At 35.2% G+C, this 72,089-nt stretch overlaps 1 long non-coding RNA gene across 1 annotated transcript; it reads left to right on the top strand.

The window, feature by feature from the left end:
* Positions 1-26,218: 26,218 nt before the first annotated feature.
* Positions 26,219-40,881, top strand: LOC147653018 (uncharacterized). Its single transcript, XR_015287427.1, has 3 exons — positions 26,219-26,383; positions 31,911-31,961; positions 40,768-40,881. It is a non-coding gene; the product is annotated as an uncharacterized LOC147653018 (long non-coding RNA).
* The last annotated feature ends 31,208 nt before the right edge of the window (positions 40,882-72,089 follow it).

Below are 72,089 nucleotides of genomic sequence, written 5' to 3' on the forward strand. Positions count from 1 at the left end.
AAAAGGTTTATTTATAATGTAATTAGAAACTATGGATAACCACATCTTTTAAATCAAATGCCAAGTACACATATTATGATTACCACATGGTCTATACCATAATCCAAATATTTCTTTCCCCGCTTTTTATTCTTCTATTTCTTATGCTCTTTCCCGCTGGCTGGTGCTCAGTGGACCTTCTTGTTACCTGGTTTCAACAGGTTCCTCTGTCATGAAGTCCCTGTACTTCAACTTTCATCCATAATCTTATGCCTGTCATTCTTTATTTAGTAATAAACCAAATACGTCCCGATCAGACAAGTGCTCTCAGAGTGGCTGTCCAGTCTCTGACCTGTGTTAAGGGTGCAGCAAGTCCAGTGGGTCATCAAATCTACAGTCTTCATGGTAGCCTTCAGCCTGGGAGGGAGGGCAGGCTCTGAAGAGCTCTTCTCCCACTCTTTCAAATGCTCCTCTCATGTGTCTGCGCACACATGTGTGCAAGCACACACACGAAGAAACAGAAGTTCTGTGTTAGGAGTGTATTACAATAAACAATACTCTCAAACAACAAATACTGACTTCTTTCCGCCCCCTCAAGCTTCCACTATTGGTAAGAGTAGCATTAAACAAACAAGTGAGGGGTGTGCACATGGTTTCCTGTCATTGATGGCAGACTTTCAGTGTGGCATAAGCTGACAGAAACGTGCACAGAACAAAACAAGATGTGCCACATAGTTTTGGTTCACCAAAGTTCAGTGTGATTTTTTTTTTCCTCTGTTGCTGAGAGAAGCTATTTTGAGATGCAAAAGAGAAGGCATATGTTTATGGGTGTTTTGTTTAGAAAATGTGACAGGCCCTAAGAGTGTTTGTCAATTCTGTCATGGTTTTCTCCCACATGCTGGGGATTGGTGATTGGCAAATTTCCACTCATGGTTGCTCAAATTGATACTCTGAGGACATAGAGAGACTGGAAAAGTCAATGTGTACATTTTGGTGAGAATTTCTCCAGAAGTAGACTTACCAACATTTTCTTCAGTTTATTTAAAGTCTGGGTTTGTTGTCTTTGTGTCATTCCCCCCTACTCCCTCCCACCTCCCTCTCCCCACCACCCCCTCCACCACCACTAAAGGTTGCTGCTCCTAAATGTGTGTGCATAGCCATCTTTTGAAAGAAATATATCTGCAAGCACATAGCCTGCAGCACAAGAAGAAAAGTAGTCTCAGATATTTTCACCATTTCACTGAGCATAGAATATCTTAGAGAAAATTGTTTAGGTGAGGTCAGAGTCATTCCACATTTACAAAAATTTGAAATTATTTTGTAGGCCAGCCCTGCATGGTGGGCCTCTGATAAGCCCAGTTAGAACTAGGCAGCAAACTGATAGGTCAATAGATGGATTATGAAACTCTTTTACTGTTATATGGAAGCTTCTTAGCTTCTCCAGAAGGCAGAGCTTTCAGACATGACATAACAGTACTGACTAATCAGTGTATCCATATGGTGCAGAAATTTAATAGAAAAAATAATGCTGATAGGAAAAGTAATTTGAAATGTGTATATATATATGTATAAATGAGTATATGTAAGTACATATGCAATGGAAAAAAGAGGTGTCTGGAAATTCTGGCAAAGATCTACATGCAGCATCTCATCAGATAGAGTTTTTCACTTGAATTGGCAGCAAAATGAATGTCATCATGATATAGAATAAAGATGCAATATTTTCTCAAAGTTTCTTTTTCAGCTGCATCTGGAACATCTTATCAGGTTAGGATATATGGGCAAAAAGAATAGTCAAGTTCCTTGGAATTCAAAAATAGTAAGAATCAAAAAAAGCAGATAAATAAATTTAAAAATAGCTAACCTTCTATATGACAACCCCAGAGTCATGTGCTGTGCTTGTAACCCCTTGAGTGAAGATGAATCCCCCTCCAAAAATGCTCAATTTTACACCCCAATAATAATCTTTAGAAAAACAATTTACTTGTGGATTACTGCATACATTAAAATCACATATGGTTTAGGCCATGTCTCGGGTGACAGCTCTGGGGGCTGTGAAGCAGGTAATGTGAGGAGAAGAGTGTGGAGTAAGATGTGTGTTTTTCCATTTTTTTAACTTCTATCTGACTGATTCTTTGGGAGATGTGAGAGGGTGACGCAAATTAAAAAAAAAAAATATTCCTAAATAAAAATTTTTAAATGCTTCCAGATTCATAGCACATCAAAAATAATACCATTATTTCAGTTTTCTTTATTTTGACAGTTTCAGGAAGGATTATGGTCAAATAAACCCAAGAATACATCACTTTATGTTTAATGCTAACACTAAAGAGATATAAAGACATACAACAAGAAAAATCTGTTCAGAAGACCTGTCTTCTGTTCATATTCAAATTGATCTAAAATAAAACTTTCAATCTACTTCAATATATACTTCTGCTTAATGTTTTATCAGTACAAAAAACATAGTAGAAAATTATTAGGTATTCATCCAAGCTTTTTTTTTCCAAATTAAGAGCCTGAACACTAGACAATATATAGGTAAAAAAAATTGCTGATAAATAAAAATTCTAAATAGCTGTTATCTTTGGGCATCAATCCAATTCAAATTAAGCTATCAGCTAACTTTCCAGAAATTAAAATATTCTCACGTTGTTGCCACTGATTAAAAGTTGACAAGATAAAATGACATGAAGATATAGTAGGGACTCTAGGCATAATGAGCTGGGATTGTTGCCTTACATAAATAGCTTTTAAAATAGGTTGGTGTTTTGACTGCTCATCATTTTAATTAATTCATGTGATATTTTGAAGGAACTGGAGAGCATTTAATTTATTATAAGATGGACAGCCCAGACTGAGAGGTAATTCCTGTTAAAAACCACAGCATATGTCAGTCACCATATTATGGGACACTGGACCAAAGTTGGAAGAGCATTTTGCTGAATGGGGAATTTCAGAGTATCTATAAATTTAATACAGATGAAAACAGCATTCAAACAGACTATTGTCTCAAGCCTTTCTTACCCAAAGCAACACCAAAAGCAAATTTTCCTTGTCCTGTATCACAGGTGAGGTATTCAGACACAGTTATAAGTGGCATGGTGGCCACAGGCTACTAAGAGCTGTATATCTAACATCATTACAGACTCCTGGCCAGAAATAAAAAATAATTCTGCACTAGGCTATAGGGTTAAAATATGCTAGGGCAATCCTTTATAACTCTGCTATCTATGTGCATTTGTGTACAATCATGTATTCGTATTTATGTTCAATACTTAGGTTCACCTCTGCTTACAGTGATACTCTTTTTCTCAAATATTGAAGTCTCAAAACAACCTGTATATTAAAACAAAAAAGAAAGGGATCAAATGTAACTTGTTTTTTTTGCACACAGTGAAATAGAATGGATACTAATCAGTATTTATTTTCCCTGATATTGCACCAAAGAAACCAAAATAAAAGACAATAGAAGGGATTTTGCTTGCAAGTGAGAAGCATTGTACACCTGATGACCACATGAGTAAAATTGAGCAGTGGTAAGTAAAACAGAGAATTTGACCTTCACCTTCCACACTTCACTGTGATCCACGTTAAATTTTTATTAGGAGGCAAGTTTAGCTTTGTGGGGAAAATAATTCTTTGTATCTTACAGATAAAAAAATTGAAAAATTTTATTGGCAATGCATAAATTTAGAGAAAAGTGAAATCTCCAACTTTTGTTTCGTATTAAGAGCTCTGTCTAAGCTGTAGCTGAAGTCAGATTGCCTATTATCTTGCCACATTAAAAAGCTAAGTAATTATATGTTCTTTTGTGTAACCATCTTATGAGCTTACTTTCATGACTTTTTCCAAAAAACTAGAATAAACTCCCAGAAGAAAGAGAAAGTCACATGTACATCTCATTGTACTATTGCAAAAGGCACACACATCCCTACCTCCACCCACTGTTTGTTTGGGATTCAGCCTTCATTCAAGTGTGGGATTATCTTTCTGTTGACTTCTGTTGACTTCCTGTGTGTATGAAGCTCATAAAACCTCTGGCCTGGATTATAATTGCATTTCAACTCTCATTCTGATTTTCAATCTTGCTTTGAAATACTTTCATCTTGGCAGAGATTTGTCTAACTTCCTGTCTGCTACTTGAGCTTGGTTTGGGAATTATATTAAAAGTATAACCTTTGAAAAATGGATTGAGATTAACAAGTGCTGCAAGTATTTAATAAATGTTCTCTTAGTGCCATAAAGCACTGCGTTTTTTTCAAGCTGTCAACCAGAGAGACAGTTATTACTATGAATAATAGATTAAATTTTGAGATAATTTATATTAAATAATAAATCCTGTATCTGTAAGACTTGTTCTTGCAGAGAATGACAAAACCAAATTAACTTGGTAGCACTTTGTACCTGAAAATAACAGCTGTTCAAAAAATATTTGTTAAATTATTTACTTGGCATATTCTGTATTTTTTTCACTTCAAAAAAACCCAGGATTTTTATCTCTGTCTACATCCTCAAAAAATTAAAGTTTCTGTCCCAGTTCTGGACAGGACAGGTTTATTTTTAGTCAGGAGAGGACATGACCAGGGACCTGAGGTTATTGTATAACACTGCATGTCATTGCCAGGGATGGATGCAGGATAAAGGGCTCTCTTCTGGAGGAAAGGGATTCCTTCCAGTCAAGAAAACATGGCAGAGGGAGCAGCCTGATATTGTTCATTGCTGGGGGCTTTTCATATAAATAGTTTCTTTTTTTATACCTTTTATTATTCACATTGTTTCTGTTATAGTTCTTTTTCTTATCTCGTTGTTTCAAGTAAATTGTTCTCATTTCAACCCACGATCTTTGCCTTTTGTGCCTCCATTTGGAGAGGGGAGGAGAAGCAGCACCTGATTTTAGCAAGAATACTAAAACTGGAGAATACCACTCCTAGACCATGACAGTTTCCTTGGTATTAGGGACCATTATGTCTATTTAAATGTCTGGAACAGTGGAATAAATATGTTATTTGTGCTACAGAGCGAGATTAAAGCTGATTACAGATACTCAGACAGCTAAATAAAGCCTAAATGTTTAGTTAAAGAACATTTTATTTGACACAAAGAGAGACAATAGGTAATGGGCTGAAGACAGCAGTTTATGTTCACACTGCATGCATTAGCTCCCTGCGTAAAAAGAAATGACCACAAACTCAGCATCTTTTGCCTTCATTACCATATATCTCATCTGAGGTCTTTTGCCCTTCAAATTTCATTGGTTATATGATTCTTTTGGACACGGAAGTCAGTGTTAATCCCTTTTGACATGAAAGTAGATTATGGAGAATCTTAAGAAACTTCCCTTAAGGAAAGGCTTTTCGTTAAGAAACCTGCTTCTTAAAATAATCTTCCCAGACAAAGGGAATAATGACAGATAGCTGATGAGCCTTTTGTAGACAGTGGATGCAAAACCTTCATATGCAATCTATATGAGTATTATAAAATCACATGAACATGTTTTATGACTTATGACAAGCTACAATTTGTTACACATGCATTTCATGACTGAAGAGATATGGTGGGAAATAAGAGAAGACATCAAAAATATAAAGGAAAGAAAAAAAAAATAATCTCCTTTGTAGTTTTAAGTAACCAGACACAGCAAATAAAGGTAGTTGTTGAAGAGGTGGAAACTAATTTTGAAAGAAACAGAGGGTAACATTGAGAAGACAGGAAAACCAGAAAATAGTACAGGAAACCAAAGGCTGAGGACAACAGAATACTTCACAGGAGAGATTCTGTGTAATGTACTCCAAATGGAGTGTATCCTTGCAATCATTTTTCAGTATTTCAGTATGGGAAGTTTTAAAATATGGCAATTGTTCATAAGGATGACCAAATAAGACTCTTTCTTAATGCACATTTTGACATATTCTTAATTCAAAACCAATTTATCTGACTTCAGACATTTTCTAGTGATTGGAAGCAAGCTAGACATTTCATAAAGTCAAAGAACTGCAGAAGTTTTATGGAACAGAGTTCTATATGAGTATATGAAAATAAGTTCCAAAGACTGTATAACAACCTCTAGAAGACTGTGTTAGGGACCTCATCAACTAACTTCTTGACACAGTGCTAAGAAGTAAGGAACAAAATTTTACCACAAGTAAAAAAAAAAAAATATAGTAATAACTTTTATAACTATTTTTGCACTATAATTTTTGAGATTAGCAGCATTATAGAATAAGTAGAATAAAATTTGTGATCTTAAAGGTCTTTTCCAACCCAAACAATTTAATGATTTATATATAAATATTTGTAACTATATATAGATGACCCTATAAGTAAGTATATATAGATAACCCTAATCATACTCCTAAGTTTTATTTTTTTAGGTTCTACCTAAGGATTCTAAATATACAGTATAACCTGAATAATTTTTTTTCCCCTTTAGGTAATGTTAACAAAACTGTTTCAATATAGTTATATGTATGGCTAGTTTATACTTCTAAATGATAGCATGATAAAAAAAATATTATTCTAAAAAAGTAAATCTGTTGAGATTGTTCTTTTAGTGTCTCACAAAAGGTGAAAAATTGATTATATTTTAACTCCATGATCTTTAGGGCAACATTATGTTTCTTGCAACATTTTTCAAAAAGGATGCCCTCCAGAACTCAAGGATTAGCAAACAGTAGAAGACATTTGAATGCTAAGATTCCATTTTTGACATACAGAAGGAAATACTAAAAGCATTGCATAACACACTCTTATATTCTGGGATTTCATATAGGTCAAAGCAGCAAGATAAATGGAGGAATTTTTTTCAGTGCAAAGGGTAGGTTACACTCAAAGGAGCAAGAAATGTTTTTTACAGTCTACAGCTTCCTCATGAGGGGAAGCAGAGGAGAAGGCACTGATCTCTTTTCTCTGTTGACTAATGATAGGACCTGAGGGAACAGCATTAATCTGTGTCAAGGGAGGTTTAGATTAAATTTAGGAGAAGGTTCTTCACCCAGAGGGTGGTTGGGCACTGGAACAGGCTCCCAGGGAAGTGGTCACAGCAGCAGCCTGACAGAGCTCCAAAAGTGCCCAGACAATATTCTCAGGCACAGGGAACTCTTGGGAATGGTCTTCTGCAGGACCAGGAGTTGGACTTGATGATCCTTGTGGGTCCCTTCCAACTCAAGATATTCTGTGATTCTATGACTCTCAATAAATGAAAGTGAGATTTCAAAAGAAAATTATTTACATTAATTTTTTTTCTATTTAGTTTTGTTTTGTGGGGTTTTTTTCACTTAGCAGTGTTAATTCTAGCATTTTTTGCAGCCAGGACTTTGGTTTTTGGTTGCTCATTCTTTTATTCTTTTTTATAAAATTGATGCAGGTAGTAAATTTTTGAGTTGTTAATATTATCCTATATCAAAAATAGCTTTTTAACATGTTTTTATGCCATTTGTATTCCACTGTGGAAAACCAAACTTGTATTTTATGAAGCACAAGTAGCATTAACAAAGGGAGCCCGTCAGTACAAAGGCCTGTAAGATCCTTTAATTTATACAGAATTTCCCATCTTCCTTATTGTGTCTCAGAATGATCTCTCATTATAAATAGCACAGTATTTTGCAAAGTCTCTTAGTCACAGTGCTTGGAAGACATAAATTAAAAAATATTGTAAAAAAAAAAAGCTTGAACATTTAACAGAGCTTGAAGAGAGCTTTATTACCATCAATAAACTCTCCTATCTGCACTACAGACAGTTGTTAAAACTACTTGGAACAAATTACCAGCAGGCAATTAAGCTAGAAAAACAATGGGAATATGTCACAAAATGAAAAAAATGCTAAGAAACTCAAATTCACATTTAATATTTCATCATTCCATTCTTACAGAATGCATAATATCTGTACATGGAGGTTAGATCTGTACACTTTTTGACCTGTCTGCTGACAAACTGTCCCAAAATAATCATACCTGCAATTAATCTAAATTCTTCAACAGAGCTGAAATATACTGTATTTTTGTTTGGTACAACTGCATGCTACGGAATGTTATTTTTATAAGCATATTATTTACCAGAGGAATAGAAATGTCAGTTTTAAAACCACTCACAACTCCTGCATAATCACACAAGGAAAACTGAAAAGAATACTAGGGATGAAATCAAGTCAAAGGTGGCAAAAGAAGAGATTTTAAAAATACTGCAGGATCATTTAGATAAATCCATATTCAAGCATACAAGGGATTCTTCCGGAAAAATATGTCTACAAATAAAACCACTGATTACACTAGCAACACTCCTATCCAAAACCAGATGGTCAGAGTCACTTCTAAATGAAAAAAATATTTTCTGAAAGAACTTTGGAGGATTAATTTTTATGCAAGCAGGAGGAATTACAATTTTTGGATTAGGTTCCTAAAGTATTTCCTCCTTTGAATCTGCAGAGATTTGAGGAAAAAATAGTAAAAGGTAGACTTGGATTGATACTCGTATCTCTGTTCCAGAAGTGTAAAGAATTAGGATTCCAAGGTGCAGCATGTGGCTCCATCAGTGGAAACAGCATATATCTCACTGAAATGTCAGCATGGTGTCTGGAACCAGAAGACTTGGACAGACTTTATATCTCTTTTTTGAGACTTAACCAAAGAAAATTTCCTCCTCTGGGGCATGCCTGAGCTAGTTAGGTAATTCCCTCCCTGTCCACTGAACTCCCCTGTGCTGGCAATTCTGTATTTATGGATGTATAGAATAGTGCTAACCACATGAAACAGAGACTAGAAAACAGGAACATAAGTCCCCTGTGAGGTGGGACATGCTCCAAAGATGTCTAACACAATTAATTCAAGTTTACTTTCTGCATACAGAACCCAGAATGCTTCACTCCATTCTGGGAACATCCACCTGGATTGGATACAGACAATTGTTTGTTCAAAAATCATATGTTAGCTAAATGACTCTGATTTGTTTAACCATATTTGTGCAATACTCTTTATATGCTAAAGCATGAGGAAGACCTTATCCCTTTCTATACAGTAGTTAAGTTGTCAAAATAACAATTCTCAGCTTTTGTAACTGATAATTTAGATTTTTTGGGAAGGAAAAGAATTACCAATATTATATTTCATTTCTTCTCTGTAAAGAAAAAACCCTCTATTTCTACTATTCCAGTGGTTTTGCATTCCAGCCTCTGATGTTAGAGCATACTAATATCCTTTTTTGAGAAGTTAGAAAAAAGTAGGGGTTAGAATATTTTGGAGTAAGAAATTTACATTTGTTGTCTTCTTTTTAAACAGATTCAACTCATCTCCTAAAGAACACAGTTAACAGCTCAGGAGCATATGGATGGACAGCTATGGAGGATGCTTACACATTTCATATTGAAGAATAATTTGTTGAAAGAATTCTAAGGGCACGATTCAAGACTGCTCATACCCCGTTAAGCAGCTTACGCTTATCTGTCCAATGCAGTCTCGTCAGATGCCTGTGAACCTGCTCTTCCCTGCACAGAGTGTGCATGCTGGCACACTGCTCATCTCAATGCAACAAAAGTTTTTCAAACAACGTGGTTTTGTTGCTTTCAGAGAATAGTTCTGGTCACAGCCCTAAGATGATTCAGTGTAGATGGACAGACTTGTATTTTCAAACCTGTATAACATTGATTAGGCTTTTCTGTGTGAAACCAGCATTCACTGTGTCTTAATATTTTCCCTTCACAACTTGTTTCTTATATTTCTATTGCTTTTATTTGTCTGTCTAGGCCACTTTTCTCTTAATATTCATGAATGTCATGGTAGACAATCCTACATCTCAATTCCTATTTTGAAGTGTAATATTAATTTCTATCACCCTTTTTGGACTCAGTCCATGAACAAACCAGTAAACAGCACAAGCACAGAAATCCACTGTAAAAAAAAAACATGAAAAAGTGTCAGTAAATGTGAAATTTAATCAACTTAGCTCAGTTTCTAAGTGAGCATTCTCTAGCGAATTGGAATACAGTTTGATACAGCAACCAGAAATTGAGTAAACTAATTCATTAAGATTTTTTCAACCACATTGTTAAATAGCTTGTAAAATGCCACAGAATATACCTCAAATACTACAACTGACATCAAATCACATACTCAGATGAGCTGTTAAATGAAATTACTAAAATTTCTATAAGAAAGAGTGCATCTCATTCAAAGGAATATTTTCCATTTTTGAAAGGAGATGGAAAAAGATACATGAATTAAGACAAATTCATATTATTTTCAGCAGACTCAACCTTACGGGAAAATATCTATCATCATTGCTCATCACTATTCAGCTAACAGGATATCATGGTTTGTGGTCAGCAGATGAACACACAAAAAAAGAAATGTATCATCCTTCAGCACTTATCTGAGAAACACACGTATATTCTGTAGCAAGAAGACACCAGACAACTCTGCTTCCCATAGTGTACCAGCCTCTACAAAACTTGAGAACAGGTCAAGCCCCTGCATTTATTACCCTCCTAAAGATACTGTAAGAATTTATAAAGTTCTGCAGGAGCCAGCAGTAAACATCAGGGGAGCTTAACACTGCCAGACCATGATAGAAAACCAGCCAGCCTGACTCTGATGTCAGTCTCCTTGGAAAAAATCCAGTAGAAGACAATGGAGTTATGTTGGACATGTAGTGCTGTAATTCTGATCTGAATCTCTCCCACAGAATTTAAGGGTGTCTGTTTAAATGAGATTTCAGACCTTTCTGTAGGACTGACTGATAGATGCAAATGCAAAATTGTTTAACTACAATAAGTGTTACTATTTATTTCAGAATCTGATAGATATTTGAAATGTTGGCACACAACTGACAATGATCAGTGACAGAATATATTTTCCAGGCTACTTTAATTAGTTGTAGACATGCATAATATGAACTTGACCATCTGATATAATGACCCTATTAAAAAAACCCCCATTGCTGGAGCATTATTTAATATTAGTCTGGCAGAACAAATTTCTGCCCTGGAAATTTTTCTGTAGATAAATTAAAGGTTAAAATGAATTAAAAGTCATATTTTGTAAAATGAAATAATTAAATGTGCACAGAAATGGCAAATTAGAAGGTGAAATCCAAACTAATTTTCAGCTGTATTTTTTCTTTGATAATATTCGATAGGACTTATTCTATTTATGTATTTTCTGTTCTACAAAACCTCTACTCCTTTTAAATAAAGCCATGCATGGGTTGAACAGATATACTTGTCATATGCATGAACCAGAAAATGTCTGTATTATTTGCTGAAATGTGTCAGTATATAGTTACTGAAGAATAACAGTGAATAGCTTGAGGTTCATCTACTTCTGTATTAAAAGCAAGTTGAAAATTAAGTCAGCATAGTTTGACAACAATGTTATCTTTACATTTGAAATTAATTAGATAATCATGAACAAATTCTAGCAGTTTAAATCAATAAAATATACAAATGTGTAAAATAAGCTTATTAATTCAATGTTTTAAGGCAAACATGTTCTTTTCATTCTTGCATTAGATGAAATTCAAAGTTGCAATTAGCAGTCATCACAGGACTTTTTGTACTTCAAAACTGCAAAATCTTCATTTATATGAGATCAAAATAATACTTGGGCACTGCAATAGTTACAGTTAGGATCAACATACAAGAAGAGAGCGAAATTATCTTTGGAAAACATTTGGCATAATTTGGCTGGTACTTCTGAGCACTAACAAAAGCTACAATAAAACTTAATTTGAGCTGAATTGAGAGACAAAACATGAAAAGATAGTAATGTAAAATGTACTTGGATTTATGCCTGTGGGTTCTTTCAAAACTATGCCAATTTTCATGGATACCCAAGTTTAAGAAAAGCCTTTTGCAAATGTGCTCTAAAATCAGAGGCTCTAGGGTCTCAAAAATCAATAATGTGGCCCATTGAGTCATGTGAATGCCTAATGTTTCTGTTTCTAATTTATTTGTATTTTTATTCTCAATAAAGTGTGTTTGAAGCTCTTCTCTATAGAAATGTTTACATGTATTCCCCTTTCTATGTGGTGGTTGTAGCATGTAACTGAATTATGTTTCTGAATTGTCTTTTCAGCTTAATTTATTCTTAGATACAAATATCCCATTCTATGGCCATTGCTCTTCTGTGAAGTGGGAAAGCTTGAACCTATATTCTGCTGTCAAAATATGAGAGAAAAACTAATGTTTCTGATGCTGAAATAAAAGAAATATATCACATTTAAATTGCTTCCTTCCTTTCCTCCAGCATTATTTTAGTCTAGCTTTTAGCTTTAAATTTTGTTTTGTGTGAAATTAATACAAATCCAAAATTTTCAACAAGCTCACTTTCAAAACTTAGCTGTGATTCTATACTTCATGTTTTCAGATATAGTCAGTATAGTTCCAGCAGCTATAAGTAACACCATTTACATTTTAATTTTCAAGCTGAAGTGCTGGTGTGAGTTAAAGAACCAAAGCATCCACTTCTAGAAGACATGTTACTAGGTTGCTGCTGAGTGATAACAAGGCAAAGTCTGGCCTGTCCATTATGGACACTTTCTTCCTCCTGTAAGAAATTGTCAGACACACTACATGTCCTAACTAGGGTAAGTTCAAAACAGAGTATTGTTATTTGTGATGGGAAAAAGTAGGCAGGACTATTTTCTTTCAAAATCCTAACAAGGCTCCAAACCTTATTGATTTTTCTTGCCTGGAGTCTAGAGTTACATAGGAAATAAATCTTAAGTATTAATGCAATTAAACTATCCTTAAGCTCTCCTGCAAACCATCTGCAAACTAAACCTCCTTCTCAATTACATATGCATCTAAGAAATGTCTTAAAAGGTTCTCTAACCAAGTGTATGTACATTGAACAAACAGATGGAGAACACTGCTAGGACATAAACTACATCATACACTGTAAAAAGACTATCCCCTGAGAGCCTGCCATCCTAACTAATTTCCATACATACTTCCTTCTGTCCAACATTTTAGGGAAAAAGGAAGACTTTTCTGACTTTATACCCTTCAGGTTGACAAAGTTGTTATAAACACCATCAAAACCTTGGCCTTGCTAAGCACTAATAAAGAAGCATGTTAGGCTAACACTGGTTTGCTCAAAAAGTGCAGTAATTCAGTAAATTATTATTCACTTTTATCAACACTAATAAAATTATTCAGAACTAAAAACTGGGCAGGAGAAGTTTATAGCTGTTTCCTTGACCTGCCCATTACCTTCTTTTATTCTCATGTAACACAGTCAGGAAACAAGAAACCTACACTACCCGTCATTTAATCAGGAAAATTTATTTTGTATCTCTTCCCTAGTCTTGCTAGTAATAAATTAAATTAAGATGTTTTAGTCTGGTCTTTTCAGAGGCATTTGCCTTTTTACATTTCACTAAGATCTTCTATGTCCCACATATATCACCCTATTTAGTCCCAACACTTCAGACTCTGTTGATCTTAAATGCTATTTGGTAAACAGAAACAGCTGGTTTATTTAGTCTGTATTCAATTTCTGCTTAAAGTCATGAGGTGTTTCACTGTAATATTTCCATATTAGTCATGTAACTTAATTTTAATGAGGAAAAAATTATCCAAATATTTAAGAAGAAATTAGCCTACTATTCTTATTGCTATATATACAAATTATTTGCTTTTTAGTAATTTTCTTCAGAATATTTTATCACAATCCCCATTCCCATTTCAGAAAGTTGTAATATTAACATAGTTTTTCTGCTGTTTATTGATCCAGATCTGAGCTGTTTGAGCCCTGCTGATTTTTCTGTTTGTCTTTAATCAATTTACAGAGAAATGACATTCCTGCATTTGATGCTCAGTAAGACTTTTTTTGGATGGTAATTTTGTTTGGTAATATTTGGACTGTCTGAAATATTAAGTTCATGTTCACCAAAGTCAGACAATGAGTCAGTCACAGATTCTGAATAAAAATCCTAAAATAATTCAGGTGAACTATGCCACAGGTTTCTATCACTTCCTGTAGCGATAGAAAAGAAAAAATAAGTTTTGGAATACATGTGAAAGAAAAGCAAAGAGTGAAATGCTGTTACTAATCTAGGATAGCTGCAAAGTTAGCTCTATTACTTTGGGGCAAATCAACCTTTCACAGATGTGAAATGTGAAATCACCCAAACTTTAATATTCAAGTATTTGTTTTACTGGCATGCAAAATGGGCAGACACTTAGAAGCTTTAATTTCTATTATTTCATGCTGTTAGCAGTAAGTACTCCATAAAATAATTCAGGGTTTCCTAAAAACACCTAATTCCTTTCCTGTACTATTGATGCTACCATAACTTTGTGTACGTTGCCACACCAGGAGTTTAAATGAGTTGGATACCCTTGTTACTAGTCATTTAACACTTTTAAACTTTGTCTTGCTCTGTGCTTTACTGAAATAAAAGTTTGAAATGCATTTAAATAAACTGAAGCTTTCCATCTGTTTGACTTTTTCACACTGCACCAGAGCTTTTTGGACAATAGTTATCCTGAAAACTACCCAAGTCAGGCAGACACATGATGGAGAATATGTTGTATTCTAATTACCACAGAATTGTTTGCAATTTAAATATAAGAAATGGCTTATTATAGTGATCATGTCAAATGTAGTGGTGTCCAAAAATAAAACCCATATTTGGAGTCAGTTTGTCTGGTACAAATATGATTTTAACTTTCTAACAGTGATGGCTTCCATATGATGCTGGAGATGATCAAAATAAGAGGGATGGGAAATAATTGGCTGGAACAGAGGTTTTCCTTTCTTCTTGATAGAAAATGTTTTAGCAGATGCCTCTAAGAAGGAACTATTCCAGCACTCTGGAAATGAAGCACATGAAGCTCGCTATTTTAACTGCCAGAAATAAACATTTTAAAAGAAAAAGGCTTTATTTTGACTGGTATTAGGGGACTGATCTTTAAATACTCACTGCAAGTTACTTTCCTTACAGTTAGAAGTATATGTAGAAAAATAATTCATACTATTTTAGCTATTACTTGAAAGTGTAAAAATTCGGGGGTTGCCCTGCTCTTGGGCTGAATAATTTCTAGAGGGAGAAAAACTCAGAAACTTCTCTTTGTGAAATGGAACTTCCTTCAATGGAACATGGGAATCACATTTAACTTGAAACTTTCCTTGGCATAATGCCATAGCTATTACTAGTAAGCCAGGAGAAGACTGGCCAGTGGAAAATGGAAAAGATTTTTCTCATCAAGTTGAACAGGAGTCTTGACAATAAAGCCAAAATAATAGTGCATTTGGCTTCTGAGTACCTAGAAAGTGGATGTGCTCCCACTTATTAGGTGTACTTGGGTAAGGAGTAATGTACAGCTCTAACTGAACAATAAATTTTATGATAATTTATGAATTAGCATCACTAAACTGACTAATTTAACTCACTTGTGTCAAAGATGGAGAAGTATTTTGGGACAGTAGATGCCTTTTTTCAGTTCTTGACACTTCCTGTCATATCACAAATCAAATAAGTTTAATTACGTTGCCAGTTTGTATCCTAGAGCATACCTGTAAGGAACAATGTTTAGTATTTCAGCTAAATGTTAATCTGGCATGAGTTATTTTGATTAAAAATAGGAATTATTAAGAAAGGGGTTTTGTCCTCTAGTAGAATAAATGCTTCTAATACTCTCATGATTATTCTTTAAATAACTGCTCTCTGATAAGTAACCTATGTTGAATAACACTGACAAGAGGTGTATTTCATAGTAGATAACTATAATTTATTGAAGACAAATACTCACAAAGAATTAATATTAAAGATGACTGACATAGCCAGCTTTCCTAAATGCCTTAACAAAAGTTCTAGGGCTTCTTAGTATCTTCAACAGACCTTTCCCAATGAAGTCAAAACCCAGATCGTTTCCCACTAAGCACTTCAGGTTCAATTAAACCTTAATTAAATTAAAATTTGTTTTCTAAGAAAAAGCCCCAAAAACAAGTTGTTGATACTAATTGAGACATAAACAATGCATAAAGCAAACTCTTCCACTTTTTTTCCTGACAATGAGTGTTGAGTCATATAAAATATTCTAACTAGTTTTTTAACATAATCCCTAAGGGAGCTGCGACAAAAGACCTAAGATCATCAGTTCAAACAATCACAGCACTAATGATGGGAAAACTGATAATGTTGCAAGATGGGCAGCAGACTAACTCCTCCAATTCATGTTTTATTATCATATCATATTCTTTACAGTGCAGATTGCATACATGTGGATGATTGACATCCTCCTTGATTAATTTTTGAAAGTTGAACGGTGTTAAGAAAACTGAAAGGTCTTTTGATATATATTTTTGTGGCTATCACACATAAAGTTAGTATAAGGCAAATTAGGGAATCATTCCAGGGGATAGAAAAAAAGACTAGAAGGAAAAGAACATGAAAAAATGATTAATATCTCTAAATACTTCATCTCAGGAGGCTGAAAAGATATTCAGAAGTGTACATTGCATTTCTCTTTCCTTCTAGCCTGACCTGGTACAGCTTTACCTAGAATGACTTACTCTATCATCTCTGCACTCGTAAAGTGATGTGTGATTGTGCACGGTGTGCCAGAGATATGAAAAGTACCTTCCCTCAAAGTACAAAAGGTTTAGACAAAAATCAGTCTAAGCTATGCTCAGCTGCATGTAAAAGCATTAGAAACTCAGGCTGCTCAGCCAAAGTATGTGTGCCATATGTAGTCATACAAGGTATGCAGTCTGTATAGTAGTGATTGATTTTTAAAGGCCAAGGAGGTAACTAATGGCATAATCCTAAAATGCTATATAGCTATACAATTAACTATTTTCGCTTCATTTAATTACTGTTCTATATATGTCATAAAATAAATTTTAAAAGCCAAACTCTCTAAGAATTATAAGCTTTATTAAAGACCCCCACAGTTCTTAAGAAAGTAGTAAGTGCTTCATAGTTAGGGATATATTAGAACTTCAGCTGCAGGGCTTATAATCATATAAAAGCATCCTAAAAAGTTGAAAGTGAACATGCATTAGGTTATTCTTCATTATAGCAAGACATAACAAAAACAAAAGTACCAATGAGAAGTTAACTGTCTCAAAACATCTCTCAACCAAATATTGAAGTATATTTCAAAATATGGCAGAGACAAAGATACTAATTATACACAGGAAATATGTCTGAGATTCTTCTAAATGATATGTAAAATACAGTAAATGACTACATTTTAATCAATAGAACGCCTTGATATTAATGCCTTGAAATAAAAAGCATTAAGTTAACACAGCTGAATTCCTAGAAGAGGTATGGGGATACTCCAGAAACCAAATTACAATTTTAAATTCTGCAGTGATGAGGTCTGGAAAAGGCATTGGACTGGGGAATATGGCTTTATGTCTTCTAAAGGGGCTTGCCTTCACTAGAATTGCTGAGTTACACTAAGATTTTGTGGTTGAAATAAAATAAAAATTAAGAGGAAAAAAAAGGGGAAAATACCCAAACCCACTCCTACTTCCAAAGCAGTGAACTTAAAAGTCAATAGCATCACAGCTGAAGAAGTCTCTAATCAAGGGATAGCAGAACCTCACTATTCTGCCAGCTGCAAATAAGGATTTTTCAGGTAAAAAGACCGTTGAACATGTATCTTAGAAAGTTGATGTTGAGGCAGAGCTCTCAAAATGGTTAACTGGTGGTAAAGTCAATGGGGGTTTATGGATTTATTGGCAAGCAGAACTGAGCTTATGCACTTGGAATGGCTGGGAGACTGGTTGAGCAAGGAGAGCCATTTCCACTGTACTGGTTGTGGCATCACTGAGCAGGGTGTGAGGCTTGCACATGCCAGCTGGAGCTCCTATAGCAGAGTCACCTGAAGAGAGCAAGACACTCATTTGGTTCATTTCACAGCATTGAATTTAATAATTTCCACAAATTTGCCTTTTTCTATTATTAATAACTTTCACTTTCTTTCTCCTTACACTGTCACCCGTTTACAGTACAAAAAGAAGCTTGGTGAGGCAGGGGGTATATGGATTTTGTTTTATACAAATGTGGTCTCGTTTACTTCAGAGAATATTCAGTAAAAATTACATCACGTTACTTAGTGGCAGCATGTAGAAACTTCCTAGAACTGCAAGAGTACTGAAAGACCACAGAGTAATGTGTATTGCTAGGAAATTTCATCAATCTTTTTTGAGAGAGCTCAGTAACAAAGAACAGAAACTAGCTTAGCATGAGGAATATATAAATAATACTAAAATTCCCCTATTTTCTTACATGCTTTGCTTATTACAGCTATTGCAGAGATTCAATGAGATGGCTATTTGATTTAATTCCAAAGAAGAGAAACCTGATGCAACTAGAGCATGAAAATTAGTAAACACAACAGATTTAAATACAATTTGACTATTAACCAGTCACAACGTTTTTCTTCCTCTCAGAAGACACAACATTCAAATTGTTGCAGTGAGCACAGCAGAGTATAATACTTTATTTTCATCACTCTAAAGTTTATCATTAAAAAGAAGGGACAAGAAAAACTGAGAAAGGTCCCCATCAGTTCCAAGAAAAACTGAGAAAGGTCCCCATCAGTTCCATAAAAAAGGGATTAAAAAAAATATGGAAAGGAAGATCTGAGGGTTACATCAGAAATCCCAGTACAGTTAAAATTAAGCTGAAAATTTAAGTGTTGATTTATGTGACTTTTCAGTTTGTCCGTAACCAACCCTTCTTCTGTCATTGTTATTGCAAAAACCAGGCCTTTTTGAGCAGTTAACCTATTATCAGTTACATTCCATTTAAGTATAACAAATATAATTCCACCAACCACCATACACCATGATGTGAACACACAATGGTTATATACCATATTTTTCTGCCTCCAATTCAGTTTAGTCACTTTCCCAAAGTCCTTTTCTGCTTAGCTGAAGTAGCAGGCCTGAGCCATGATCTTAAAAGGGTAACAAGGCCATCATTTTATGTGGTTTTGCTTATATAAAACAGTGGCTGTTACAGAATTTAAATACTCAAAAAGGTCTTGATCTTCCTTCATCTCAGCCCCTCAGAGAGACCTATTTATGGATAAGACTTCAGGCAGAAGTGCTGAGGATAAGTATACTTGTCTGCACATTTGAAGTGCAGATACATGAAAATATAACTTTTTCACAATCTATTTCTTTGTCTAGGCTTTGAGGCATCATATATCATCTCCTGGTGCTGTGGAAAGCACAGAACTTTTAGGACACTTTCATTTTACCAAACAGTGAGCTGAAAGATGGTAAAAGGAACTTGAACCCCCCGTCAGCCCACCCTAGCCTGTGGGTAATTAATCTGGAGATGTGGTGCAGAAAAGTATGTTTTCCTGTGAAAAATGTAGAAGCAGTGGCCTGCAGCAACCATCCTGGCCTGAATGAGTCCCATGTACAAGGACAACTTGTTACACTTAACTTTGATAAAGACTCTCTGTTCTCCTGGGAAAGGTGCACAGCAGAGGAATGACTACAGCCATAAACATCACATGTGAATGTTTTTCCTTTGCCTCCCAGAAGGCTGGGACACTCTAAGTTTGAGTGAATGGCTGATAAGGGCAGGAACATCTGCTCTAAGGGGTGTTTGGAGGTGTGGCTCTTTTATCCTTCCTTCTGCACATTCCCAAGAATTTCTTTAAAATTTCCCATAGTAGAAACATAAATACTGAAGTGTGTGTAATAAAGATGGATCCTCCTGGAAGAAGCAGTGGTCTCTTTGGTTTTCTCCAGGCTGCTGCAAAAAATATGCAAAATTCTGCATTTTCATAAGTATTTTCAAATTTTCATAAATGAATAGCAACTGAGAACTCATGTTTTTAGCCTGAAAAGGAATCAGTTTCTAAACACACAAATATATTCTGCCCAAATACCTTTGATCCTTCTCCATCACTATTCTGCACAAATAAACTGCTATTTGTTCAGGTCTATCATGTAAAATATTATTACCTCATAAAAGGCAAACGTGTGCTCCTCAATGGATCTTCCCAAAGAAAGAAATAGCATAATAAACAGAAATCTTTTGTGCAAGACAACACAACTTAAAAAATGGAATCTAAATATGTTTAGAATCATTTCATAATTAAAAGTTTTCTTCCCCCAATGGCTTTAACACTGTTGCAAAGTCGAGGATGACAGTACAAGGCAATTAGCCCTGTTTTTTTGTTTTTTTTCATTTCAACACATTTTTCATGACAATGGTAAGCATATGCTTCAAAGGCACATTTTTTAAGGTCTGAAGAGGCCATCTAATTCCTCTGTGACTATCTGCTCATCCACTGACCATACTGTTAGTTTTCAGCACTGATTATAGTCACAGAAAGCTTCTTGTTATGGTATTAAGGCATTAGGACTAAACCAACCCAGCATTTTGAATCTCTGCAATACTAATTTAGAGGTTGTTCTCAGAAGTTTGTAATCTCATTCTGAACAACAGAAACCCACTATTGACAAGGTGAGAGACAATCTCACTCACACAGCCTTGATACAGCTAATTATTCTGCTGTCTTTTCATGGAGTATTGACACAGAAACTCATCAGAACTACTATTCTGTGCAGAATAATATAAGACAAATAAAATCAATGTTACGTAACAAGCAAAGATAAGAAATGTCACAAACATAGCCTTTCACAAATGATTGTGTATTCAGCTCAAGGGATTCACAGTAACCTGCAAAATCTGAAACAAATTACATAATTTTGAAAAGATTAATCTAGGAGTGATTATTGAAGTGGGGAAAACAGTGAAGACAAGGAAGTAGTGTAAAAGTACATACTGTTATTCTTAAAGGGTAAATTGCAATGTCTGTTTACAATTCAAGCTAATCAATAAATTACTTTGAAAAGCAACAGTAGAATCCATGTGCAAACAACAAAATAAACACAAGTAGTTCATTAAGTCAATAAGTCAGGGATCATCTGTAATATGAATGATTGCAGTAGGCAAATTTTAAACAGAAACTGAGCACTGAAAAGCCAAACTTTCAGGTAACTTGTCACACTAACAAGTCTGTGTAAGCACCATATATATATATACATGGAAATTGTTACTGTCTGTCTAAGATAGAGAGTAGGAAACTAGGGAAGAAGCTTATGCTGGACTAGTGAGAGGCAACCATTTCCAACTGAGAGAGTTACAAAATATCAAATATGTATAAAAATTCATCTGACCATGAATCCAAGTGGTTAAAATTCTAAGACACTGGCGCTAAAGTGCTTGACTTGAAGTAAATAAGTTAATTTCTAGAGAGGAGTGAAACTTGGATCAATTTTTCTAATTTACTGTTTGGGCCAGAAAGTGTTATTTTGCCTTTTACAGTGGTGTGTCACTGCTCTAGAAAAAGGGATCTTGAATGATAATTGTGACTCAAATTCCAGTTGGTTTCTCAAGTGCCTGAACAATTCTAGACCATACTGATAATTTAAGAGGACATGCATTAGAGATTAAAGGTTCAGAAAGACAGTAGTAGCCTGTTTGTTCAGAAGTATCCACCTTTCTTGCAATAAGAGCACTAGTAAATAAGAAAACAGTCAGATTTTTCTCAAGTTTTAAGTATGGTGGATTTGTATGCAAGTTTTATGCAGTCTGAGCCCCTTGCCCTATATATTTTTATGAAAAAGGCAAAACACTTCAAATACCACAATTTTATATGACTCACAACTCTACATTAACAATATATCTGTGAATCATAAATATGTGAGTGAAATGTCCAGGCAATGACAGAAGGATGAACACCAGAGCCTTCAAACTGAACACACTTTAATAGCTACTATCAATTAAATTCTATGTCTTCTGCAATTCCATTATAATCAATTCCTGAGTGGAGATAGGTTCCTGAAGAGTGTGATGATTCAGTATCCCTCTTTTTTGTAGAATTTTTCTTTGTGGTCCAGCAGTGGTTGATGTGAAGAGTTAATGCTAATACAAATAAATACATATTTTCATCTCAAATAACTGAAGATAATCTTAAGAGAGAATGACCTAGTGAGTAAAGGGGTGTGTAGAGCACCTTCCAGAAAGATAGCTATATCCAGCTAAATGGCAAATGGAGATAAAGTGGTGGTAGACATGCCTGCAGCTTACCCATTGCTGCTTCCCCAACTACTGTGCTGAAAGAGTCACTTTGGTTTTGTGGAGAGGCTGAAAGGAGACAAAAAGTCAGTCAGAAAAAAGGATTCCTATGTAATAAAGCACATAATTGGCATTTATTGTAGATTTTCTGCAATGGAATAAACTGAAGCTTTGTCATAGTACCCAATACCAGGAGCATCAGTCTTCAAAAGGCAGTAAATTCCTTCATAAGTGTCATCAAGAAAGGTCAGGAACATGCTGATGCCATAGGAAAGCCTGGATTGTGTGCTTCTGAGCTTGAACAGATGTAAATAGAAGCAGCTACAGCAAAATTATTCTATAATTAGGTTTCATGCTGGTTTGAAAGTTGCATATTATAGACTTTTAACAGTAGATAATGGCAAAGTTTGAAGCTGTTCATTTGGATTTTCTGCTACTTTAATGAAAAAATTATTTTCCAGTTATGTGGGTTCTGTCACGTCATCATTTTTATGCCAGGCAACTGGAATACCTCTTCTGACTCATTTTTTTTGTAATGATGAGGCTTTTCTTAAAGATTTTCTGTTTGCAAGACAAAGACCTTTGTACTGTCTGATTTGAAAATTTCTATCCAAATCTGAGGGACTCTAAGAATTAGGAATCTGTCTCTATCACATTTTAACTGGTGGTAAGGAACTTCAAACTAACAAAGACAAGTAGATATCTGGATTGTTCCCTCACACAACTTGGACTGATAGTTTAGTAAACTAGTGAACTTAGTATGCTATTAGCATGAAGTATTTTATTTCTTTATTATTAATATAATATACAATTATATATATATATGATATATAAATATATAATATAGATTACATAATATAGATTATATATATTGTATGCATTGATGTAATTATATTATTTTTATAATACATATATAATAGTTATTAAAATTTATTTAGTGAAATTAGTATGCTATTGAAGCTAAGTATCAAAAAGACTAACCTAGGATTTGTGCTTACTAAAAACCATCAGAACAATGGAGTTTGCCTGAAATATAAAGTTGTAATTTCAGTTCTAAACCAAGAAAACATGTATAGAGTATCAGTTGTCCCTGAGTCTCAACACACAGGATGATGGTTTGTAGATTATAGCTCTATTGATCAAAAAAATCTTGAGCCTGAGCTCTCCAGGAGAAAATATTGTCACCTGCTTTTTCACTGTGTGATTTTCCATGACTTAGAAAACAATTCTAAAATCCAAAATTATTACATCATCTCTCATTCTGAAAAGACTGAAATGCCAGAACAGGATGGGTGCATAGTTTGGAAAAACATTCACTTCAATCAAAAGTAGAAAAAGTTCCAGTAGACTGTTAGAGACTTCAAATGCTAGAGAAATTGTGCTAGAATTCACTTACCAAAATAACTTAAATTTTTAATTCCTATGTAACAATATGGAAGATCAAATAAAATCTAAATGGAAAATTAGGGAAAAGGAAAATTAATTCCAAATCAGATACTCCTCTTTTCTCACAAAGAATAAAATGGGGTTTTTTTTCTTTCTTCTCCTTCCTGCTTACTTGCATGGAGAATATGCAGTAAAACCACATTCCTCAACTTCTTCCTGTACCACCCCTCACTCAAAAACATCTTTTTCACCTTCATCAAAGGGCAGAACTTGTCCTAGGCAGGAAGAAAGAACAAAGGAGGAGTCTTATCAGATAAAACTGGATGTAGATATTATTCCTGCAGTTTCTGCCAGTTGGTAGTTGGCTCCAGCACCACCCTCCTCTGACCTTCCTTCATTTTGTCAAACAATAAACTGAATATGATTAAAAAAAAGTCTATGATTTGCTTATGGATTTTTTATATAAATGTATCCTAATTCCCTGACTAGTTGTTCCTGCATTGCAGCCTTGTTTCCCTTATTTCTCACAAGTTCTTAATTTATTTCCTGTAACATGGAGAGATACTTTGTAATTTAAACCATGGAAAATGTGTATGTTGATTCCCATAAGTTAATTTAGTCCCTTATATAATTTTCCTTCTCACACTTAATTTAACTTATATTTTATTTGAAAATATTTTGGGACACCCTTGACTGCACAGTGTCTACTGAGCAAAATTCACATATTATTCAGGGAACTGGCACCCTAGTCCTTTCACAAACAGAAGACACTATTTGAGTGTACACTTTGAGTCCTGAAGATCTGAGAGCAGGTTTTCTTTGAAAAACTTGATTAATAAGATGCCTGGTTTTCTGTAGGACACAAGTTCTTGGTACTATCAGAAGCAGTATAATATAGCTTGGATATTAGAACTCTTACACCTCTAATCATTATGGCAAAGGAATCATATATCTTCTGTCTTGCAAAGTGTAAGTCTGACACATATTGATGTTTCAAGCTTAATGTCCTGTATTATTTAAAGCTGAATCTCTACTGACACTCTGGGGGTAACAAATCTGTAGCTTGTACATAGGGAATACTTCAAACTCTTATGAAAGTTTTTGGCTAACAAGTATTATTTATTGTGTTAGAGTCATAGACCTGACAGACTCACAGACACCCTTTTATTCACATTATGTATTTTTCACCCTTGTCATATTGAAATCCATTTTGAAATGAAAGCTGTTTATTCATCTCAAAAGTTGCTGAGGCCGTCATAAGCATGGGTAAGATGACAAGTGCTACTATTTAGCCCAAAGTTAAAAAAAGCACATGAGCCAGAGGCAGCTCAGGTTGTGGTTGTAGTCCACAGTCCCCTTTTCCAGCTTTGTTTATAAGTTTGTTGCTGCACCAAGTGCACCAGCTCTGAAGTGCACAAGTCATTCTCTTCACTGATACACTGCTACTTGTCTTTTTGGCTACATTAGGAATTCATCTAGGATGACAGCCCAGGTTCAGGTACAAGAAATCTGTTTTCATTTATCATGTGGTTGAGCTAGCTACTCTTTGATTACTCTTGAGACTTTCAAAGGGTCATCTAACTTTAAAAAAAATTTATTCAACTTTGTACATAGAAAACATCCTGAGCTGGAGTCAGGGTCTCCATGAGCCCCAAACATTAGTTTCAGAAGTTACTGACCCTTTACTCAGTAACACACCTTACAGAAAAAGGCAACACTGACAGACTCACGAGCCAGTTCCTGGACTCCTGCAGTTTATAACCCAGTGCTAAGGTAAAACAGGGAATATTGATTTCCCTTCAGGCTAATATACTGGAGTATAGGCAAAGGAAGTTCAGTAAAGTCTGTGTATCAAGTCTGCCATCCCTGCTAAGGGAACATCAGCCTCTAGCACAGAAACAAACAAACATAGCTTCTCCTCAATGCAAGAGGCACAAGGGGATTACATAAACACACAGAAATTATGTCATGTCAGATAGTTCATCCACTCCTTCTGTGTATGTAATTATAAGATTAATTCATCATTAAGATGGACAGATGTCTCTTTAGTCCAGAAGTTACTATTGTACCACCTAAGTTGCTGAGACGTACCTAATCTTCTTCCAGCTGGTATCTTACTGTAAATACACTTGAACAATTTCAAGGACCTGCACTGAAATACAGGACTAGAGGAAAATCAAGAAAATAGACAAAAAAACCAAAAAAATTTGAATTCATAGAATTATTTCCAGGGCTTAAAATGCCTCTAATGGTTATATTTTTCATTACAAAGGCAAAATGTTGAAGCATATGATTTATGTGAACAAACTTGAATAAGTTTTACATAAAAATATACATGAAAATGTTCTGTGAGACAAGTAGTGAATGCAAGATCTTCAAGAAAAGCTCATCTGTTAATGCCAAGGTGCCATATAAGAGAGTGTGAGAAATAAAACTTCAGTGTCTGGGGAAATTCATTCTGTAAAATGAACTTTGCTTAGAATTCTTGGCAATATTTATTTTAAAACACATTCTATGCTGCAGTTTTTGATATATTAAAAGGAAAAAGTTCATTCTAAAAGAACTAGACACCTTCTAAAGTGCACTTCAAGAAATTTCAGTTTTAAGATTCTTATGTTATTCGAGTTAAATCAGTGTCTTGGTCTGAGCTGGGAAAGAGTTAATTTTCTTCTCAGTAGCTGGGAACAGTTTTGGATACAGTATGAGAATGATGTTGATAACATACCAATGTTTGGTTGTTGCCAAGCAGTGCTTACCCCAAATCAAGGACTTTTCAGTGTCCCAGGCTCTGCCAGTGAGGAAGTGCACAAGAAGCTGTGAGGGAGAATGGCCAGGACAGCTGGCATGAACTGGCCAAAGGGATATTCCATACCATGGAATGTCATGTTTAGGATATGGAGAAGCTCCCAGGAACTGCCAGTGATAGTTCAGGACAGGCTGGGCATTGGTCAGCAGCTGGTAATTTTACTGAGCATTGATTTTTTCCCTTGGGATTTATTCCTGTATCTCACTCTCCCCTTTTCAATATAATAAATATTATTGTTATTATTATTGTTATTATTATTATTATTGTTGTTGTTGTTGTTGTTGTTGTTGTTACTGCTATTATTAATTTTACTTTATTTCACATATAAAACTGTTCTTATTTCAACCCACAGGTTTTAACTTTTTTTCTGATTATAATTCCCATCCCACCAGGAAGGGGGAGAGTGAATGAGCAACTGTGGTGTTTAGTTTCCAGCTGGGGTTAAACTTGCAAAATAAAGGAGAATTAATTGACTTTATGAAAAATAGAACATGATTCTGTGACTATTTAAGTCTTTTTAAGAAGAAGAAAGCATTAGTAAGCACTCAGCATGAATCACACTCAGTGATACACATATTGTTACTTCCCTATAGTGTTTTATTTTAAAGGATTTTTTCAATGAATCCCATGTTCTATATTAGAACCATACACACAACTGCATGTGCATACAGGTGTCTATGAATTTCCATTACATAAATCACACACCATTTTGTTTCTTCACCACTGGAGAGGCAGTATAGGTGTACTCACTCAGAGGTGATAGTCTAGTTATGTGGGTCTGGAAGAAAATCTTGTTATTTATTTTAATAAATCTTTAGCAAAATAATCATTATGAACAATCTCCTTCACTATTTCCAGGTCAGGCTGCATTATCACCATGTAAGTGACTGCTTTTAGATTACCAATGTGTATGTGCCATTGAAATTAGAAGTATGATAGATTTATCTCACACTCAAGTAGCTAAATCTTCTGCAGAAAAATTATACCTTGGAGAAGATTTTGAAAGACGTTTTTCCCTCAGTTTGTTATATCATGCAGAAGCTCACACTATTAAGTGTTATTCACTGAAAGTTCATACATTTAGTGAAGCAGACTTCTTGGTTCAGGCACATTAATCAGACTTGTTACCCAGAATAGAATTATCCAAAAATACTTTGTATAATAAGATAAAAAATGATAATCCACAGCTGGAGCAGAGGCATGCTCACAGTGGGCCCAGTCACTCCATGGGGCTGCCAGACCCAGTGTGATAACAGTGATAAAGCAGAACAGGGCACAGTGCTCTGCATCTTGCTGCCAATGGGGGTACATCATCAATATCGGTCTAAGGGGAATCTAAGAATGAATTGTCATTCCAATTTTTGTTTTAACAATTTAGAAATCCAAATTGTATAATAGTAACTCTCCTAGTCCAAACTGACACAGAATAATACAGTTTATACATTAATATATGTTAATAATACAGGTAAATTTATTACTCAAAACCACTGTTCTGCTGAAAGCTGTATTGGCCTTCCTGACGATCCCCTGAATCCTAAGGATGAAAATCTAATTTTCAGGAAAAGAGAATATGACATAGTGGTCATTGACATTGTGCTGCCTTTGGAGTAAGGACTATCATGTTTATGAAGAGAATTTCTTCCTTCTCCTTCCCAGGAGAAGCATGAGATCAATGATTCATTTCTCCTCCAAGCTGGGCACAAGTGTTATTATTTTCCTTTATTTTTATGAAATGCATTGCTTTCTTTTCATTGCTACACAACTAAAGCTTGAGAGATGCCCCTCAGCATGCCCCAGCCCCTGCTGCCCCAGGGGTCTGTTGTTTTTTTGCACAGGATTCCTGTGCCTTTACCACAGACAGTTCCTGATGCTGAAGCTAAAGCAGCTCAGGCAGCGGTGACTGACTGCAAAACCAAGATACAACCAGTCTGGTCCAGGACAAGTGCAGACTGCTGCTAAGGCTCTGCACTGCCTTTCCTCAGAAGTGGAACACACTTAACATACTGTCCAGCCCACAGACTGCTCTCTTTTCTCAGGAAAAGAATTCTGCTCATTCATTTCAATACCAATCTTACTGGTCAGGGAGACCTTGAGCAATTCAAAGATGATTGCAGGGCTCTGTGGGGTTGAGGCAGGGAGCACAGGGAGCCAGACTGTGATGTCCCCAGCTCTGCCAGCCACTGGCAAAGAGAGAACTGGCCATGGGCATATCCTGCAAGTTAACACCTAGATGTGTAACTTTTGTTTCAGACAGAGCCCTGTCTTTTACATGACCCTCCAGAAAACAAAGACAGCCAATGTTCTCTTTACACTGACCTTGAAAATCAAGTTCTGTCTTCATGCCTCTCAGATCTTTAGTGACAGGGTGTGGGGGAAGGAAGGACTAACAGCAGCAGCAGAATATCAAAGGTAGCAACCACTCCAGTCAGTCTGACATACTGAAGTTGACACTGGAAGGGATGCACCTGTGATTGCTAAGGGGTGTTTTAATGTAAGGTTACTCCCATTATCTTCTCACAGGTCACAATGGTCAGGAAGTTCCTTATTGCTGTGGGAAAAAAAAAATCATTTACATCCTGAAGAACACAAGAGGGAAAATCCAGGGAGCTGAAAAGGCAATTTAACCTCAATCAGAAAAAAACAACATACATACAAGAAGACAGGAGAAGAACACTCATGGATTTACCAAGAAAATAAAAGAATTATTTGCTTTTGTGAGTGTGAAAAATAATTAAAAATGAGAAAGTAGAGCATACCCCATCATGGGAAGTTGTCTACAATGGTAGAGGCTTAATGAATCAAATGACCCCCTCACTGGGAATGTGAAGATTGATGCAGAGAAATGTTTGATACACTTTGCTGCTTGGTGCACTTAGGAAAACAGAGCACACAGCTGGACACATTCAGTGTCCTTTTTAAAAAGCAGCTTGCCTAGACAGTGATTTGTGTGATGTATAGCACACCTCATTTTTGACAGTAATGCTGCTGCCATGGGGTTGTTACCTGTGGAAACACAATAAATATTTCTAAATCCCAAACAAGCCTAGTTTTTGAGTTGTCAGTCTCACTTAAGGGAGTCTCAGATGGGCAGCAGGAGGGCAGGTTTAGATGTCCCAAGACGCAGCCTGTTTACAGTCATTTAAATCCTTGCTGCATCCCAGGGCTGGTGTCACAGTCTACAGAACAAAGAAATATGAGAGAGATTCGATATCCTAGTGTTTTCAACAACAGATTATAAATTCCTATTTGTTTTCTCATTAGAAAATTAAAGGGAGAGAAAATAAAACTGATATTAGCCACACTGACCAAGCTGTTCAGTTCTTGTTTCTTCCTAGAAAAATATCTGTGCATCTTGGTGAATGAAACTGCAGAGGAGGATTGACTGCAATTTATGAGGGATAAGGTTGTCTGAAGGGAACACATCTATTTGTGTGTCCCCACCTCCCTGCAGCTGATGTTGCCTTTCTTTTCCTATGAATGCTTAAACTTAAATGTTACAGAAAGGTTTCTTCCATAATGTCATTAGTGAAGTCAGAGAAAGTCACTGTTCTTATGACTCCCAGTCCTGTGCTTTAAACAATCTTAGATCTACTGTATCACTTTATAATCTGATTTATAAACATTTTTATAGCTCTGAAAATGCCTTAGCCCTAAGAATGATTTCTAAAAAAACAAATTGCATAATTATAGGGTACACATATAAATGTTGTGTCCCTTGTTTAAAGTTCACAAAACAAATACATTAAAGCAAGTTCTGGCAGGCAACCTAAGGCTTTGAACTATCTGAATTGTTTCAGTGTGGTTCTTTTTATAAGGAACACTAATTTTCCCAGATGACTGGAGTACATGCTATAGAGGAAGAATGTTAAGTATTTAACTTGCTAAGTTTAAAATAGCTCCAATCAGTGAGCTATTTATTACTTCAAATATTTTCTGGAAGGAAAAAGAATAAGGCTAAAACTTATTGCTGCATTTAATGGAATTTAAAATAAATTATGGTGTGATAAGACGTTGCTACATTTACACTTTTGAAGGTGTCTGAGAAGGCATTCCTCTGTTTTTTCACCAAGGCTGCATTTTAATCAAACCAAGCCTGTCGTTCTCTTTAAATAATATATATGCAAATATGTAGAAATGTCACTTATCAGATCATTGGGTACATGGATTAAACTTTCTATTTGCATCTAATTTTAGCCACTTTGCAAATAATCTTTCAGACTGTAAGATTCTAGGGGTAGTGTGGGTTTTGCATTTAGAGAGAATTACAGAACATCAATTAGTAAATGGTAGTGTTTTACCCTGTATCACCCCTTTTTTTTTTGTGTAGGATTTCAATGCAAACAATTAATAGTGCCTTGAACTGAATCAGGCCTGTATTTTTGTTTATTATTATTGTTGTTATTATTATTAAGGCATTAACCATGGTCATAGGCAAAAAAAGGTAATTAATGTGTACTTCTGAAATTTTATGGGATGGAAAATAAGTACATTATTCAGACAGAAAATGCATTTTTTCTCAATGATAATTAAAAATAAATTCATATGGATTTTTTTATAGTTTTTTTTTTAATTTCTTTTTTGCATGTTTATATTATCAGTGTCACCGAACAATGTCGAGTTATTGGCACAACAATGAAGCATGTGGAAGCTTAACTGGGATTTTTCACATCAAATGGAAAATAGAATCTTTCAGCTAACTCACTCTGGTCATACCATTAAGTGGACTTGACCAGGAATTATCTTCTGAAGACACACATAAGGGAGTTGCCATAAGGGAGAGAAAAGTAGCATCAGCTTTAAATATTATTGTGGTAAAGATGTTAAGAGATAACATCTGAATCATGAATTGAAATTTCAGGTTTTATTTCTTCATTCTCTGCAATGGGAGGCAAGTAATGTAAAGTCTTGCCTGAGACCTACAATAGATATGCTTCTACAAATTTGTTATATAATATCCCTGTTAAAATCTTACATGGCAAGCATTTTGGGGTGTACATGGAGTTCAGCACTAAAGAAGTAATTTTTCTGTTAATCTAGATAAGTTTTGTTTGAGAAATGGATGAAAACTTTTGTTATGGATGTTTTATCATCCAAGAGCAAAAATTAAAAAAAAAAATCATGAGTTTTTGTCTCTATGGACACCAAAAGCCCTCGTTTCAAGAATTTTCACATCTATTGGAAATGAAAACTTCTTCACAATCTACCAAGAAACTATGACATTTTGGACATAGAGGTTTATGGAAAAGATTGTTAATACACAGTGCACCTACTTCATGTGAGCTATTCTATCATTGTATAAATCTACAGGTCAATACTACAAAAGAAAAGCACATGTTCATTGAAACTGCATATAATTGCAAAAGTTAGAATTTTTGTAGCAGTTTCATTCATTCTACAATTTGGATTTTAGGTCCAGATTTGAAAGGTAATTTTTATAATTAAATTTCATAATTAAATTAATATATTCAAGAAGACATTGGAAAGTCATGCTGAAATATTTTTTGAATTTTCTAAAATCTTTGTAAATTATGAATTGCCTATGAAAGAACACTAATTGTCTGTGCTTAACTTTTTTGCTTTTAAGAGGGGAAAAAATAAAAAAAACATAAAGGACCTTGATTTGACATCCACAAAGCACAAAGAAGAAAATTAACCATAGTTTGCAATACTTTCTTTCAGAAACTGAGCACTGGGTTAAAAGGGCAAGTCTCTCATCTTCATTTTTTCATGGTATGTTTTACCTTTCTTTTATTATCCTATATTATGCCTTTTTGTATTCTGTATTTATTTACTTATTTATCACCATGCAGAAGGAAATTTTTTTTGCTCTAATACATCTCTTGAATATTGTCTTTACTAATTTGGTTTACCTCCTCCTTCTGCAATAACCAACCTTACTAGACAATCAAGTAGTGAAATGTTGTATGGCCTATGAATTAAAGATTCTTATTTCCAGACTTTCAAAGTGGGGACTTGGTACCAGGAATACCCCTTCTTCTAGTGGTATCTTAGATAGGGCAGAATGTATTCTGTGAGTTATAGAATATCACACACACACACACACACACACTCACAAAAATTGTAAGCTAATAAGTAGCCAAATGATGACCAGAGTGTATATTTTCTATTTAGAAGCATTTCACACTGTTCTTATTGCTCATGTACAGAATATTAGCTATTACGTATCAAAATTTCCATGATGCTGATGACAGAACCAGGATTCCCTATATCTGTCCTTGTAAAGACAACCCTTTACTAGGTTATCATGCAGCCAATTTGCTGCCTATGCAAGGATAGAGAATAGAATCTGCATATTATTCACCTAGATTAAAATGAAAGACAAACTGTATACTGGCGTATTTTTCCTCTCACTGAATCATAGGGAATTTTGATATTTTTAACTCAGATTTTGCAGACATCTATGACAATATCATGTGACTATTCTAATCAGAGCTTCACATAATCAAGTCTCAGCTTGGAAAACCTGCCACTGAGTCTCTATGCATTGCTATTTCTCCCAGAAATACTCTGTCAATATCAATCCTCTTTCCATGTGGTCACAGACAGCTCTCCATATCAAGCCCAAAACCAACAAGGGCAGTGGGAGTCCCAGGCTCTCAGCTCCTGTCCTTCTCCCAGTCAGGGCATCCTCTCCCTTTACCTCAGTTCAGACCTACAGCTGCCTGATCATCAGGACTAGGTGCTGCAAATCCCAGCTTTGGCAGCAGTTATTCCGAGTAAAACACAAAGCAGTGCACATGCCTAGCCTTTTGGAAGGCATCAAATACTAATCTAAAGAAGCTGAATTCATGCATTAATACAGCTCACAATACATGTCTCTGTCTGTCACAAGCTAAGGAGAGACTACAGAAGGATGTGACAAATCATCCACATACAGTGTGCAGACAGAGCTGGGAGGTTTCCAAAGTGTTTCTGCTGCATTGCATTTGTTAAGAAATGCACATACTGTTATGTTTTTTACAGCATTTGAAGTTTTACATGCAGCTTAGAGACATGCTTGCTAGCTCAGTTAAACTCCAGGTCTTTCCAAACATGCAGGGAATGGACCACCCTGCAGTTAGCTCTCATCTATTTGTTTGAAACCAGCTGTGACAAGCTTTAGATCCTGAAGGCACATTTATCCTGACAGCTGTCCTAAGGTGTTCAAGTGTGTAGATATGCTCTAATATCTGTTTCTTACAGCACATCATGTGGTAAGTAGCAGTCAGAAAATCCTTCTCTTCCTTAGTCCATATCTTGGTTGTTGTAATTCACTTACAGTTTAAACTGTTACATATTCTGTGTGTAATATACACCAGATGTACCTCACAGGTGAATCTATTTCATTTGACATAAACCAAATACATCAAAGTCCCACGTCACAACCTTTGCTTTGCCTCAGCAAATAAAATATCCCAGACATAAAAGCCTTAAGCTTTAATTTTTTTGGTGTGTAAAGGGGAAGCACTTCTTCGAGGCAGAGAGATTAATTGGGGCTTTTTGATGATCTCAGAATTTCTACTAGGACAATTAGCTTCTAACACTGCAATTTTCCACTTGTAGGAAAATAGCTTGCACTTTTTTTTCTGCAAACCTTTGTTTGTATCCAAGATTATACTTTTCTTTATTCAGCTCATGCTCTATGAAAAACTCCTGACTGAAATTAATACAATTCAAATCTGCAAAATATCTATTGGATATTTGCTCCCATGTGCTCTTTCTGTGAGCAGTAAGCATGATAAAAATGCCTAATCTCTCCTTTGGAGTCAAATATAAGTAAAAAAACAGAGGAACAGAACAGAAAGGAAAACAGCATAAGGACAATTTGAAGAGCTAGAAAATTACAAAACCTGACTTTATTTTTCCATGTTTCAAAGGAAAAGGCAAGGCTGCTGGACCATTTAGTTTTGTAAAGTGAGTACTTTAAAAAAAAACAACAACTTGCTTTTGTATTTTGGGTAGAATTAAATATTTGTGCATTCTGTGATAAAGGACAAAGATAAAAGATTGGATGGTGTTTTGGGCAACGTTGATTAGTGAGTGGTGTCCTTGTCCACGGCAGGGAGGTGTTAGAACTAGATATCTTTAAGGTCCCTTCCAACCCAAATTATTCTATGATATCAGAGATAGAGTTGATCTTCAACATTCAATATATTACTTTCAAATAATTAAAATCTAACACTTTATATAATGGATATTCTATAAATTCAAGTATAGCATTCAGCTATTTTACCATATCAGTTAGCTCTATTTTATAATCCCTTATGAGACAGAATTTCTAATTAAAAGCACCTCATTCATATTTCACTTACAATGGCAGAAGATTTTTACTACTATAAAATAAACTTCATGTTACTTTCTTGTTAATATGATCTGAGTGCTGCAGACAAGAAAAAAGATGCAGAATATGAAAACAGCAGTATTAAAATATTAAAGAAAGAATTTCATCCTAAACTCACATCACTTTTATTCTGCTTTGACTCTCTTTTGGCTTGTGAAGAAAAATATGAGAATATATGTAAAGCTACAAAGACGAGATTTTTTTTATTACTTCTTCCAAGCCTTTTGCACTGACAAGAAGATGAAAGAACATAGATGACTATATCAGTACAATTCATATTACACAGATGTAGACTGTCACTTTTCTTCTATTCTTAAATAAGGGGTAGACTATACCTCCACTTTTCTCAGGAGCAGTATAAGTAATAGAAGTTATCTATTATTTCCTTGTTCCCAAAGAAGATTACTCCACTTATGTGCCCACTTATATCAATGTGGAGATGTACAATATGCTGCATTTTTCAACTCTTCTCAATTTACTACCTGCACATCTATATGGAAAAAAACAGTAATTCACAGGAGTTTGTTCCATTTTTGTAAAAGAATATAAACATGGAAGTGTCCTGCATTTCCTCTGTGTGTTTATGTTCAGAATGAGGAAGATGATAAAAACCCTGAAAAATTTATTTGTGGACCCTCATCCATACCTGAAGCAGAAAATGAGCATGATTTAGAGAATTTAAACTGTATATTTTACTTCTATTTTCATTGATGATACATTTTTCACACTTCTGCTTCCTATTTGGTATGGATTCCAGTCTCATAAATTGCTTACAACTACGTGGTAAGGTCCCAGTATTAGTTACAATACATGGAATAGAATACATCCTCCTCTGTTTCTGACACAGAGCAGAATTATACTTCATTTCATGTCTCATTTTAATGAATTCTTCATGAATTCTTTTTTATTTCATTTTTAGAACAGTATAATAATTTCTCTCTTTAATTTAATTTAATTAAGTTCCTTTGAATAATTTATTCACATATGTGTAAGTAGATATAGTTCTGAGACTTACTAAAGTCACTAAGAATACTGACCCATTTTCATTGTGTCTTTTTTTTTTTTTTCCTTAAATTTCTGTTTTGCATCCACAGGGCAACATTTCATAATATGAAATTTCTTCTTTCATTTAATTTATTCTTCATTTTGTCGTATTTTCCCACATGATAGAGTTACTTCATTTTAAGCATGTACCAGTTTGACTATGGGATGTAATTTCTCCCTGGTGAAAGACAGGCATGGAATCACAGAATATTCTGGAAAGGACACACAAGGATCATTAGGTCTAACATGTGGCCCACAGTCTAACAAATGGCCCATGCAGGGATCAAATCCACAACCTTGACATTAGTAGAGCAATAGCGTTGGACTACATGTATAAAATGGTACATAATAGCACCCTTTCCTTAAAATCTTATTTAATTATTCTAGACTACATAGTATATCAGTTAAAGTTACCAAGTTATGTAAAAATAGAAAATACACAACCTAGTTTATTTTCTGTTTTTGTAAAATAATTTTATTATTTGATATTCCATTTATTAAAACAAAAAGACTTTTCCTTGCTGTTTAAGTTAAAAAACAAATTCAACCTTGAGTAATTGCTGAGTGATACAAGAAGAACATGATCCTCTTCAAATGTACAGAAACATATTAAATAATAATTGTTCTAGTCCAAACAATCTACATTGTTACCAGGACAATTGTAAACCAGAATAACAATAGCCATTATTTATCAATGTTAAGTGTTTTCTATAAATCATCATAAATTTATGAGACAAAGACTCCTTCACTTAGACAGTGGGAATATGATAATAAAGCATATATTTTATTTCAAGAAAAACATGCTGAAAGTAGTGAAGCACATTTCTGTCTGACTAATAATACAGGACATGGACATGACCAGTCAAGTCAAAGTGCATAGGATCATGTACATCTAGCAGAAATTATGAAAGAGGAGGGAGAATATCTACAATTCTTTCTAATCACTGTGTTTATGTTGTGAAAGAAGCATCTCATATTTCTGCATTTCTTAAGGAATTAATTACTATTTGGTATTAAAGTGCCTCATATTTACCTTGTGTCATTAAGGGTTTCCATAATTTAGTGTTCTTCAGGAAATGCACCCATTTGTCAACATTACTGTTTAAATGATATAATAACACATACTATTAAAAGCTCTTGTACATGCAGATTTAACCCTGTTCAGAATTCTCCAAATCTCTTTTTTCCTGTGCAATTTACTTGATAATCAAAGTGCAGCAAGTCAGTATAATGAAGCAGTTTCTTCAGCAAGCTCTTGGGATTGCTCAGCATCAGGTTTAAGAAAATTGCTGGTGTGAAACTTAGTGTTGGGGTAGGTTGTGACAATTCTATTGTCTATTTGTTAGGACTATTCAGCTTTTTTACAGTAGTTAAGCATCCACACTGTACCTGCAAATATGAAATAATTCAGCAATCAGAGATTCAAAACAGTTAAAATTGAAGGAATGTGAAACATTGCAATTAGTGATAAAAAACCCATTTTGCTCTTGTAAAACATCAAAACAATTAGATATTCAAGTGTCTTTCTGAACAATAGTATCAAGGAAAAAGAAAGGGAAAGGTTATTTATTACTTTGCAGCTTAAGTAGAAAAGTAAAAATAACAGAAGAAAATAATAAAAATGAAAATTGCAGAAACACTGTGCAGTAGAGACACTGATAGCACTAGGAAAATGTGTTGAAGTTAATATTTGTCTCTTTTCATTTTAGACAGCTCTCATGGAAGTAACTTACAAAGGTAAAAGAAAATTCAAATCTATAGAAATAGAATTTGATCCTATACAAATCAGCCAAAAAATTATGGCATTTTCTAGAATACCTTCTTATACATATCTAGTACGATATGATTTTCCCCATTGAATTCAATGACCAGTATATAATTCCTATTATATGGGAATTATACTTAGAAGCTGGTTCAGACAATAGATATTTAGTTCAGTAGGAATCTTTCATAAACACAGGATTAAGAATTGTTTTCTGCAAAAGTAAACTCTTGTTGCTTCCCCAATTAATTTTTAGGTTCTAAGCATAGTTGAAAATCACCTGCATTTTTAAATTTCTTTTAATAGCAGCAAAATCAAACCTTGAATCTGTGAGCTGATTGATAGGTGCTCTGTTACCAATGCAGAGGGGTCCACCTTTTTTTTTTCATTGCTCCTTTTTATCATTCAGGAGAAAAGAACCAAAAAAACCTCAGGAATACTGTTGCCATCTTCCCCGAGACTTTATAAAATTGTGTAATAAAATGTCTCAAAATTAATGTTGTTTGAAGGGAAAAATTGAAAGAAGTTATGAAGCTTGACCAACCAGGTTATTTAAGAAGTTTTTACTTTGAGCATAACATATATAACTTAAAGAACAGTCCTACAGCACCACAGTAATAGCAACTGAATCTTTTCAATAGATCCCTAATCTGTGTTTCTAAATTATTGCACTTCAGCTTGCTCTCCCTAGCTGACATGAAAAGGTATTTCCCTGGAGGTGTCAGCAGAGCTGTCAGCCCTGCAGCCCCAGCAGCAGCCAGAGCCAGCTGGAAGTTGAATCCTGGGTCCACAATCTGTGTTCCAAGTTCATTTTTCCCAGTAATTTTTATTTGCCTGGATGCATCAGGCTGAAGGAAGAGGTGAGGCATGCCCGGCTAGGACACCACCCAAAAGGAGTTCATTTGGCCTATATTTACCCCAAGAGGGGTAAGGGGTGCTCGACAGGAAGCTTTCCACTTTTCTACTCCTCTTTTTTCTGAGAACCAGAGGATTTTCTCTGAGTTTTCAACAGAAGCACATAGCACTTCCCCTAATACAGTTTGGTGGCACAGTTCACTGTTCAAGTGTAAGAGATGGTCTCAGAGGCTTGTGCCAAGCTATAATTTCATATATGAGGACTTTTCCTCTCTAGTCTACTTCAACAAGTGTCACTGTGGTCCTATTTCTGTGCTTTTTTAGAGGAAGCCCAAAGCATTCATTTTAAAATATTACTTTGTATTTTTCCAAAGCATTGGGCAGTGGATATTCTAGAGAGTTAAGTGACAACATATGTATAAGCCACTTTTTAGCATCTATATAAGTTTCTGAAGATTTAAAAGGCTTGCACTTCTATATTCATGTGAATTTGCATCATTTTCCTTTGCATACTTCAACCTCTAAAAATACAAAATTTTGAGACCCTTCTGAGATGACATTAACCATTGAAGAAAAAAATCTACATGAAGAATTTTGCATGTTGGACCACACACAGTAATCATTTGCCTTTACACTGTGAGGATAGAGAATCTAGCGTGTATTATGTGCACACCTTCCTGAACAATTTCTTAAGTAGGCATATCAAATGGTAATACTTTTTAAAGTAAAACCTCTTTGTGTGTTGGCTGTTATATTGTCTTATGTCTTTGAAGAGTCTCTCTGGTGAATATCTAAAACTTATTGTGCATAGATACAGTGAAATGTCACTAGGAAAGGTATTTTGATTGAGTATTTTAAGTCTATTAAACATTGCATATTGTACTTTAATGCTTTCCTAATTTTAAAGATATTCTTTTGATAGATTTTCCTATTCCTGTAATGTCATAGCATTTACATGACTCTAAATCAAGCTTTGTGCTTTGTTTAGCTCCCTGTTAAGAAAGCAATATTGAAAATTACATTTTTCTCTAAGACCAAGACAGGTTCAGGTTGGAATGGCTGTAACAACTTCTTCGTCCTTTTTATCTTCTCTTTCATGCTTTTGTTTATTTGAGGTATTCAGAAAATCCAACTCAAGATTTCTTGTGAAAGGAAATCCTTCACAAGAAAGATCTTCCTTTTTTAAAAAAGCTTTATCAAAGCCTGAACCATTTCTTGTTTCCTAACCGGATAAACAAGAGAAATTGATATACTCATCCCTGGTACAGATTTAATGTAGATAAGCATATCAATCAAACTCTGAACAAGAATTTTAGTATCTTTTGTGACTGATACATTTTTTCCAAACTTGTCCATCATTTTCTGTTTTCAGTCTATAATTTTGGAATGAAAACAGGAGATGAAATATTTGAGCTTCTTCACCTCTTTCAGCTTTTTCTCAGCCTTTGATTATTTCAGCTTGAATTTTAAGACTTCCTCCTTTTTCTGATAAACCACTTCCACATTACAAAAGCACTCATAATGGCCTTCAATCTTAATTTAATTTTCCCCTGCCTTTTCTAAAACAAAGAAAATTCAAGTAAACAAACAAAAACTTGCAAAAAAACCCAAGTCAGTTAAACTGAGTTCCAAGGATAAGCTTGCACTTCCATAAATTTGTAAACTCAGTATTTTAAAAATCAGTTCTTAAAAGTAATATAGGTTTACAGGATTTCTTTACTATTTATTTGCACTTGCAACTTTTCAAACACAATTACTCCTGGATAGAATCAGGTAGCACAGCCTAAAAACTAGGCTTGAAACTCAGGAGGCTTGCTGGGACTTGTTTGAAATGCTGGCACATGATATCTTCTTCTTTCATAATGGTTGCTTTGGTGCAAGTAAAATAGTTGATTCATTACTTTGTAAAGAAATTCAAGGTACTCAGAATACAAGAGGTGCCCTAAAAAAATAAAATGCACTGTATTCTCTTCTATTCTTTTTGATCTTTTTGATCTTTTCTATTTCTTTTATATTCTTCTTTAGCTTATCCATTCGGTATTGATCTATCTGAAAAGATCTCCATAATTTCAAAGGATTTCAGGTTTTACACCACCTGCAAAAATATGTAATGTCTGTGGAAACTGTAGTGTCACAATTCAGTCATTCTGGAAGTGTATTAGATCTTTATATATTTTTTTTTTCTTCGGCTGATGCTTTATTTTCTATAACATCAGATATCTTAAAAATGCACTCTGGGTGGGGAACAAATTAATTTCTTGTACTTCAAATGCGTGCAGTTCTGTGATATTGATATAAGGCAAGATGAATTGATGCTTCTGTCAAACAAATATTTTAGTCATAATGCTTCAGGTTATGCTCTGTTGCTTTTCCTTGAAAGGAAGACATCAAACATACCTACTATTCAGAATGCAATGTGCTTTGTACTCTTGAGACATTATTTTAGTTTTAGCACAGAAATAGCTAAATAGAGTTAAACATTTTCTAACTATTTTGCTCAGTACTAAAGCTTATATGTGTGTGTTCCACCACAGAATACAGAAGAATATCAAGCAAGCTGCAAAAATCCAACAGGAAGCATTCTGAAAAATGAAAATGCAAAAACTATCTCTTTGTCAACCCAACTTGCTATGAGTTAATAAAATCAGGTAACTATTTTAGCTGGTCATGAAAGATGTAAATTTTTATTATGAAGAATACAAACTCTTATGGACTTCATTTTAAAAATTGAAAAGGTACAAGTGATATACCAATAACTGGAAGAACCTGAAGAGAATATTTTATATTGCTGTTGTATTGTACAGGTTGAAAGTAATGAAGACATCAATCTTGCAAATGTGGATATGTTTCCCAAGGCCACTGTCACCAGCATTAGTCTAAATTTATTACAGCACTCACTGGTGTGTCAGTTACCCTTTTTTATCAACCTGAGTTCTTCCCTTCTAAGGGAAAGGAGCTGATCTTCAGCAATCAAGAGAAATGGTATTTTATGCAATCCAAACCACAGGATTATTTGACACTGTCTTGTGATGAGCAACACCTTTTAATAAGTCAATTACTTTGTACAGAAATGAACACAGCATGTGAAACTCACACAAGGAACTTAAACATTCTGTTCTAGGGAATTTATTAGAGGGTGGAATGGTTGTGAGTATACTTTTAGCTAGGAGTTTTCTCTTGATTATCAATTTTCAGTATAATAGTAGAAAAAATACAGGCATGCTCTAGAGCTTCAAGACAAATCACTCTAAATCAAAGCATGACTATTTTATTTATCTCAAAAGACCATAACTTGAGAATAATGATTCTGTAGGTGCTTCTGTACCTGTCTCTAGTCTGAGCTTTCAATTGGCAAAAATCAAGATTCATATATTAGGAATGCAGCCACCACAGTCAGAACAATATTCCAATAGCAACAGAGTTATAAAAGATGACCTGTGCTAGGAAAAACCCACCATAACTCTATAAAACTGCAACAAAAACATTACCTAAAAAACAGTATAAAGAGAGAAAGGAAATCAACGGCAATAAGATAATGAAAACATTGAGTCTTTCAGTTTAGAAAATTTAGGATTCCTCAGCTGAAGCTGCATATGGGACCTTGAACAACAAACCACATGGTGCTACCATATGACCTGAAGGAGTGATATCTTCAGGTTTTACTGCCTGAATATAATTATTCTTTCTCTGTAGCCAGTCAAAGTGATTATCTTCTGCTGATTATAGATAACTTTGTCAAAATTCCACCTGAAGGAACAAAAGAATAGTTTTTTGATTGTCAAAAAGATAAAATCATTAGTAAAATAGCCAAAGGAATAAAAGAATAGAGTAATAAGCCAAAAGCAATGTATCTGTCTCCTGATCTCTGTATATGGATTCCTTCCATCTAGTCTTCCAGTTGTTTCATATAGGCCTTGAGAAAGGAGGTCAGATTTCTGTAGATACTAATGCTGTCCACCTAATAATTTAGCATGTTGATATAGTTTTAGATCTCATCTTCAACAGATTGCTAAAGTCATTATTTAGAAGCTATATACTAATGATTCAATTAGTCACTTTTATGCCTTGCACATGCATATCTGTTTGCTCCTTATATGCTGAGAAAGGAGACAGAGGTCCTTTTAAATTCAAAGAGCAAAGCAATTCTGTTTCTCAGGTAATTATCCTGAAGAAAATCTCCAGGGTCTGGTTATGTGATCTGAAAAATCTCTTTTTAGGTTAAATCATACTTCTGTCATGCAAATGGTTTGCTCATCTAGTAAAAAATTAATTAGGCATTAGAGGAAGGGACTGGACCAACATAGCTGATGTTGTTTCTGATTGTCCTATATCTGAACCTCTTTATTATTAGTATCTTCATATTAATTATTATCATAATGATGCCTTAAGTTTCAGCTTTCATCTTTTTCAGATTCTGTGCTACCTAGGCATATAGCTCTGAGCTTCTTGTTATGTGTCAGTAAACTCTCTTCAGAGTATGGAGACAAAACAATCCTTCTCCAGCTTGATACCAAGGGCAAACATTACAAGTTTCAGGCCCAAAAGCATAAACGACAGTGGACTGAATAGAGAAAACAAGGATGGGACTTCATAACCCACCATAACCCTGCAGCTGTAATTGGATAATTAACTCTGGTATGCAAATGGACCAAAACTTATAAAAGTGTGAGACCTCATGACCAATCATCCTTTTTGTTACCATTTTGGGTCCACCTGGGTGTAGCCCTGGCCAGGCTCTTGTATTGCCCAAGGTGTATTCTTTAAGGTCCTTCAATAAACACCTACTTTATTCTTTAACTCTGTCTAGCCTCTGTTGTAGGTCAGCCTTCTCAAGGCATCAATAGGATCATAGAATATGATATGCTGGTTTGGAAGGGTCCAGCAGAAATCATTGAGTTCAGCTCCTGGCTCTGCGCAGGACAGCCCCAAGAATCACACCGTGTGCCTGAGGGCATTCTCCAAATGCTTCTTGAGCTCTGTCAGGCTTGATGCTGTGACCACCTCCCTGAGGAGCCTGTTCCAGTGCTCAACCACCTCTGGGTGAAGAACCTTTTTCTAGTATCCAACCTCAACCTTTTCTGACAAAGCTTCATGCTGTTTCCCTGGGTCCTGTCACTCGTCACCAAGTGACCTCAGCCGTTCCTCATATGGCTTTCCCTCTACACCCCGTTGTTTGAAAAGTAAGGAAGTTTAAGCAAAGACTACATACTGAAAAGAAACAGCCTGTTACAAGAAAAGCAATTAAGTTCTATGCTTATAATCAGTGGACCTTATCTAGAAAACAGGCGAAACAGAACATTAGCAATGAAGTATGTACTCGTTAACCTTTACCTGATGGTAGTCCGTGTGAGGACACAGCTGAAATATGCTGCTGTGTGTTGATTTACTCTTTCAGAGAGCTGTGGTTTGTGGTACAGACTTAGACCAGTGGTTCATTCCAAACCACTTTGTTTTCTAAAACATGCCAGCCCAAAGAGGTGGACATGTCTCAGAACTTTACTGTTAAGTTCTTTCCCACCACATGCATCACTAGTGTTATCTCTCTGGAAACATCTAGCTAGGTAGCGTTAGACACATGAGTGTTATTCCAGACAGACAGGGGAACCAATTTTTTATACAAGTTTTAATGGATAAAAGAACATCTCATTTTTCACACAAAAGTGAAAAGACTTCTTTTTCCTAATATTAAGAAGAAGGCAGATCATGAACCTCAGCATTCCTTAATATATGTGATTATATTTTCACCAACCATCTTGGTTTTTATTAACAATAAAAGTAAAAAAACAGTAATACCATCAGATTGCATGTCTATATATATGGAAGTCAAATATTTTTCAAGATTCTGTATTTATCAGTATTTTTATCTATATTTATCAAGCTACACTGAAACAGCATGGAAGGTTTCTTAGAAGATTTTATATATTAGAATTTAAAAACTCAGTCCATCCTCTAATTCTTACAAAAGGCACCAATGATTTCCACACACAGATCCTACCTTGTCATCCAAACAAGTCAGTTTTCACTGGGTTTCAATTCATTAAAAATGCAAAAAAATAAACAGCCTGTAAGTATTCAATAATGAGATCCACCCAGGATGAATTTTACTTAGATTTTGGATTTTGAATTGCTCCAGCTGGCATGAGGAAGTACTTCTTTTCAAGGGACATTGCTAGGATCATAAAATATTTTCCCTATGTTTTATTTGACAACTAAGACAACCACTTTGCTTTCTGGCCCAAAAATATGGGCCTTGAAATCTGCCTTTGGTGAAGAATATTTACAGTCCTGTATTGTATTATATCACATCTGTTAATGGTAAAAAAGTGGCTGATATAATTCTTGTTTACATCTATGCCATCAGTTTGACAAGAACATTTCCATTTTTTAAATTATTTGATCTGAAATGGCTATAGTCCTTTGTTGAAACTGAGCAATATTAAAATAATTTCTTCCTGATTTTGCTTTAGAATTCATAAAACTCAAGGAAAACTATTCTTGGTATAAGAATTGTCTCAGGGAATGAAAATTTAAAACAAAATCAATGCCAAATACAATTACAAGTATGTCATAAGTGTTACCTATTTATCTAACTTATAGCTGAGTATCTTCTAAAAGCTTTGTTCTGTCATGAATTATTTTTACAGCTGAGTTTCACTGCATCATAAACAATGTGTCATATGCATACATTGAAAATAACTGAGAAAGATCACCTACTTCATCGTTCAACCCCTGAGGCAACTAGAAATTGTAGATATTAAAGAAAAAACGGTGAGAGTGTGAAAATAATCAGATATCCATCCACAGGAATGTAATTTTTCATAACAGTCATGACAAATAAGTCCTGCATGGAACTCTGAAGGAATTCTGTGAAATATTTATGTGGGGATTTGTGACTAAGAAAAACAAATTATTAATCTTAATGAAACATCTAAATTTTTGAATCAGAACCAAAAGAAAAGTACCGCTCATTTTACAAGTCTGTATCTAAACCTACAATTTGGAAAACAAATATACTGGGTATTGTCTGCTTGAGGACCACACCAGGAATTTCAAGACCACACAGAGTTGGATAAAATGCCAGAGATTTTTGGATGAACCAAGCCGTAGTGTGTGTCTAGAGAAGTAGGAAGAAATTCAGTAATATTTGCCAATTGCTTGGATAGGAACAGAACTGGGAGGTGGCATTGCACACTAAGTTCAGCCCTTTCATTCCAGCAAGGATTCATATGCTGAAATACACAGGTGTTCCATGTGGCAGATGAAGAAAGAGATAGTGTGCTTGCTACAAGCCTGTGTTCCATCCAAACCATAGATTATGGTCAAAATGTTTTAAGCTGTACCGAAACAGAATAGCTGATTCCTAAGTAGTTTCTTTAACTGCTTTGTTTTGAACTCGTGTGCTTGGCAGTTTGTGGGACAAATATTAGCCAAGCTGAGTACAGGCAAAAGAATCTGGTTTAGAAAATTGTAATATGACAGTATCAATGCAACTTTTCATGTGATTATAAAACATATTTGTCAGTCTTCACTGAGTATTCCCTGGTAAAATTTTTGGTTTCCAATTTGGTTCTTTCCTGTGAACAACTGTACTTATTCAAGATGTACAGCTGCTCAAATGAATAACTTTAAAAACTTTTAGAGGATTTGGAATTTCACTGATTATGAGCATACTAGTATTCCCCCTCTACCTATTTTTCTGGCATTTTGTTTTACTCTTGGTGAACTTTCTGATCACTGTTACTGGCTTCAGCCAGCCACTTAGGGGATTTTTCACAACTATTAATATCATTAATAGGATTATAGGATTTTTCACAACTATTAATATCATTAATAGGCTGCAGAAATGGTCTGACATTCTTACGAAGTTCAAAATCCAGCAATATCCATGAGATTCTGAAAAAGGAAACACAAAGTCCTGCACCAGGGGAGGAACAGCCATGATGTCAACAACAGGATGGGGACCAACCAAGTGAAAATCTGTTCTGCAAAGAAGGACCTGGGCATTCTGGGAGACAAATTGAGCTGGCCAGCAATGTGCCTTTATGGCAAAGAAGTTCAGTGGCTAGTCCTGGGTATCATTAGGAAGAATATCAACCAGCAGCTCAGGGTCAAGGGAGGTGATCCTTACCTTCTCCTCAACACTGGTGAGACACATCTGGAGTTCTGAATCTTTTTCTGGGCTTTTCAGTACAGAAAGGGCATGGATTTACTGGAATTAGTCCAAAAAAGGGCCATGAAGATAATGAGGACCTGTCATATGAAGAAAGCCTGAAAGATCTGGAACTGTACAGCTGGGGCAATAAAAGGCTTTGGGGAGCCTTTATCTTGTTTATCTGATGGGCATCAATCAAGAAAATAGATTTTTCTCAGTGGTACCCAGAGAGAAGACAAGAGGAAATGGGCCCAAAGTAAAACATAGGAAATTTGATCTAAATTTCCTAAGTAAGAAATAAGACTTTTTTTTTTAGTTATGAGAACAGCTGAGCACTTGAACAGGTTGCCCAGAGAAGTTGTGTAGTCTCTATCCTTGGAGGTATTAAAAATGCAGTGATACACAACCATGAGAGAGCTGCTGTAGTTAATTATCCTTTCAGGACAGTGTTCAACTAGATGATCTCAAGAGGTACTTTCCAAACTTGACTGTGAGTCTTTTATTCAGGGAAGCAGAGTGACTTTTGGGACTATTTGGGATTATTGCTTTCTGCTGTCTTAAGTAGTTAAGGCTTGTGTGAATACTTGATTCCAAATCACAGAGTGGGCTTTATTAATTAAAATTATTAATTAAATTGTTAAACACCAGAATTAGATAATCACCCAGGCATATCACATAACTGTTTAATGCACAATATTAATAATTGGTTGAAGCACTTGGATATTATTTTCTATATCACTGAGGTCACTTGTTTCTCAGAAACAATTTTTGAAAAAGCACTGCTGGGGAACTTCATCCCTGAGGGTTAGAAAAAAGAGAAAACAGAGACAAAAGAGCAAGAGGGATGATTAGACTTGCTAGAAATTTAACAAAATAAAATCAGAAACTGAAAAATACAGAAAGACAACATAGTTAGTGGTCTGTGGAGAAGATGACCAACAGGAACTGACTGGTTTGGTATGACTTTTAGATGAAAAAATGTTCTCATGCATGCAAAACCTTTTGTCTCAACATGCAAACTTCTTACCCACCAAACAAAAAAAAATAAAATAAAATACTTGTGTCTCTCCTTTGTTGTATGTCAGATTTCATAAAATTCCAGGAGATATGTTTGAATTCCAGTACAGAAATAAAAAGTTTCAGCACCACAGCATTCAGTCTTCCCACCTTCATCACTTTTGATTTGCCCATAATTCATGTTTGAGAGAACATAAAAATAGGCCTAAAAATAATAAGACTTCTATGCAATCTTTATTTATAAACTTTCATGTAAAGAAGGTTTGGGCCAACACCTCTAAGACATGAATATGAGCAAGTAAAGGCATGATTCCTAGGTCAGAACAGTATGCAAAAGCAGTTTGAGGGCTTGTATGCTTATTTACATAATTAGATATGAGTTAAACTGAGATAACCGTTCTGTAATTACACATTCAGAAGAAAGTTTTGCTACCGAAAAGCAAAATCCCATGTTGTATACTCAGTAAGGAGATTTCTATGACAATAATTTAATGGAATAATAGCTATAATGTCAGGATCTTACATATCATCTTTTGTCACTAGATATTAAAGTGACTCACAAGAAGGCTGGATTTTTTTTTCCTTTTTTTCCATGAGGTACTGCTGATGTTAAGTAAAAAATGCAAGGGGATCTCTGAACCTTAACTAGATGCATGCAAATCTAGACAACAGAGCAGTGAAAAGACTGCTTTTGAATATCAGCAACAACAGCTACATGAGGTTTACTGTGCTACATGACCTTACTGGGTATCCAGCACCTCCACTCCCATGCTTGAGGCAGGATGTGCTGTACAGTGGGTAAGTGGATGCTCCAAGTGCAGTGCTCCATGCACTACCACACCACACAACTCATGCTGTCTCTCGCTCTTTTGAGCAACAAAATCATCTTAATTCTTTCATAATAAGCTGAAAATAGTGGAGAAAACTGAAAAAGGTATTGTGTCGACTAAATACAACTCAAGACAAACAGATTTTTGCTTCTGATGCTATGAAACAACTCAGTTTAATATTTGGATCTCACTAGAAACTATCAGAGGTGATGAAACATCATTTTTTAAACATGTTTCATCACGATACAAGTTACTTATTAGGAGAAAAAGAGTTTATTTAAATTTGCAGACCCAGATTTAAAGTAAATATTTCTGGATCCTAATGTTATCATTTTTCCATATTTTAAAAGAATAATTTATTACCACAGTAACTTTTTGTGTGCAAAGGTATAAATGTGTTCAAAAGGAAAGGTTTATTGTTGGTTGCTAAATGCAGTGATCTAGACAGAAGCAACTCCTTGAGACAGGCATGCTCTGCCCCAGTTATTGCCAGGAAACAATTATGTATAAAAACGAAGAGAGTATATTTCAGAATTTCCCTGTCTTACACTCCACTGCTATTACTGAGCTCTTCTAAAGCAGAATTACTGATCTGGTCCTGCACAGATGTTCTTATGTTTTGTTGAAAACAAAAAGGAGATTACCTGTATTTTTTTCCCTATCTTCTCACCGTCAGACTTCTGACTGAGGGAGTTTACCACAGGGCTTGCAGCCAATGTTCTGGATGTAGCAGGCTATAACATTTACTCTGTTTATGCAACCAAACCTTGTTTAGCCTACACTTCACAAAACGAATTTTAAATTTCTACAAAGTTAAGAAGACAATATGCACTATCTAATTAGGAGAGAGTGTTTTTTAAATTATTCATTCCTGCCTGCTCTGTTTTGTTCCTTCAACTACAAAATTTCTCCCTCCTGGAGAACTGGAATTCCCCTCTGCCAGAAAAGTACTTTCAAGAATACCAAAAGAAAGAAAAAACAAAAATTACTTGCTTTTGAGGTGTGCAGTAGCAAATGCCAGATGCAAAACTATGCATTGTCTAGTACGTGACTGATTAATGAAATGTGTTCTTATATTTTATTAAAGTAATCAAGCAGAAACCTTGAAACTGGATCTTTGCATTTCAAAATATCATAACAAACAGTCTTTGAACTTAGGAGAAACAAGTAATGCTAGTGGTTTTATCCCCATGACTGTCTGGGGATATAAGCAAGGCAAGGTTTGGAGGCAAAGGTAACCTTTAGAAGATGAACTCTTACAGTCGGAAAAAAATAAAATAAGATCTCTTTCTCACCAAAAAAGAAAAAAAATAAATTCCTTTACTTTGGATATATTACTGAAGATCTAATTGGCAAGGAAAGCCAGGATTTTTTTAATTTCAGCATTTAGAAATTAACTCTTCTACTATGAGACTTCTTGTTGAGAGAAGGGTGAAGATTTCTAAATGGAGTAAAATGCACTCTGATACAATATTCAAATCAATGTTTGTGTAGCATAACTTTAGGAACTATTTTGAGAATTTAAAAAATTTAAGAATTTTTTTTAAATTATAAGAGAGTCTTTCTGTAAATAGTTTCCTGCTTTAAAAATTACTTATAGGACCTAGGATCAAAGGATAAGCCATTTCAATAGGGAGCTCAGGAGGTCTCTAATCCAGCCTCTTGCTTCGAATGGGATCAGCCATGAGAACAGGGCCTTATCCTGCCAGGTCTCAAAAACCTCAAAAGAGGGTGGTTGCATAATCTCTCTGAGCAACTTCTTCATGTGTCTGACTCTCTCATAACAAAAGAGGTGTTCCTTATATCCAGTGTGAATCTTGTTTCAATGTTTACTGTCTCTTGTCCTCCCACCCAAGAAAACTGTGAAGAGCTCGATTGCATGTTCTTGATAACCTCCACACAGACATGGGCATGGGCATGCTGCTGTTCTGCTTGGCTGCCTTCCAAGATCTTATTTTCTGCAGGCTGGGAAAGCCTTGAGACCAATGGAGGACTTGCCTTAGATTTTTATGAATCATGGTACCACTGGGCAATGCTTTTCTTGGAAAATTATTTGATTGTTTACATATGCTGCCATTTAAAACACAGAATATGCGACAAGATCTCAAAGGCTGTCTAAAAAATTAAGAACAAATAGTAAGTTGTGCCACAGTCATTCTTTGGTCTGCCAGCTGACAATATGACCTGGTTTCAGCTAATCCTAACAAGTTATCTAATTTGTATCTATCCGTATCTGGCTCTCATGGTCCAAATGTTCTTCCGGAACCAATAGATCTACGGACTCCTACAATACAAACTAATGTAGAATAGGAACCTGTAACTGTTTCGTTCACTTTCATAGCTCTTTAAATGCCCCAGAAAAATGAAAATCTGTAAATCAGCTTCTCTCCATCTGATTTACTTATGGTACAGCATGTAACAGAATTCTGAATGCCGCACTGAAAGTTAAAGAAGGAATTATTTAAGTAAAGGTGTTGGAAAAAAAGCATAATGCAACAAATAGTGTCAAAAGGATACAACTGAAGTCTAGTGTTGGCACTAAAATGCCTCACCTCATTACATGGAGCATGTTTTTAGAAAACAGTTCTGTCCAGAAGACAAATTAGTTTCTTGCCCCAAAAATGAGCTAGAAGGAAAAGCAGACAGGAAAGAGAGAAAGAACTTAATGTTGCCCCAACTTTTAGTGGAGTCAAAGTATATTTTTCATTTTGATCATTATTATTCCCATAAAAGCAATTACAATATATTTTATTGCAATTTCATGGCACACTGCCAAGCTCAGGCTTTTTCATTACAATGGCAAATACCTAGAAACTGTAATCTGAAAACTGAGGAAAGAAGATGATGAGATATTTGTATTTCATCTGTTTAGAGACATTCAAAGTGGCTGCATTTTGTCTTTTGAAGTTCAGAAAGTACCTCTAGAAAAAGCAATTTATTTCCATTTTAGAGGCATTATCTGAGTAAGTGGCATCATTACTGTGTTATAATTTAAAAAAAAAAATAAAATGGTTCTGTAGGAGTTGTTCTCAATATTCTTTCCTCTGACCTTTTTATTATTCAGGTTGTGAAAAGACTTCCTTTAAAGTGCCAAATTAATGGTTACAACTTTGACACTTTACAGTATCCTATGTGTATGCCACTTCTTGTCGGAGTTCACACCCCTATTATCTCTTTAATCACAAAACACAGGTACAGCTTTTTGTTCTGAGTGCCAAAAGCCTGAAGAGAAACAACAGGAAGTGAATGAGTGGCAAAAATATATTATTATTTTTTTCAACCTATGTGTTTGAAAGCTATTGTTACAGGTATTCACATTGCTTTGGAATTTTTATCACAAGTAATTTTGAAATTTCAACTAGTATCTGTATTTTAAATTAGAAAATAAAACTTTCCTACCATCTATCCTACATTAGTAAATAAGTGGTAACATTCATTCTGATGTAATATTTGTCTCCCGAAGAACTACAAAAATTATAGCACATTCTCTAATAATAAGAAAAATCCTACTTGTTTAAGAAGAAAAATTACCATTGTTTTTATTCTGAGGACTGTTCTGCTTTTCTGAAAATATTTTGTGATTTCATCAAATATATTTGTATTTAAATCACAGTCTGTGGCTTCTATGCATATTCTATATGAATAATGTGTATAAAATCTATAACTGAAGTTTATATGTGCTGGAATTTGAATTAAATTGATTTTAATTTTTTTTGTAGAAAAAGAGCAACAGAAGAAAAATCCCCACCCTAAAGACCCCTAACTTTAAAAAAATTACATAATTTTGTTTCTCTTTCCAAGCTGTTCAAATTGCATTTCAGGGTTCCTCAGCATAGAAAACACATGGACTTGTTGGAGCAAGTCCAGAGGAGAGCCACAGAAATGATCTGGGGGCTGGAGAACTTCTCCTATGAGAACAGGCTGAGAAAGATGGGTTTGCTCAGCCTGGAGCAAAAAGGCTACAGGAAAACCTTATTGTGACCTTTGGGTGCCAAAGGGGGTTATAGGAGTAAGATGGGAACATTTTAGCAGGGCCTGTTGCAATAGGACAAAGGGTTAACAAATTAAAACTAAAAAAAGGATCAGTTTAGATAAGATTTCAGGAAGATTTTTTACAATGAGGGTGGTAAAACACTTGAACACATTGCCCAGAGAAGTGGAAGATGTCAAGGTCAGATTGGATTGGGGTCTGAGCAACTTGATCTAGTGGAATATGTCCCTGCTTATCTGGTAGGAGTTGGACTAAAATAAATATATAAATATTTATATATATAAATATATATTTTATATAAATATAAACCTTTGTTTATAGATAATCATATTCCATGATTCTACAGTTCTATTGTTTTTATCTCTTCCTTCCCCACTTCCAAAGCTTCCACTCCCCACTCCCCCACCCCATGCTTTGCCCTACCTTGAGCTGGAGCTGGGACATGCATTTCTCTCTTTTTATGTCCTTTCCCTACTAGCATTCTTCTTCCAGTATTAGCTGGGAGTACCCCTTAGGATCCTATGGCTGACAGCCAATGCCCCTACCTCATCCTTAATTTCTGCTTTTGACCCTTTTAAGGAAGAACCTTAGAGACAGTAGGCTGGACTGGACCAGAGTAGGGTCTCTGCACCATGCAGTCTCTCACTCCCCCATCAGTGGAATCAAGGAGAGAATCAGTTTAAAAGCTAGAATCTTGTGGGTTGAGATAAAACCAGCTTAACAGCAAAAGCAAAAGCCACACTCACAAGCAAAGCAAAGAAGGAATGAATTCTCTGCTTCCCATGGGCAGGCAGGTGTTCAGCCAACTCCAGGCAAACATCATGAGTATCTGTGACTTGGGAAGACAGCACCAAATGCCATCACTCCTAATGTTCCCTTTTCTTCCTTCTTTACATCCTGAGCATGATGTCACATGGTCTGGAATATCCCTTTGGGCAGTTGGGGTCAGCTGTCCTGGCTGTGTGCCTTCTCAGCTTCCCACGCACCCAATGCCTGCTTGCCAGTGTGGCAGTATGAAAAAGCAGAAATGTGTAAGCACTGCTCAGCAATAAAAGAAAAAGATCTCTAAATAGTCAACCCTGTTTTCATCACAAATCCAGAAAACAACCCTATACCAGCCACTGTAAAGAAAATTAACCCTATCCCAGACAAAACCATCACAATGGTACAGAATGAAATAGAATATAAGGATTCTTTTCAGAAAGCTGCAAAACCAGCAGGAAAACCTGTTACAGTCTGAAAATCCTTCCTCTTATTTGTAAATAAGAATAAACAGAAAAAATGCAGAACAAAAAACCTCATTTCTCTCTCTCGTCCCTGTTCCATATTATGGGGGTTTTTTTCACATTATAGTCCCTACAAATGAAGCATTTACATCTCACTCCAGAATACCAGAACTGCTGCAGGTACTACACAGGGAGAACATCTGCACTAAGCACAAACAATATTTTTCTAACTTCATATTTTTGCATCTATTGACTGAATATCACTGGATTTTATTATTTTTGAAAAGAAATATATATTAACACATAGATGGAAATATATATTAACACATAGATGGAAATAATTTAAACCAAAATTATTTGTAGATAGGTAGATTTAAGCTTTGGCCTCAGCATAAGTGAATCGTTTATTTTGTATCTGTTCAAAGCAGCTAAGTATTGCCAACAAAAGAGAAATTAAAGGAATGTTATTTCCTCAGCTGGAACCATAATTACAACTTGTTTTCCTTATAAGTTCTTGATAATCAAAGCAGGATTATTAGTATTAACCAATTATTATACACCAAAATATTAATGTATATAAATACGTTTCCATTAATATATAATAAAATTAATTTCTATTTGAGATAATGAAAAAAATTTAATTTGGAAATGATTATGTTTTATTGTGTGTTATTAATTTAATTTTATTAAGCTTTTGTCTTAATATAGATATTAAGTGTAATATTTTAGCTATTAAGTATCTATTTACTACAATAAAAAATAACAATTTATTAGCCCAGGTATCATACCTTAAGAATTCAAGTGCTCACCTTGTTTGGTATCATTCAACTTTTATTCCTAAAAGAAAGGATTGTCTGGAATGGGCTTACTATGAATGAGAGAATAATATTGTACTCCATGAGTTCATTAGTTCAGATTAATGTAAAGGACATTATTTTTCAGGGTAATGGTCAATTTCTTAAGGCTCTTGAAGATGATATTTAGCTTCATAACTCAGCAGAGACATTCTCCATTAAAATAAGCATCTTTTTAATAAAATACTTGAAGGTGAAGAGGAAAGGCGTCTAATAATGCACTGAAAAGTACATAAAATTCAGTCATGACAAGTTCTGAAACACTTAAGGGCTTGAATCTCCCACTCAAGTGTTATTCCATGTTGCAGAAAGAACCTTGGAAGTATTGTTGGACAAGATGAATTTGAACCAGAAATGTGCCCTTGTGGCAAAGAAGGGCAGCTGCATCCCTTGGATGACCACTACCACAGGTGGAGGGATGTGATTCTTCCCCTCCACTCAGCAGTGGACTCATTATGGGCTCCGCAGAAAAGAAAGACATGAACATGCTAGAAGAGCTGTGAAGATGTTTAAGGGATAGGAGCATCTGGCATATGAAGAGAGGCTGAGAGATGAGACTGTTCAGCCTGGAGAAGAGAAGGCTCCAGGGGAGCCTTCACCATATCTGACAGGTGGCAGTAAAGGAGACGAGGGACAGTGTCTTCTCAGTGGTACTCAGTAAAAGAGCAAGAAGTAATAGCAGAACTGGAATACAACAAAGTTCATTTATACATTAAGAAAAAAACTTCTTCCTAAATGTCTTTTGGATTTGTAGTACCACATTTGCACTTGTGTTACAGGAGAGATGGAATATTTTCCCTTTCCATTGTGGTGTACAGACCTCATTGTTTACGAACATCAGAAGCCAGATTTTAAACACTTTAAAGCTGTTGAAGAAACAATTTTTCAATTTGTAGGATACATCTCTACCCATCAGACTAATAAAAAGAGTAATTTATGAATTTGGAATAGAAATCTGTCAAAAAATAAAAATGGCCTTTGGTGTGACATAGACAATTTTTGTCTCAGCCATAATTAAATCATTAACAGCAGTCATTTAGGATCATAACTATTTTTGCTTATTAAAATAAAGTGTCCAGAGGTTTTCAGGATCAGAAAAAGTCAGGTTTTTTTATTGGATCATTGTGCAGAATGCTGAATTATTGAACATCGAGTCAAAATTTGAGAATTTTTTTTACTTTAGCCCAGCTGCTTGGTCTAATATTTTTTCTTTAAGAAATGTTTTCTCCTTAAAGACTTTTTTTAGCTGGTTTAAAACTAGGGTCTTTAATACACTTCCCAAATATTTTATACAATCTTGTTCTTTGATTCGTCAAATTTCATATCTGTTCTGTGCTTGTATTTCTGGTTTTAGCAGCTACCTTCCAAAACTTATATAGCAGCTAATTTTATCTTTGAAACATTCAACTTAATTTTAGCTTGATTTGGCTTTCATCCTGCAACAGTTGTCAGGGATAATACAAATCCCAACACACTAATGCTAAAGGATTTAGGTTTGTCCCACAAAATATTCTATAGTCTTAAGTGGATTTGTTTCACTTGTTTCATTTATCCTCTCTACATCCTCTTCTTTCTCAGCTTAGGATCAGACTTGGAGGGTGAAGAAAAATATATTGGATGTATATGAGTAACTGTGGTCCCTGAACCTCAACAACCTTGTTTTGCTACCCTTGCTCATCAGTTTCTTTCACATGAGCTTGACTGACTGTTAAAGAGGATCTTCCACCTGGTTCAAGTCTTTCCCACTATAACAGGACTGTGAACAGCACTCAATCTCTGCAAGACACAAAACACCAGAATTCTGTACATGTAGATGTTTTTTTCCTAGTGTTACTTGCAATTAGGTCTTAAAAGTTTAAATGAAATTGTGCCTTTATGTATGTAGTTTATACCTTGACAAATTACTGTTAAAATTCAGAAGATTTTACGTTTTAATCTACAAGGTTAACAGGAGTTACTAGTAGAATGGTACTGGCACACTTGGTATTGGAAATCAAACAGGAGGTTTGAAAGAGAAAAAAAATAGAAAGACATTTTAATATATCTAACCACTATACCAATTTTTTTATTTCAAAACCTTTTTGATTTTGTTACATGTCAAAATTTTAATGAAGTCTTTTACATTTTCAATATTGCTGGCAACTGAATTATTTCCTTCTCATATCTGTAAGCAAATTCTTGTCCCATTTCAGAACCAAAAATTCAATGTGATGAAATTCTCTACATAATGAAAAGAAATCGCCTTTATAATAGATGCTAGTCATTGTCTGAAAAACCAATATTAATCTTGAGTTATTACCTTGCTTTACCATCTTTTCTATGCTTGTTCTTATATTAAAAAAAAAAATGCACACTGTAAATTATTTAACTATTCTGATAATTTATTGCTGTATACTTTGCATTGCAAATTGCATTCTGTAGAAAATGTATTTTATTTTTATTTAATTCCTGGCATTCAACTTGTCTGTGTGTCTAATGTTTTCCAATATACTTAGAGACCAATACTGAATAAAACAAGACATGCCTGCCTGCATTTGCTCTTTTTTTTTAATTCCATGTCTTATAATGAAGTTACTGCATGCCTAAGCACAACATCAACTGTCCCCACTGCTAAATAAAAAAGATGTTAAATGTGTCTAACATCCAGAGATTTCAACTGTTCCATTTTACTTAGAATGAGAAAAGATTGCCAATGTGGTAAATGTAATGCACACAAAATCATTTAAGTGAGTTCTTCATTTCAGGTAAGAATTATTTTTGGTCATCTGAAGATGCCCTTAATTAATAATATTCTATTTGATAATTTTTTAGACACACATTAAATGCTGTATAAAATATCTATCAACATAGTAACATCTAATTCCTAATGAACTACGAACTCCTGATTTTTTTTTTAATTACATTTTCTTTTACATTGGAGGTTTCCTCTCTTGTTCCCAATGGAATATACTGACAATTTCAAATTATCCTTTACTTGACAAATATAATTTCAAATGTTTCAAGTATTCTACCAGGATTTTTTCCAAATAACTGAAATTCCAGAAATGCTCTCCTGGCATTTGTGGTATGAATTTTTAACTTATTTTGATATCTGTTGAGCATATTACTCCCAGAAATGGAGGTATATAATGTTTATCCTTTAAACTGAAGAGTCTGACATGTTTCACCATACTATATTTCCCAAAGAAGTGCTTCTTTCAAAAACAAACTATGAAAATTCCCTATGCTTGCAGTTAGCACAAGAAATGCCTGAAGTTTTTATTAGAGAGATCTACTCATCCCAGAAACTTCTGACAGCAAAATCCTTAGTAGTTCTGATGCCTGAACTATCTCAAGGCCAAATCAAAACCAACTTGTGTTTTTGGGTTTGGGTTTTTGTTTGTTTATAGGATCACAGAAACATAGAATGGTTTGGCTTGGAAGGGACCTTAAAGATCATCTAGTTTCAACCCTCCTTCCACTCCATCAGGTTGCTGAGGGCTCCATCCAGCTGGTTTTGAACACTTCCAGGGGTGGTGCATCCATAGCTTATCTGGGAGCACTTTCCAGGGTCTCACCACTCTTCCTGTAAAGAATTTCTTCCTAATATCTAACCTAAACCTACTCTTTTTCAGTTTAAAGCCATTTCCTCTTGTCCTATCGGTAAATGCCCTCCTAAAAAGTCCCTCTCTAATTCTCTTTCAGGTGTACTTTAGGTACTGGAAGGCTTCCCTAAGGCTTCCTTGGAGCCTCCTCTTCTCCAAGATGAACAGCCCCAGCTCATAGCCTGCCATCACAGGAGAGGTGCTTCTCCCCTCCCATCATCTTGGTGGCTTCCTCTGGACTCATTCCAGTAGCTCCCTGTCCTTCCTGTGCTGACACCCCAGAGCTGATGCTCTGCAAGGGCTTTCAAGCCCTGCAGCTGGGGTCTCACCAGAGCAGAGCAGAGCAGAGCAGAGCAGAGCAGAGCAGAGCAGAGCAGAGCAGAGGGGCAGAATCCCCTCCCTGCCCTTCACCCACACCACTCTGGATGCAGCCCAGGGCACGTTTGGCTCTCTGGGCTGCACGTGCTCGTTGCCAGGCCATGTCATTATCTAAGTGTCTCTTACAATAAGAAGTGGATCCGTCCCTCTGCAGATGTAGCAGATTATCTATAAATTATTCACTATCAAAATACATGTGACAATTGTCTTCTGTTATGAAATATACATAATTCATAAGACATCTGTTCTATGTTTTCACGTTTAAGAGGTACAAAGTACACAACAGCAAATGGTGTGAAATGGATACATAGGAATGTTTTATTTCATATCACTTTTTCTCTCAGGCTGTTCAGTAAGGGCTAAGAAAAAAGCCATGTACCGATTTATTCTATATGTGTATTTCTTCATTGTTTTGATATAAAAAATAATTTATAGTAATTCTCCTTTTGATCACAATCTCAACATAATTAATCATGAATGGATACCATGGGCCCATTTAGCAGAGAACAAAATGCAAAATACTGTCAACCATGCTAGATATAAATCGCTTATGCATGTAAAATAAGTAGTTTTTCTTACATGTAAGTCTGCAAGCATATATATTGCAAGCATATATATGTTTGTGTATGTGTATATATAGGTATAGACACTTTGATATCACAATATCACCATTTTTTTTTTCTTGTGAACTAGTGCTCAGAAGTACCATACCTACAAGTCTTCAGAAGCAAAAAAAATCACTCAGCATTCAGAATTTTCTAGTTCAGCGTGCAATTAAATTGCACAGTAAACAAAAAGAACATTAAATGGACTCTGATCTCATAATTACTATTCAGTGAAAAATATTCCCATGCCAGGAAAGCTCATTTTTCAAATACTGCCTCTGTCTTGAATAGGATACTGAATTGAAATCTCATTACACTGGACCATAACTCTATTCAATTGTAGCACTTTGCTTCCATGATTTCAGAGCACTGCATTTAACTTTGCTTCTCAAACTTAAATAGCTTTCTAGAAAAAAAATATTGTCAAGTTATAAAAAAATTATTGAAGAAAACTTTGTACTAAAACATGGAAGAAATTAACGATTTTGCAGATTTGGTGAAGTTAGAAAGGACCTAGAAAAACATTTCTATCATCCCCAAAAAGAAAGCCTATCTCAAGTCATCATAAATTTTTATCCAAAAAAATATGCATATTTTCTAAGACAAATTTATTGGAAATCTATTACTTACTCCTAGAACTCAGTTTTAAAATACAGGATACTGAGAACATGAAAACAAACATAAAAAAAGCCAAAGGCATATTTCTTGATATAAATCTAATGTTATCATTATATATAACTAAGAAAATTAATCTCAGTGCATATGGAAATACAGTTTTCTGTCTTCTGGATCTAGACTAAACTTATAAAATATTCTGAAAGGTTTGAAAGACACTGGTGATCATTAGCTTTTCCTGTGACACTGATGAAGCCTGGAGATAAACATCTTACTGCCATCCTGGAAACAGGCACTTTGGAGTCCTCAGTCACTTTACTCGTCACTTCTGGCTGCAGGTCAGTGGGCAGCCTGTGTGGCCAATTTACAGTCTTGTCCTCAGAAGGATTGTTAGACTCAAGCAATTTAAGACTGGCAGCTTAACACTTCCTATCAAGTAGAACACCTAGAGAATCAGAAAAGCTCCAGAAAATACATTTCTCCCTTTACAATTCAGAGTTCTGAGCACTTTTAAACTAAGATTCAAATCTTCTTTGGACTATGGGATGGAAAAAACTAGAGATGGTAAAAGAAGCCTGTTTTTCAAGAACCTGAACTATTGTTCTAGAAATGCAGAGGGCCATGCAGATAAGAAAAGTGAGTCCATGATCTTAACATGGAAAGGAAATTTGAAGAACTTCAGCCAATGGATCAGAAGCCTTTCATGTTCTTACTCAAATCTCACAGTAAAATAGACCTGCTGTTAAATGCTAGAAATAAAATCCTAAGGAATCGCCAGTATGGGCCTGCCATATTCCCTGCTGGGGGTAGGGAATCCCACCCCAGGATCAAGGATGGCAGACACCTGTGTGCTAGTCTGTTGTGAAAACCAGATCATGTCTTTGAGCCAGAAAGATCAGAACCCTGACTCTAAGGTTCCTACATTGCAAACCAGCATCCACTGCCATGCTTTCTTCAAAACAATTATTCCACTTTCACTTAGAGCTATTCAAGCAGTAATAAGTGATTAAGTAAGTAAGAAGTGATTTCTTGGGTAGCTATATTTGGCTTAGTAAAAACAGAAGTTTTGTTTCAATATCTCCCATATTCTGAAAGCTTTAAACTTCCAAAGGGAGCCAAAGTGTCTTTAGAAATAGGCTGATGAAACTAAGTTTAAATAGTTCTTTTCTTATGTAGGAAGTATGTGGTGCTCAAAGCAGGCCCACTTCTGGTTCTGTCAGGCATCACTTTGATTATGAATGCCAGCAGGAATGAGGAACTCAAGTGTAGATAAAAGAAGTTTCCAAGAAGAGGGAAGTTATCTTAGGACCTACAACAAGGTGATCCAACCAAAGAGGTTGAATTAGACTAGGATCATAAGTGGCATAATAATGAAAAACCTAGGCGAAACTGAGTGCAGTCAAAGCTTTCTAAAAGGAGTTTGAAATAGTTAAAGGAGGAAAATTTGAACTGTGTGGGATAGTTCCAGAGCAATGAGACCCTTCCATAGAAACAAGACCCGTATGACCTTTCTTGTGAAGTCATTAAGTTTCAATGAGAAGTCTGTTACCCTGCACTAGATTATTCATATAGCAGCAACAATCAGAATTATTGAACTTCAATATAAAAAAATCTGTTCTTTTTGAAGAAGTAAATAAAATTCTTTCCCCAATTAAATTAATTGCAGTACTGCAATCCTGGTAAGGTCATCATCTCAAAAAAACCCAAAATCTTTAATGAGAATCCTGAACATACATTTGCTCTACAATAATTTAATGTTTTCCAACGGCATCTACAGTGTATTCTTTAAAATATAGCAATCTTAGTTCTATAATGTAAATTTTTATCTTTTAAGATTTTACTGAATTATTTAAGGTTAGTTTACAAATAGAAACTCTTTCTGAATAACCAAGAAAGCAATGAGTAAGAACTTAACAATTTATTTATTTTTAAAGCATTGCTTTTTTTTCCAAAAGTCTTTCCAAGACCAGTGAGCTCTCTGTACAAATGAGGATGTTTAAGATGCAGAATTATGTTAAATTCATTTACACCAGGAGTTAGAAGGATTTGCTAGGAAACAGTCTGACAAATAGGAAAAAAATACTGTGTTTCTAGGAGGCTCAAACAGAATTATAAAAGCTAGAAAATTTAAATAAAGCAATTGACAGCTGATATCTGTCACTACACTACATTGCACCACAACACTGCACCACTACATTGACATCACCTATTGCTATAAGATCAGTGGTATATTTTTACAGATCTACTCATCAGTTGGGTGTACTTGCAACATTTAGGAGTAGACAGGCTGCTAATTTAAGAATCCCCCAGAATGCTGGAGACTTTCTTATCATAGTATAGCAACAAGTTATCCAGTGCTGCCTTCATGCTACACTGATAGTTCTTTCATTTATGCTTATAAATAAAGTGTTTCTTTGATCATTGAAAACTGTTGAGTACTTTAAGATTGGTGACAAGTTCTGAATACCTAACAGCTTCTGCACCTTTACTGATTTTGTTCTTGTCACCGCTGTTACACACATACTGCATTATTTGCATGCCTTCTTCAGCTGATCAGAGGACACCTTTTAAAATTCCCTTGCCTTTTAATAGCAATCCTCTGAAATGTAGAAATCATATTTAAAATTAAATGCAAGAACACAAATGTTTATGAAAATTTGGACCTATTGCACCCAGCTGACATTACATTCAATACATTTGGCTCCAGTTGTGAAGACAGAAGAGACAGAAGACCAAAAGAATCTCTGAAGTCATTATCTCTTGCTCTTGTCCCCTGACCTGGCTTAGAGCCACTCTAGCTCAGTGAGCAAGCCTTTACTCTGTGTCCCCATTCTCCTTTTCCCTTATATCAAATGAAAGGAGATAAGCAGAATGGAACTAGCAACCTGAGCTTCAGTGGTGATAGGAAGGAGCTTAAGCTGATAGTTTAATACATTTCTTAAAGCATGAAATAATGCCAGAGAAAGGGAGTGAGTCTTTCTCTGCCCTGAAAAGAAGTATCCCCCTTTTTTGGGGTCTACTTTCTCTTCAGTCAGTGGAAAAAATATCCACAACATCTTTATCACAGAGGTAATTAGCTCACTATGTACAAATAGAAATCTGTCATTTCCAGAAGCCCATAAACATTCCTGATCCTTAAAATAAAATCTTGTTTTGGATTGCTACTTTACAGAATAGGAAAAGGACACAGAATCCCATATCCCACATGGAGAGGTCTCTTCAATTTCTAAAGGATGTCATGCATTTCTTCACCTTTCAGAATGCTTTACAGGTTATGAGGAGCACAAGGATAGGTATTATTTATGTCATTGCTTCTTTTAAGTGCTAAGAAAAGCAAACATTGCTTCTTTCCAAAACAAAATAAAAGCTAAAATAGTTACTCACTATTTAACTTTTCAGCAAGCATTTTATGAGATAAATATCAGACCATAAATTTCAGGTCTAATTTCACCACCTTTCTTCTCTTCACTACAGTAAAAGTATGTGTAACGGGTGGGAGTAGGGGAAACAATGTCATTAAGGCCGACTTGGTTCAGTATTTGGTTTAGGTCAATAAAGAGCTATTATGGTTACTAAATCCTATTAGATTGGTGAAGAGTCAGCATGTGTAGCTACTTTAAATTTGGACTGTTTGGATTTCAGCCATAGAACCATGGGGCTGTGCTACGATAAGGTGTGCTCTCCCTACATCTTTAATCTGGAGATGAAGACACTCATTTGTAATTACTATCTATTTTCAGTACAATTATGCTTTCTGGCTTTTCACAATAATCCTGGTAACTTCTCCTTCACCACTTTAACAGCACTGATTTGAATACCCCTGCTTAAATGCTTTCTTACATAAAGTGTAACACTTTCAGAGGAGTTGAGAATAAGGAGTGACATAAGGATACAATAAAATGAAAATCTGACAAAAACCTGACCTTGATAAGCTCTCACTATCATATTTTCTTCTGTGGGATGAGCAGACTATTATCAGGTGCAGTACATAGCTCTTCATTACAGAATTTGGTCTAAACTACCCCACAGAGAAATTAATGCACATGTTTCAGTTGTCCATCAATTTCACTCTGATGGGAGTTTTCTCTTGAACTGGGTGAGGCAAGCCCAGCATTACTTGCAAACATCAATGAGTGAGGGAAAAAATGACAAATAAACAGTGCTTCAAATGAAAAATATGATGAGTTTTTAATAAGCTTACACAGATTCCTAATTGCAGTTTATTTTGACAAAGCTGAAAATAATTACCTGCTTAATTTTCTTCACGTGAAACAGCCTTTGCAAGGTGTTCTGATTCTGTTGTGAACTGTCTTGTACGAGCATTTAGAAAGACATATTTAAATATTTATTTATTGGATTGCAACAGTATTGCCTGTTAATGTAATGTCATAAAATGGTAAACAGAACATAGGAAACATATTTATTAGTATAATAGCACAGCAGAAAGTAATAACTCTTCCACCATCCTCCAGTAACTAATGCTCAATCCATTTGGAAGAAGGAAAGCTGCATTTCTTCCTTTTTAGTGCTATCTCACCTAAATTGAAAAGGGGAAAAATGCTGATAACTGATCATCTGATCTGCAAATTAGGGTCTGCCAAAAAATATTTTTTCAGTAGTGACTAAAATAGACTGTGAAAGAATCTACTATTTTAATCCTTGTTCTGCCCCAGTATTATGCTGTCACCTCTTTTGGCCCTTGTATATTCCATGAAAAAAAGACTGAATTGCTATAAAGCAGGTCTAAATTATCCCATAGGTATCTTTGAATACAAAACCAAATGCTGTCCTCAGAAAAAAGACAGTTTCAAAACTTAGCACGAAGACCACGTTGAGGTATGAAATGGAGTGATAGGGTTAGAAAGAATGCTTAAGAAGAAGTCTGAATACCAACTTTGTATTTTTTTCCTAGTGGAATTACAATTTTTGATGCCAGAAGCAAGGCATAAATAAAATATGAAGTCATTTGTCTTTTGTATAACAAAATAGTGCAGGCCATTCCAATTAGAGATAGGTTTACACAGCAGTAAAATGCACCTGTAATTGGTTATGAGTTCTCACGGTTGTTTTCATCCAGGGACAATCTTACAAATCATGAAAAGTGGAATTGTTTAATTCATCATCAAACTAAAAGGCCTTTCATAATTTGTATTATTCTCAAGTTATGGACAGTAGCAAAAAATGTTTTTAAGCTTGCTTTATATTATTTTTTCTCCAACTAGTCTACAAGCAAAGAATCACAATTCACTTTTTTACCCTCCAGTATGGACACGCTGCAAGAAAAACAGAAGCTGCAATAAGAATATAAATTGTGGAAATCCCCAGAGTCCAAGTTTGCACACGTAGGAGACTGACTCTGGGCCATCTATTCAGCAAAAGCCCTGCTTTAGCTTCTGATTCTTCTAAGAATGGAAGGAACATACTTGTACCCATCATAAATTCAGCCCCACAGTAGTATTTCACTAAACAGTCTTTCCTCACCTTTCTCATGCCCTATCCCACTGTAGAAAGAACAAAGTAACAGAAAAGAAGTGCAAAAAATTAGTGCAGAATACATGGCATGACCCATTATACATAATAGAACATTCTTAGTTTTAAAACCAAATATAAATGAGGCAAGTGTCTACAAAAATCTAGTTTGGTGAAAAATCATGTACACAGTGGTTGTGGATTTGGCTGCCCTAATTTATAGTGGTTCAGTGAAGTTTCAGGAAATGTTGTTGCCTTCCTCTTTCTCATTTGTATTTACAAAAAAAGATGCTATAAAAGATTCTTGCTGTAGAATCAGGACAACAAAAGGACAAGGAGGTGGAATTCAGAAGCTGTCTACAAGCAATACAGCACATAATGAATGGCAAGTCAGCTTGACATGACTCCAATTGTGCAGGGAAATATTCAGGTGAGATCAGGAACAACCCAGTTTATTTTCTGGATTTTAACACTACTGTAATAGATTATTCCTGTCATAAAATTTTTCATTGGCAAAGGAAGCGGAGATAACAATGGCAATTTTGTATTCCAGGTGAGCTGCAGCAACTGCCTTTCTGTAGACTAATTTTTTTCCACAAGACCCCTTTAATGAGAATGCTTTGCTTTAAAACACCGACATTTTTAGCTTGAGTCTATTGTGATCAAATATCAGAAAGAGCTGAAACTCAAAAGAGTCATTACAGTAAGATTGTTACCAACTGATTCACAGGCATCTACTTGTAGCCTACTTATTAGTCCATTCTGTTATACTCTTATTTATCAATTCAGAGAAATTTATTCCAATTCACATGTAGAGCTTACTGCATTAAAGTATCCACACAAGAAAAGAATGGATTAAATATAAGGAAAGGAATTCATTCATGAAGAGGGAGGAGAATGAAAAAGAGTTGTAGAATTTCAGTAGCCTTGTTTATAAAAGACAGGATGATGTAGCTGTATATAATGTTTCCAAGTGCCAAATCAGTCTGTAGGAATGTTATTATGTAAAAAAAAATCTGAAGTTAATAGATGTGATATAAAAAGCCATTGGTTTTTTAACAACTGCTTTTAAAATTTCTTTCAAAGAAATCTGTACCACTGAAGCTGTTTTAGAGTACATCTGACTGCGGTGATGGTCTCTCACCTCAAGAGCTCACCATTTTTCTGAGTTAAATTATTTCAAATATACAAAGTGGAAAGACCTTTCATTTGGAATTTACTTTAAATGATCTCTGAAGCCTACACAGGTTGTGAAGGAAGGCACAGTAAAACACCATCTCAGAAGACAAATTTTCTTAGTAGCTGCTTGAAAAATCCCCAGGGTTTCTACTACAACATTGTTTGACCTTTACCTAAAGGCCCCTTCTATTGATTGATTTCTTTGGCTGGTCCTGTCCCTGGGTGGAATGGCACGGGCTTTATTTTGAAGCAGTCATGCATGGTGGAAATGAGTAGAGTTGAAAGCAAAGATACTGAGCTGTGTATCCTTATTGGAAATAATTAAAAAGTAATTTATCTATAATTATTTATTTCACTTTCTTCTACCACATTTTACAGACCATTGAAGAAAATTTCAGGCAAATAAGTTTTTCACAGTTTTTTTGGTTTGGTTTGGTTTGGTTTTTTTTGAATCCCAATATAATTTTTATTCTATACCTTTCTGAGCTTTGGGGTCTGGATATATATTATTTCAATATATGTTTTAGTTTTAAAAAGTTGGACTTTTGGTTTCTGGCCCATCACTGAATCCTCTGATGATAGTGCACTCAGCTCATACTTGAAAAAAGAGCAAGTGTCACTTCAGTGTTTCTGGCAGGACGGCTAAGGATAATGTCTCTGCTCCACAGGGCTTGTGCATCTGCTCCCAGTGTGACCAGAGAACATTCTGTGAAGAGGCTGTTGAGCTTTGTGAGGGAAGCCAACTTCACAGATACAGGAACACAGCACATGGTGAAAATGCCAAATTCATCCAGATTCCTGACAATACACACAGAAGGAAAAGCTATACTGCAGAAAACACCAATGTGCTAGGCTCATGTGCAGGTGTACACATTTCCAAATGCACACAAAGCCCTTTGGAGTATTTGCATGAAAAGCTTGCACATGATTCAGCTGTTTGTATTAATATAAACATTAAAACTACAATTAGAACTTGAGGATTTCTCTGAGATATAGCCCACATTTTTCTGGGCTGTTCTACAGATGGTTTTGTATTTTTGGGGTGGAACCCCAAATCATTCAATTCACGTGAGACACCATAGTGCCTCGAAGATGGCATATTCAATTTAGGGTTTCCAGCTTCCCACCTGTATCTCTTGTCCATTCCGGGCAAAAGTAAGCACAGAAGAGGGAGAGAGGTTTCCCTTGCATTTGACCATCACATACAGAAAGGTAGATATTTTGTAGGATTACAGTGCAGCTCAAGTTCAAGGGTATTTACTACACCTCAGAAGATTCTCAGGGTGAATCTTATATATGATATTTTAATAAACATAGGATGACAAGGAGCAGCCAGTAGTCTGGGGTAAGGTCCAAGGAATCAGAAAGAGAGTAGTAATCAGAAATTCCCATGAAAAAAAGCCAAGCTCTGTAGAGATGTCCAAGAAGCCATTCCTTGTCATGACACACCATATCATGGGGTGACAGATCACAACAATCCTGTGGAAAGTAAACGTTTTTTTCTTGGTCTGTGATGAAATAGAGAAAAACAAATGAAATTATAATTAATTACTGAAAGGCTGCATTAAAATGTTTGTGAAGTAAGAGCATCCTCAAAGGTCTCATTAGGCTTTCTTTGAATGAGGACTGTGAAATCAGCAATACATTATTGACAGAAATAAGAAAAATACAACAGAAACGCAAAGAAAATTAATGTTATGAATAAAATAATTCTCTTCCCATAGTGGAATATTTCAAAAAAGATACTCCCTCAGGGACTTTTCTAAAATTATATCTATATAACATACACACACCTCTACAAATTTAGAGCTTATATATTTTATTGTAAGATTAATATATATCTTCTTATGTCTGTGTATATTATGTACATGACTGGAAGTAAGAAAAGGGAATTTGACAGAGTGCTGAGTCTGTCTCAGGTGTCCATGGGGCTCAAATGAATAAGTTCATAATATTGTCAATAGTTCTGGATAAATAATTTAATCTATAAAATTATTCTGCAAGTATTTCAAAAGGAGTATCTCAATATAAGAGCTGTACTTCTGCCATAACTGGAAAGAGAACAGAATCCACAAGCATCCTCATCAACACAGCCCTCAGAATGCTGACACTTCTATTCCTTCATGAACCACAAGATAAACATTTGCAATGCATGTGAAAATAAAATACAACAGAAAAAATCTGGGGGGCATGGCAGGTGTAAAAATATGCCAAGGTCTCTCCAGCCTTCCATCATTTTCTCTTCTTTTATATGGAAAGCTTTAATCTGTCCTGTTTCTCTGTCTTGGCTGTTTAGCCTGGTTGCACATAGCTTGTCTGATCCAATTCATTCTTGATAAGTCACTGTTTTTTTCTTACTTCATTTCTTTCTTCAGAATTAATTGCTCCCTATAGGTACCAAGAGAGAGCAGCAAGCTCAGGAAGAAAAGAGTATCTCAAACAACTCACAGCAGGGATTCAAGGTCCATGTCTCCATGCTTATGTAGCCTAACAAACAGAGTATGTCTGAATACAGCTGGTGATGTAAAAGGGTATACACAAAACAAGACAGGTCAGGAGTGCAAATCCTTGTGATTTGGAAAGTCTCCTTTTGTAGAACACTTCAACCACTCTGACAGGGATTGAAAGGGCTTTAGGCTTTCAGGTAAGTTAAAACCTAACATTCTCTTGGAAATTTCAAACTTACTGTATCCATTTTAAAAGTCTGGAACTTGAGCACAGAAAACATAGTCTCACAATCTAATCTAGTAGGAAGCAGGAAAACTATCTAAAATCTGCAACATAATGATGATACTGGGCTGAGTTGGTGAACTCTGGAGATGGGAACAAAATAAACAACAGAGTAGATGAATATCATATGAGGTTGCTCTTTTATTTATTTAATTCAAGGCATCAGTGAATGAGAAACCCAGAGTGAATTTTGAATTAGATAGGATTATCTGATTGCAGCATAAAACAGTCTTGCTCTTTTATGGCTCAGGTGATCAAAGAAAAACATGAGAAACAGCAGTAGTAGTACAACATATGCTTGTAGAAGAGTCACATAACACATACTATGATGAGAAAAAAAGAAAAAAATCCTAATGGTATTATCCATAGACTTAACTAAAACCTCAGATATAAATCACTTGCAACAATTATACCACATCTACTTCTGACTCTGAGGACATTTCAATTTTGCTGAAAAAACAAATGGTTAAGGAAAATTTCTATAATGAAAAATCGTAATAAAGTGGTTGCTTTCCCATCATTGAAGGACTGAAGGATAGTTATTTTATAAGAAATAAGAAAGCGGTTCCTAATCTAAAATATGAAAGTGACTCAAGTAGGAATTATGTTTAACAAGTTTGTATCATCTTGTATGTGATGGTATCAAAATTGTATGTATTGTAGGATTTGTTTCTATATCAAAATTAGTCCTATTTTAAACATTGGTTTAAGCTCTCAGTATTTTACTTCTCCAGTTTTAAAATTACCTTCAACATTTTAAAATGTTTTTATTTGGCACCTAGCTCAATTCCACAATTATTTAATAAAAATAAAGGATATTTATTATAAAAGTATCTCTATATTGTAGTTACCTACAGTAGAATTAATCCAAGCTATGCCACATTGAATTGATTCATATCACCAAATTAAGCAGTCAATAACTTTATCTGTGATTAAAATTGAGTACAAAACCTAATCATCTCACCTGAAAAGTGAAAAAAAAGGAAGGCAACACCTTCCATCTGTAGATTTTTAATTCTCTAATTTAATTGTATGCTTTCTAATTTAATTATAAAATGATACAAGGAAAGAATATACTTGATATCTCTGAAAATTACCTCTTCATAATTTATTGCTACCAGGCTTTTGCCATCACCACATATAAAAACTCCTTTTGTCATCATGGGACCAGTAATTGTCAGCACACTTACAAAGTATTTGCTTCTCCAATCAAAAGCATCATATCATGGCCATCATAATCAGGGTGTTCTCTTCAGCCTCTTGGTTGATCTAGATTTTGTCCTCACTGTTGGAAGATGAAATCTGACCTCAAGAAGGGCCACCCAGCACTCTATTCTTGCAGTAAATCCAATTCAACTGTCTGGTTCTCATCTTCTACATTTGGTAGTCAGAGACCCAGGGTAAACCATGAATGTCTGTCTGTCAGTTCATTGAAGTTCTGGTGAAAAACTAATCATTGCAACCTGATTGTCCCCCTAGCCTACCTGCAGATCTGGAAATAATAAACAACTTTCAGAACTGAAAAAGAAAGAATATTTAAACTGCATGCACACGCAGGCACCTTTGTTTGTCAAACAGGTCTTACAGAGTTCTCACACTTCCCAAAAAATGTTAAGTTCACCTCTCATGTTCAATAAAGACTGGAGTGTGTGTGATAACATTTACCCATAGCACGGATAAAATAAACAGAAGAAACCTATTTACTTCCACACGAAAGGAGAAAGACCACTCTGTATATTGTGTCTTTCTCAAACAACAAAATGTGGTAAACACCTTTAGCAATTGCTTCATCAAGGGAATCTGACCCTGACAGTAAGGGTAGACTAACCCTTTGCCCTTTTCCCTCCATCCCAGTCTCATACATATCACATCAGCTGCTCCAGCAGGAGGATGTGCCGCGAGGTCAAGCCTCCGCTGAGCTGAGTGGGGATTGTCAGCAACTATTTGTGACCGTCCCAAACCAAAAAACAACCAGTATTCCCCTGATCCCAGCCCTCAGTCAGATGAAGGCTACTGTGTCAGTGCCATCTCTGTGTCAAGTCCTTTCTTGTTTCCCCAGATAAACATTTAGGAAGTGATAATACGTGCGCCTCAAAGACAGCAAATATATAACCTATGCACAACTATGCATACTCCAGCTATACCTATAAAAAAAACTTCAGGCTCCAGGTTCAGTAATCAACACAAAGCACAGGAGCAGAAAGCATGGTGAAATTAGGCACACAGACCAGCAGAAAAGTCCAGTGGACTGCAAAAATATTATAGTAATGTGTTTTATGTAAGGGGAGGCATGTATGGGTAAAGCATATATAAGGCCTATAAACTGAAAATGTTTGGTGTTAGGACTTTTGGGATCTGTATTAAAATCAGAATACATTCTTTAAAACAATGGTGAGAAAATATAGGCTGTCATACCTACTCTTTAAGTAAAATTTAGTTTCCCATGGATGTCAATCTAATACTTTATAAAATAAAACAATGGAAATAGCTTCACTTACTCTGCTAGAATAATTGCCATTCTCATTCCTAAATAAATGTTATGAAGACAGCTGTTTTGAAAAATTATGCTTTCATGTTATTTTGATGTATTTTGACTGAGGTTTTTCCCATTCAAAGGATTTAGGAAAAGCACAGCTTTTTAAACAAATAATACCATTTACACTTTTCTGAGGGAAGTCTTTTTTCAATATTAATTGCTCCCCATCCGGTTCAGCAATTCCCACCCAAAGGCTAGGCACAGAAATGGGAGGGGGGGTTGGGATGGGGAGGGAATGACCCCAATTGCTTCCAGCAGCCTCATCCTGCTCACCCAAGCCAGATACCACATTTCAAAAAAAAGAAAAGGCAATTTTCAAGCTGAAAAAACCATTAAACTAGACAGAAAATTGCTGGATACCATCAGAGGTGTAGCGTAGCACTGAAGGAGAAGATGCATAAATGGGAAATCATGCAAATAACTGCATTTTAAAATGGTGTAGAGTGAACTGAATACCTCCACTGCCAAGACTGGAACTGGTGTAATCACTAAACGTTCAGGTGAAGAAATCTTGCTGATATATATGTGACAGAAAATGATAGTCAATTTAACTGTACAATTATTTAATAATTGTCTATTTAAAGAGCGTCCATTCTTTTGATTTCTGAGTGATCCCTGCTCTTCTTCTAGACTACTACTAGCAGTAGTCAGGTTGGATTTCTTCTTGAAAAAGAAGTGGAAAATACTTGG

Source organism: Cyanistes caeruleus, chromosome 5 (assembly GCF_971803275.1).
Source record: "Cyanistes caeruleus chromosome 5, bCyaCae1.hap1.1, whole genome shotgun sequence".
In the NCBI taxonomy this organism is placed as follows: domain Eukaryota; kingdom Metazoa; phylum Chordata; class Aves; order Passeriformes; family Paridae; genus Cyanistes; species Cyanistes caeruleus.